The sequence below is a fragment of the Amblyraja radiata genome, chromosome 20 (assembly GCF_010909765.2).
Source record: "Amblyraja radiata isolate CabotCenter1 chromosome 20, sAmbRad1.1.pri, whole genome shotgun sequence".
NCBI classification, from domain to species: Eukaryota; Metazoa; Chordata; class Chondrichthyes; order Rajiformes; family Rajidae; genus Amblyraja; species Amblyraja radiata.
In genome coordinates, this window is record NC_045975.1 from 37,340,167 (window position 1) to 37,402,360 (window position 62,194).

At 44.4% G+C, this 62,194-nt stretch overlaps 1 protein-coding gene across 1 annotated transcript; it reads right to left on the minus strand.

Moving 5' to 3' along the window:
* Window positions 1-4,072: 4,072 nt before the first annotated feature.
* Window positions 4,073-48,708, minus strand: LOC116984308 (lysosomal acid phosphatase-like). The gene is made up of 11 exons (XM_033038421.1): window positions 48,453-48,708; window positions 31,623-31,718; window positions 30,000-30,086; window positions 29,255-29,407; window positions 28,863-28,961; window positions 23,406-23,492; window positions 22,779-22,911; window positions 15,428-15,519; window positions 10,680-10,786; window positions 6,273-6,454; window positions 4,073-5,610 (listed from the first exon to the last, which is right to left on the minus strand). Exons 1-11 carry the CDS (start codon window positions 48,543-48,545, stop codon window positions 5,480-5,482), a joined length of 1,260 nt encoding a protein of 419 aa, XP_032894312.1. The 5' UTR covers window positions 48,546-48,708; the 3' UTR covers window positions 4,073-5,479.
* Between the last annotated feature and the right edge of the window lie 13,486 nt (window positions 48,709-62,194).

Sequence of the window (62,194 nt, forward strand, 5' to 3'; positions counted from 1 at the left end):
AAACTAATAATATTAGGAATGTCAGAGGGCTGCTCTAAATTAACGACATTCCAAAGACGTTTCCTTGACTACGGCTTAATAACTACGAAAAAACTTATACTTAAATTCTGGAAAAAGATAACAGTTCCCACAGTGAAGATGTGGATCACAGAAATGACCGAGACACTACATTTAGAAAACATAAGGCTTGTTTTGGCTGATAAATCAGATCAATTTTCCAAACCATGGTCTCCTTTCATTGAATTTCTTCAACAATAGAATGGTTGAACACAAATTTAAAACCGATGCTTGGGTTGGGTGAGCGGGGGTAGGGTAGGATAGTGGGACATATCTCCGTTTTTCTTTTCTCTTTTTTTCTCTCACTTTAGTCAGTATCTTTCTTCTTTTCTTCATTCTTTCCTTTTTACTTTCCTCCCCCCCCCGATTCATTTATCAGTTTATAAAATGTTAAAATTTAAGCTGTACGAAAATTGTATAATTGTTATGTCGATCGCTTTATTCTTGTACAATTGCTTCTAATAAAATAAACATTAAAAAAAAATGGTCTGGAACCAGACCGCGAAGGACCTGCCACCTGACCCCAATAACTTGGCATCATGGACACCCCATCCACCACCTTAAACATTCATTCCCTCGACCCACTGGCACAAAGTGGTTAAAGTGCGTACCATCTACATTGGACAGCAGCCTTCAAACCTGCAGCTGTGGCGGACAAGGTCTGTGGGTACATGGAACACCACCTCCTCCTGCAGCATGCAGCCTGTCCTGACTTGGTAATGTGTCACTGGTTCTCCATCTTTCTTCGGTCGAAACTCTGGAACTCCCTCCCCAATAGCACTGTGGGAGCACTTTCACCAAAAGGACTACAGCAGTTAAAGGAAAGCTCCCCCTCAAATCTTCTCTACAGAAAATGCAGATACTGGCTCTGTCAATGACAGCCAGATCTGTAAAACTAATTAAAAAATAATTCTTGTACTTTAATTCTATTTTTTGCTCCTTCTCTGAGATATTAAAGATTCCACTGAATGAATGAAAAACTTTATTATCACACGAGACAAGTCAGTGATATTCTTTGCATTGCATATCAAAGGTATGTAGAGTTGCCACATAAAGGGCACCGACATGGGTCGTTCCTCATATATCTTGCCCTTCACCTCTCCCTCAGCCAGCACTACCACTGTTTGTGAATCATTCTCTCCTGGTCTCAGCCTTATCAGATCCTCCTTGTTGTCTCTGACCCACCCTCTTTTTCTGCTAATTTAATTTGCTTCTCTCTTCCTTCAATGACCTAAAGCGTTAATTGTTCTGTCCTCCATTGTTGCTGCCTGACCTGCCGAGTACTTGCAGCATGCTTTTTTATTTTGCTGGAACCTCAGTATTGCTCAGGTGTAAAAAGAGTCTCTAGTTACTACAGTAACTCTGCGGAATTGTTCCATCCTAGCTCTTCAGAAAGTAAAAGGTAAGTGTATTTATGTGGCATATAAATCAGGTTTTAAAGCACAAATTAACAGAATTAGCAGTTCAGACTTTGTTGGATTACAAAATTTATTTCTCAGAGTGCACTTAATACAAAAGTAACAAGTAAGAGATATTGGTAATACATTCAATAGGACATTGGTGACTAGCATCAGTTTAAGTAAAGGCGTCGTGAACCATCAAAGCTATCCATCATTGTCTACACAATATCTGGCTCTTCCTCAAGGCTCAGTGCCGGGCTCAAAAACCAAGCGACAGATATCTAAAGTGGTAAAAGGATTAGAGAGGAGACGAGGAAAAATGTTCTCACCCAGAGGGTTGTAGGAATCGTAACTGATTGTCTGAAACATTTGACATACACAGACATGACTTGAAGAGCTGTGACCTCAGGGTTACAGACCAAGTGCCAGAGGTGGGTTAGACTGGGTCGGTTTTCTTCTGAGGTTACAGACACAAACGGGCTGAATGGCCTCTATTCTATTATCCAAAACTAACCATCAGCAAGTACCAAATCTCGGCAAATGACTATTAGGAGCTCTTTCAAGTCTGACCAATGCAAAGTCAATTGATTCATTGGAAATCTGAAACTATGCCTTAAATACAATGTCATTCTAAATGTGAAAGTCTGCAGAGACGAGGAATAGAGCAAATGGATCACTAGTAGACGAGTGGTGTGCCAGCCTATGAATGCTCTTCATGGTCCCTTTTTATTTCATGGTCCATTTTATTATCAACTACATCCTGCCATGACGTTAAATCAATGGTATAGTATGTGGAAAATGCTGCTAAAATGACCACTTTGGGAAAAATAAAGAAAATCTAAATGGCAAGAGATTGCAGAGGTTTCTGGATATCCTGATGTGTGATTTGCAGAAGCCAGGATACTGGCTTGGTAACTGAATGGTATCGTTCATTGCCAGTGGAACTTAATGCAAGACTTGGGAGGATATGCTTCAGTTATATTGAGCATTGGCGAGACTACATCTGGAGAACTGTCTCGGTCTCCTTAGACAGGAGGATTCACAGACTGATACCTGGAATGGCTGGGCTGTCTCGAGGAAAGGTTGGAGAGTCTAGGTTTGTATCCCCAGAAGGGGAAGGATTACAAAATCCTTCACTTGATGGGCATGAAGAGTCATGTGGGAGAAACTAGGATGAGGTAGTGACCGATTAAAATAAGTGATCACCCACACAAGGCAGGTAAAGTATTCTGATAACCCGGGGGAGGTAGAAGATTGCCAGGCAGGGAGAGATGCGTTGACATTACAATTAGACCTGCCAGCATCTTAAAGAACAGTGGAGTGGTGTTGAGGGGTTTCCTCCTCATCATACGAACCAGATAAAGTGGTGCAGGGCTGGGAAGAGTGACCATGACAGCCGATTGGTTTGAAGCTCAGCAATGAAGGATGTCATGATCAGTTGTCAGGAGAATGGGGAGTGGGGCTGGGGTGCGTGAAGGCCTGGCTGAGGGCTGTTCAAGATGCTTTATTCGAGAGGCTAAGTCACGTAGTTGACAGAAAACTTGGGCACTGATTGCGAGGTCACTAAATTCATAAAATGTGATCAGTTAAAACAAGTTGGAGATTAGGATAAAAATATAATTAGAGCAATGATTGATATGTTAAAACTTGTATTAGAGGCACTCTAGGCTAACATGTGTCTTGACATTTTGCCCTCTTCACATCTGTCAACACCATCATCCAACAAAAATGTATAAACCTTAGTCACAATTTCATCAGTTATGGATTTCTAGTCATCCATGAGAAAAAACACTTCCTGATTTTACTCCTTTAATTTTTAAGAACATCAGTCAATATTAGAAATAGTCTGTGGGGAAGAAACAAGAGTTAACACTCAAAAGATACTGCCCGATCTATGGGGTTATTTGCACTTTATACTTCAGACTTCCAAGGTCAGTAGCATTTTGGTTTGGCCAAATTTGAAGATTGTGCTGCTTGTTCTGCATTCCCCAGCAGAGGAGGTCATTTCACTCCAGCGATCCTCTGACAATCCCTTTAAGGGCCAGTCCCACTTTCACGACCTAATTCACAACCTTTTTTACTCATGGACATTTTTCATCATGTTGAAAAAACACCCCGACCTACTTGATGCCTACGAGCACCTACAACTAGCATCACGACCTACCTACGACCTCCTACGACCTCGTGACGACCATGCGTCAAGGGCAAACTCGGCAGAGGTCGTGAATTAGGTTGTGAAAATGGGACAGGCCCTTAAGTGTTATGTTATCAGATTAATCGTTATAATCCCTGGATAAGCCGAGTGTAACACCATGTGTAACACAGCCATGAGCTTGGCTTCAAACTACAATGCAATTTCAACCTATAATCTACATTCTGCATCAACTCAACGACACAAATGGTGGTCTGTACATAATGCTTAAGCTTTCTGAAGAAGGGCCTCGACCCAAAAAAAAATCACCCATTCCTTCTCTCCAGAGATGAGTTACTCCAGCATCTTGCGTCTACCATAAGCTTTCTTTGGATTTGAAATAGTTAAAAGATCTGTTTGGCACAGACACATTCTAGTAAAGATTACATTTTACAACACACAAGGAAACAGTGGAACCCAGAACATCAAAAGATTCCTGTCCCTTGAATATATCAGTTCAGACATTGTGTTGTACAGCACAAACACTTTACATGTGGACGGTTCACTCGACATACACACTACACCCCTCTTGATCATTCATTTTCAGGTGTCAACCAGACAGCACGCTGTGCCATCAAGACACGCCATGCTCGAGGGTAGATCAATTCCACTGGTTCAATAGTACATCTCTGTTTTCCCTTTAAAGCTTCTGCCATGGTGAGAGGTGGTGGAGGTTGCATTAGTTTGGTCCAACATTAGCTGCGATGGCACGAACAGGAACCAAGATTCTGCATTTTGATCTGCACATTAGTGTTGCATTCCTGCAGCCTCGATCAAAACTGGCACATAAACATTTGAAGAAGTGGTTACAAACCAAACGATTTCTAGGTCTGTATATCTGTAGCAATATTGTGTTTAAAATCACGCAGTCCACAATATTGAACCATGAGTGAGTGATGTTAGATTGGGCACGGCCAGACTGATGGGCGAACAGACCAGGCTTTTTCTTGCAGTCAGTCATGGAAAAGGTGAATGAACGTTGGGCCGAGTTAGTAATTGTTCACTGGTCAGCAGTCAGGTTCTCAAAGTTGAGCAAAACTAATTGTAGAAAATAAACCACAGGTAAAGCAGCAAAGCACAAGGTTTTGCTGTTGAAGTGTTAGTTGTTTAATTGGAGCCATCTGCTTTATCTTCTTCATCACAGTATCTTCTTCATCCTTAACTCAAACCGAAATCACCATTTTTATAAAACTTACTTTGTAAAAAAACAGCGAGAAGCATTTGGTCCCATTTAGCTGATTCACAATGGAAGAGTCATGTCTAGTTGTGTACAAGAGGCTGGAAGGGGCAGTCCCTCTGGTTGATGCTGCAATTAGATCACACTGTTCACATTTAAAACATGCCCAGACACTGCAATGAGACTTAAGCAAGGTGGGAGCAGAACATAGAAGAACCCTCTGAAAGGGGGCGCCCAAAAAGTTACTCCAGAGAAGTTGAGGATGGAATGTGCAAGAGATTTGAGTCAGGAGAAATGGGAGCGTGGGGTTCCATGCTGTGGACTGCAAGTCGAGACAAAGATGAGTGGTGGGGCTGCAGGCAGTGAATTGGATGAGCAATTTAATAGCAAGACTCTGATGGAATAGACAGTGGAATCGAGGGCTGCGGGGAGGAGGAGGATGGTGCATTTGCAAGGCATCTGGATTATAAATGTGGTGGGCTGGCTGATTCAAAAGACCTTCCTCACACAGCAGTGAATAAGCAAATCCTGCAGCAATTAGTCTGCCATCTCACATCTCCAGGTTCCTCCAGCATCCCTCAGCATAGGATGGCTCAAATAGCAATCCAGTCAATCCTCTTCCTGGTCGGCTGGTTCGAGTAAGGCCAATGACAGTCAGGCCAGTTCATCGCTGCTAGTCGGCACTCGATGCCGTTGCGACTTGTAGTTCCAGCACCAGTACAGGATAATCCCAAACAAGATCAACATGGCAAAGCACACGCCCAGCATAACACCCAGAATCATCCCTGCAAGACACAACATTCAGCCGCTTCATCAGTCCAGGCAGCTTCACAACATGCACAACCTCTGTCACATGCCTGGAGACTCGTTATGTTTGCTTTGGGCGAGATAAATAGCATTCTATGGCTGAAGGGACTATATCTCACCCAAGGTGCCCATGTCATCATTTAAAACCTAAAACTAGTCTTTGAAAGGAAATGGAACCCAGGGTTCTCATGCTAACCTGGTCTTTGCTCAAGATCTTACCAATATCATCTTCATATTGGAAAGCTTAAGATGCCTGCTTCGGAGTTGGTTCCAAAACAAATGAAGAGTTTTACATTGTTCCACCATTTCTGCACTCAAATTGTGAACTACATGACCCAACAATACATAACTAACACAATGCTCGGCTTGAGCCACATTAAAACCTCTTGATGCTGCAGAGCCAGGGTAACGGGATGTCTGGCATCATGTCCATGGGCAGCTGACTTGAATTGTGCGACCCCAGCATCCTGTCTCCAGTGCACAACCACTTGAACTCTGCTCATTATTCTCAAGATCACTTTCTGTGGTACTGAAGTCACCCTGTTACTTGAGGTAGGGAAAATAATAGAGGGAATCGGAGGGGAGTTTCCCGGGCGGACATGGGTCAGCAACGAACCCTCGACCTGCTCCATTATGTTACCTGCATGCACGGACTCGTCAACGATCTTGCATTCCATCTCCCAGTTGTCAGTGATCAGATGTTTGGTTAGTCGAATGAAGTCTTGCAAGGGACAATGCCTGGTACAGTTTGGAAGAATCAGAAGATGTGGCTCGGACTGTGAATCAGACTGGTTCTTGAGGTACATATCTATAGTGAAGGACCTAGAGAAACCACATGGAGGTAAAACATTGAAAAGTGCAGCACAGGAACAGGCCCTTGGGCCCACAATGTCTGTACGAGCATGATGCCAAACAAAACTAATCTCATCTGTCTGCACATTTCTTGCATACAGTCAAAGAGCATTTAAACAGGCCCTTTAGCTCAACTTACTCACGTCGACCAACATGCCCCATCTACACTAATCCCACCTGCCTATGTTTGGTCAATATCCCTCGAAACCCATCCTATCTATGTACCTGTCCAAATGTGCCTTGAACATTGTGATAACAGCTGCTCCAGCTACCTCCTTTGGCAGCTCGTTCCACATAGAAACATAGAAATTAGGTGCAGGAGTAGGTCATTCGGCCCTTCGAGCATGCACCACCATTCAATATGATCATGGCTGATCATCCAACTCAGTATCCTGTACCTGCCTTCTCTCCATACCCCCTGATCCCTTTAGCCACAAGGGCCACATCTAACTCCCTCTTAAATATAGCCAATGAACTGGCCTCAACTACCTTCTGTGGCAGAGAATTCCAGAGATTCACCACTCTCTGTGTGAAAAATGTTTTCCTCATCTCGGTCCTAAAAGATTTCCCCCTTATCCTTAAACTGTGACCCCCTTGTTCTGGACTTCCCCAACATCGGGAACAATCTTCCTGCATCTTGTCTGTCCAAACCTTCTCTGTATTCCCTCTATGGCAAGAATGTCTTTCCTCAGATTAGGAGACCAAAACTGTACGCAATACTCCAGGTGTGGTCTCACCAAGACCCTGTACAACTGCAGTAGAACCTCCCCGCTCCTATACTCAAATCCTTTTGCTATGAATGCTAACATACCATTCGCTTTCTTCACTGCCTGCTGCACCTGCATGCCTACTTTTAATGACTGGTGTACCATGACACCCAGGTCTCGTTGCATCTCCCCTTTTCCTAATCGGCCACCATTCAGATAATAGTCTACTTTCCTGTTTTTGCCACCAAAGTGGATAACCTCACATTTATCCACATTATACTGCATCTGCCATGCATTTGCCCACTCACACAGCCTATCCACCTTGCAGCCTCCTAGCATCCTCCTCACAGCTAACACTGCCCCCTAGCTTCGTGTCATCCGCAAACTTGGAGATGTTGCATTCAATTCCCTCGTCCAAATCATTAATTACTACTATCCTCTGTATAAACATTGTTGCAACTCAGGATCCTATTCCCCATCACCTTCTTTATACTTTGCCCATTTCACCTTAATGCTAAGCCCTCTAGTCATTGACATTTCCATCCTGGGAAAAAACGTTCTGACGTCCACCCTATCTATGCTTTTCTTAATTTATATGCTTTTATCAAGATAGACACAAAATGCTGGAGTTAAAGACCTGTCCCACTGTACGAGGTAATTCAAGAGTTCTCCCGAGTTTCCCCTGATTCGAACTCGGAGATTTATGGTAACAGCCGCTCGTAGGTACTCGGGGCTCTCACGGACATTTTTCAACATGTTGAAAAAACTTCACGAGCTTACCGCGTTTCCCGAGTACCTGCCGTTAGTGTTACGAGCCGCTAAGAGACGTCCCGAGCTTCGACGTACCCGCTACGTACATTCTATGTATTTACCACGAGTTTGTGTTTTTTTAAAACTCGGGAGAGCTCTTAGGTAAACTCGTATAGTGGGACTGGCCCTTTAAGCTATTCACAAATTCCCCTGAGTTTTCCCCTCGATTCAAACTCGCAGAATGTTCGAAAACGAGTCCGTAGGAGTCTGTGGCTATATCGTAGCGGCTCGTTATGCCGGCCGTAGGTACTCGGGGCTATGTTTTTTACTCGTGGACATTATTCATCAGGCTGGATAAAACGTCCCGACTTACCTGATGCCCCGAGTACCTACGGCTGGCATAACGAGCCGCTACAATATATCTACGAACTCCTACGGACTCGTTACGAACATTCTGCGAGTTTGAATCAAGGGGAAAACTCGGGAGAATTCGTGAATAACTCGGGAAAGTGGGACAGGCCCTTAACTCAGCAGGACAGGCAGCATCTCTGGAGAGAAGGAATGGGTGATGTTTCAGGTCGGGACCCTTCTTCAGACTGATCAACGTTATACAGAGGATAGTAGAGTATGTCAGTCTGAAGAAGGGTCTCTCCCATTCCTTCTCTCCATTAATGGTCCAGGTGAATTTAAGGGCCGGATGAGTTAGTGGTGAAATGGATGAAGTCAGTGAGTTCTACATGGGTGCAGGAGGTGGCACCAATGCAGTCGTCAATGTAGCGGAGGTAGAGTTCGGGCATAGGGCCACGGTACGCCTCAAACAAGGATTGTTCGACGCACCCCACAAAGAGGCAGGCATAGCTGGGACCCATGCGGGTGCCCATAGCTACACCTTGGATTTGGATACATGATACATTCCGACTCACAATGGTGTGTGTCTTGGAGGGAACTGATAGTGGGAATCAGAGGTGAGTTTCGCAGGTTGTCAGCTATTTTTCTATCCAGATAGACTCTTAAGTTTGCTTTGATATAGACAACAGACAATAGGTGTAGGAGTAGGCCGATCGGCCCTTCGTGCCAGCACCGTCATTCACTTTGATCATGGCTGATCATCCACAATCAGTACCGTGTTCCTGCCTTCTCCCCATATCCTTTGACTCCGCTATCTTTAAGAGCTCTATCTAACTCTCTCTTGAAAGCATCCAGAGATTTGGCCTCCACTGCCTTTTGAGGCAGAGAATTCCACAGATTCACAACTCTGTGTGAAAAGGTTTTTCCTCATCTCCGTTCTAAATGGCCTACCCCTTATTCTTAAACTATGGCCCTGGTTCTGGACTCCCCCAACAATGGGAACATGTTTCCTGCTGCGAGCGTGTCCAATGCCTTAATAATCTTATATGTTTCAATAATATCCCTTCTCATCCTTCTAAATTCCAGTGTATACAAGCCCAGTCGCTCCATTCTTTCAACATATGACAGTCCCGCTATCCTGGGAATTAACCTTGTGAGCCTACGCTGCACTCCCTCAATAGCAAGAATGTCCTTCCTCAAATTTGGAGACAAACCTGCACACAATACTCCAGGTGTGGCCTGGCCCTGTACACATGAATTTATGTCAGTTTTCTCCAGATGCTTTTTATTCTTTAATTGCTGAATTAATTTATAACTTCCCAGTCCTCTGGCCTACCACAAGCCCTTGACACATCGCATGCCTGACTTTGCAATTCAACATTATCCTTGACTTCCTTTGTTAACCACTGATTGTGCCCCTTTCTCATGGAATCCCTCTTTCTAACTGGAACAAATTCCTGCTGAATATATTGGATTTATCTGCCTTGGTTCTAACCCTGTCTGTCTCTTCGCTTAATTTTCCACTCCACCTTCAGTTGAAGACCGTGGTTTGGTCCTGTGGCGTGCACCCTCAAACTGCATCTACAATACAACTCGTGCTTTGCGTTATAGGTCCATGTCACTGGTCATCTGCCAACTTCATCCCAGCCTTGAAGCTGTAAGCAACTCAATGAAACTCAGCTTTCTCCTGATCAATGCCATATCCAAATGGTTACAGAAGAGATGAGGGGGGAAGAGAGAGAGAGGGGAAGAGAGAGAGAGAGGGGAAGAGAGAGAGAGGGGGAAGAGAGAGAGAGATAGAGAGAGAGAGAGGTAGAGGAAGGGGGAGAGAGAGAGAGGGGAGAGAGAGGGGGAGAGAGAGGGGAAGAGAGAGGGGGAGAGAGAGGGGGAGAGAGAGGGGGAGAGGGGGAGAGGGAGAGAGGGGGAGAGGGGGAGAGGGGGAGAGGGAGAGAGGGAGAGAGGGAGAGAGGGAGAGAGGGAGAGAGGGAGAGAGAGAGAGAGAGAGAGAGAGAGAGAGAGAGAGAGAGAAGAGAGAGGGAGATGAGGAGAGGAGAGAGAGAGAGAGATGAGGAGAGAGAGAGAGAGAGGGAGGTGAGGAGAGAGAGGAAGATGAGGAGAGGAGGAGAGGGGGGGAGGAGGAGAGATAGAGAGAGATAGACTACGAACAATCACAGGACAGAGAAACTGTCACCTAGAATAGAGAAGTCAAGGATGGATCAGGCAGGCATCACAGATGGATAAACGGCCTTGAAGTCTGGCGGCAGCATCAAATGGTTCCCCATCAATGTGTGTGGTCTTTCACCAGTAAGAGGCCCTGGATGGAAGATATGCTTGTGTGAAGAGAGGGCAGCAGGTCGTGTGCCACAGAGCGCGCACCAGCACCTACCTACCTGTCATCTTCTTGAAACAGCTCCAACATATAACAGGTAGCGTACGGGGGAATGATACTGTTGTACACATTCAGTGCCATCTGCAAAGCGATGAGCGTCACATCATGCTGTGGAAAAGTTAATTGACACAGTTAGAAACTGTACTCCAAAGCCTCTGTTCCAATGTGCCCAATGCCTCACAAGGTCACTTTCCATCAGCCGGGGAATGTGAAGCTAGACAGTAAGTTGGTGCAACTTATTCCCATATTGTCCTCATTACATTGTTCGGACATTTGGCCCACTGAGTCTATCCCAATACTCAGTGCATTGCCACCAGCCACATTCCCCCAATTACTTTCTTGCCCCCTTCCCAACAGATCCATTCCCCCATTACCCACTTTCCAGTAACCTATTGTCCCTCACATATTTATCAACGTTGGGAACTCCCTCCTCCTCCTCCTCCTCCTCCTCGCCCACCCCATTCATCCCCCTCACAATCAATTCTCCTGCCACCCACATACACAAGGTGCAATTGACAATGACCAATTAACCTACCAGTATGTACCTGTGTGATGTGGGGGGACATCGAGGAGCTGGGGTAACCCAGGTGGGTCACATTGACAGCACTGGAGGTCAGGGTTGAACCTGGGTCAGTGGAACGGAGGCGGCCTTTCTACTAGCTGCACCATTTTGCCACTCAAGGGGGTGGGTGCAACAAGATCAACCCTGACATGATGCAACCCTGCCTCCACCTGTGCCCTTTCTCCAGGGAAATCTGCCAGGGTATCTGAAGCCAGACGTCAGTCGGAACAATTGATGGATTCCAAGCCCCTAATACAGGGGTGTGACCCCCTAAAAGAAATGCTATGTGCAATCCAAGTAAACAAGCCCACCCTACCCAGGTTATCCCAATGTTTCAAAGGAAAATAAAACATTCTCATTGTAGGTGACATTGTACTCCGGTGCCATTATGCTGCAGGGGAACACAGTGCAATGTACACATAACAGTGAGGAAATTATAGTTTGGGAGGGTTGGCTAAAGAATAATCATTAGCCTGGCTACCAGAGAGCTCGTCCATCACTTGTGACAAGACAATATTGGTATCCTCGTAGTGGGGTGCTGCCACACAATCACATTTTCCAGACTACTGAATGTTGTTCCTATTAATACCCAAAATAAACTTTTATTTCACTTTATTTCCCTTATTTACCATACAATGGGGTAATAAATTTTCCAATGAACCTAGTGAGTTTAGATGGAGAGGAAAGGCCACCGCTCGAGCATTGACTCCGGCCACAACCCAGTCACGTTCCTAATCTCCAGTGTTTCTGATCCCAATCGCAGCACCGGCCACACACACACTGCTTGCAACTCTATTCCAGCTCACATTGCCAACTATCATGCAAGTTGAATGCCGGACTGTGAGCATTTCCACATAATCCGTGGTTGGCACCATAACCCCTGGTGCTCCCTCTGCCCCACCTCAACCCCCTTCAGTACCACCCATGCCCTACAGCACTCCCTTGGCACATTGGCTGGGGACATGGCAGTTGACGTGTGACATTGCTACACTCTCTGCCAATTGGTCCAGAAATCCATATCCTTACATCTCTTATGCTAAAGTTTACAAGAAAGATACTTCCATTTTCCTTAGGTATGGGGAAAAAGGACAATGAAAACTGCCATCAAAGTACTGATGATAGACAAGCTGGAGTAACTCAGCATGATGGGTGACGTTTCAGTTCAAGACCCTTCTTCAGTCTGTTTAGGGATAAGGGAAACTAAAGATATAGACGGTGATGTGGAGAGATAAAGAACAATGAATGAAATATATGCAAAAAAGTAACGATGATAAAGGAAACAGGCCATTGTTAGCTGTTTGTTGGGCGAAAATGAGAAGCTAATGCGACTTGGGTGGGGGAGGGGAACTTTTTCACTCCCCTTACCTACTCCAACCTCACCCCCTCTGAATGTACAGCCCTCCGCTCACTCTGCAGCAACCCCAACATTATAATCAAACCCGCTGACAAGAGAGCTCTGGTGCGCTGACCTCTACCAAGCTGAGGCCAGGCGACAACTCTCAGACACGTCCTCTTACTTATCCTTGGACCATGATCCCACAGATGAGCACCAGGCCTTCATCTCAAACACCATTACTGATTTCATCACTTCTGGCTGTCTGCCTTCCACAGCCTCCAACCTTATTGTTTCCCAGCCCCGCACATCCCGGTTTTACCTTCTCCCCAAAATCCACAAACACAATATCCTGGCAGACCCATTGTTTCTGCCTGCTCCTGTCCCACGGAAATGATTTCCATGTACCTCGACTCCATCCTATCCCCCCCAATCCAATCTTTTCCGACCTATGTCCAAGATACCTCACATGCCCTTCGTCTCTTTAATGACTTCCGCTTTCCAAACCCCCACTCCCTCATCTTTACTATGGACATTCAGTCACTTTACACCTCCATCCCCCACCAGGAAGGCCTTAAAAGCCCTCAGTTTCTTCCTCGACCACAGAACCATCCAATATCCCTCTACTAACACTCTACTCCGCCAAGCGGAGCTGGTCCTCACCTTCAACAACTTCTCATTTTACTTCTCTCACTTCCTCCAAGTCCAAGGTGTAGCTATGGGCACGCGCATGGGCCCCAGCTATGTTTGCCTCTTTGTAGGGTACGTTGAACAATTCCTGTTCCAGGCCTATACTGGCCCTATCCCCAGACTCTATCTTCGTTACATTGATAACTACATCGATGCTACCTCCTGCACCTGTGCAGAAGTCATGAACTTCACCACCAATTTTCATCCTGCACTTAAATTTACTTGGACCAACTCCGACACCTCCCTCCCCTTTCTTGATCTCACAGTCTCCATCACAGAAAATAGACTATTGGCTGACGTCTATTATAAACCCACTGACTCCCACAACTATCTCCACTTCTTCCCACCCTGCCTCCTGCAAAGACTCTATCCCCTACTCCCATTTCCTCCGTCTACGCCGCACCTGCGCCCAAGATGAGGTGTTCCATACTAGAACATCCGAGATGTCCTCATTCTTTAGGGAACGGGGGTTCCCCTCTCCCATCATAGATCAGGCCCTCACTTGTGTCTCCTCGGTACCCTGCAGCTCCGCCCTTGCTCCCACTCCCCCTAGTCGCAACAGAGACAGAGTCCCCCTAGTTCTTACCTTCCCCCCATCAGCCGTCGCATACAACACAGAATCCTCCTAAATTTCCGCCACCTCCAACAGGATCTAAATTTCCGCCAACTCCAACCACATTTTCCCCTTTCCGCCTCCCTCCGCTACTCCCTGATTAGTCATCCCTTCCCACCCACACCACCCCCTCCCCAGGTACCTTCCCCTGCAACCACAGAAGATGCAACACCTGTCGCTATACCTCCTCACTTGACTGTCCAGGGACCCCGACAGTCCTTTTAGGTTAGGCAGAGGTTCACTTGCATCTCCTCCAACCTCATTTACTCTATCCGTATTGTTCAAGATGTGGACTCTTATACATCGGTGAGACCAAATGCAGACTGGGCGATCGTTTCAGGAACGCCTTCGCTCAGCCCACCTGAACCAACCTGATCTCCCGGTTGCTGGACTCTTTAGTTCTCCTTCCCACTCCTGCACAAACCTTTCTGTCCTCAGCCTCCTCCATTGTCAGAGTGAGGCTAAACACAAATTGGAGGAACAGCATCTCATATTTCGCTTGGGCAGTTTACAGCCCAGTGGTATGAATATTGATTTCTCTCACTTCAGGTAGCCCCGGCATTCCCTCTCTCTCTATCCCTCCCCACCCAAGTCGCACTAGCTTCTCATTTTCACCCAACAAACAGCTAACAATGGCCTGTTTCCTTTATCATCGTTACTTTTTTGCATATCTTTCATTCATTGTTCTTTATCTCTCCACATCACCATCTATATCTCGTTTCCCTTATCCCTAACCAGTCTGAAGAAGGGTCTCGACCCAAAATATGACCCATTCCTATCCTCCAGATTTGCTGCCTGTCCCGCTGAGCTACTCCAGCTATTTGTGTCTATCTTCGGTTTAAACCAGCATCTGCAGTTTCTTCTTACACATAAAAGTACTGGTTCTGTCCTTTACATTCTTCTATTTGACAATAGAAGACCAAGTGGAAACACCCAGGTTCAGATCACTGGCACCTCCTAGACGTTCTGTGACGAAGGATTTGCTGGCGAGGTCTGCATCTATTGCCCATCCAGAATAGTCCTTCAACATCTTGAACCAGCGCAACCGCCAACTCCAACAGTGCTGGAAGTTGGCGGTTCCTGGATGCATGGAAGCACCAGGAACTTGCCATCAATATTGAGGAAAAAACAGTTCCTGAACAATCCACTCTTCCCAGCATTATCACCCAGCCCCTTGACAGCCCACATCCCCACCACGTATCATGAATTGATCCATTATTACTAGAAAATGTGCTTATGAAGATAGTTTTCTTTGCCAGGAATCAAATATGGATTGATATCCAAAACATCATGTGTAGGAAAGAACTGCAGATGCTGGTTTAAATCAAAGGTCGACACAAAATTCTGGAGTAACTCAGCGGAACGGGCAACATCTCTGGAGAGAAGGAATGGGTGACGTTTCGGGTCAAGACCCTTCTTCAAACATCATTAGACCTTTGAAAGTAGTCTCAACACAGCCTTCAATAAATCATCAGTATCAAATGGAAATACCACACAAATGGCAGAATTCTGCCCTACATCCAGTTAACAGAACAATCTAGAATGACTCACCGATGAGTACATGATTAATTTACGACGTGGCGCTGGAGCAGACTCGTTTATTGCTTGATTAATATTTTGCAGGATTTGTTTGAGGAGCAAACCTGGAACAAGAATAAAACATCAGATGGAGGGCAAAAGCAACTGGAGTCAACTTAGAGCTCTACAGTAACTTTAAGGCTATGGGACATATAATCATTGTACAATGACACATCACACCGCAGGCAGCTCTGTGTAGGAGTGGTTAAAGAACAAGCAGACAACCCAGGAACAGGCAGATGAAACGCAGCACTGAATCTCACTTGAATGAAAAAAAGTGAACAAGCATTTCAGTCTGTAGGAGTTACCCGAACTTCGGGTTACAGGTCACTTTAATTCCCATCTGACATGTCATATCTCTGGTCATTGCACTATTACCATCAGACCCAACACACATCCAGGAAGACCTCATCTTTCATCTGGATTCGATATCAAATCCTCCAACTTTAAGTAGCTGAGTTTTTCCAATCTGCACGCCTCAGAACTGGCCATCGTCATTGACATCATCATTTTGGCTCCGTTTTTATTTTTCCATTGGCAACAAATTTGTTGTTTCATTCACATTGGATTTAGTTTTTGTTCCCTCACAAATTCTGTAAAAGTGAAATTTGGACTTTATCTCAATTTTTTTTGTAGTGATTTGTGAATTCCATAAGAGTGAATTTCTGTTACCTAAACATCCATAATACAGGAGTCCACTGTAGCTTTAAAAATCAACTGACAGAATCATGATGGCAGAGGTATCCGTGATTAAATATCCCCTTTTCCTGGCAGATTTTCCCGTGGCAGTGTTCTTTTTTTGAGTGGGAGGATTAAAAGGGGCCAGCTACAAAATGCTGGATTAACTCAGCGGGTCGGGCAGCATCTCTGGAGAAAAGGAATGGTTGACGTTTCAGGTCCAAACCTTTCTTCAGTCTGAAGAAGGGTTCCAACTCGTAACATCACCTATCCCTTTTCTCCAGAGATGCTGCCTATCCCGCTGAGTTAGTCCAGCATTTTGTGTCTATTTTACATATAAACCAGCATCTGCAGTTCCTTCGTTCACAAAAGGTGACAGGTCCTGGAACAGAATTTCAGAGCTGGGATTTAAAAGTTGAAGACTAGACATCCTGTGATGGACCAGTTGAAATCTGGTGTCTATGTGCAAGAGGCCAGAAATGTCATGGAGGAGAATGCATAGATGGGGAAGGGAGAGGTCATAGAGAACTCTGTGTACACGTTTGAGAATTTTAAATCCAAATGTTTACTCACTGGGTCCCAGAATAGCCAGCATGTACACGGTTAATGGGCTAACATTTCTTAGTAAGTTAAGATTCTCGATCAGTTGGAGTTTGTGGAAGATGGGTGATTGTCCAGTAGTATCGGACTAGGTGACTAGGCAACTATACGGGTGAAGGTACACAAAATTGCTGGAGGAACTCAGCGGGTGCAGCAGCATCTATGGAGCGAAGGAAATAGGCGACGTTTCGGGCCGAAACCCTTCTTCAGACTGATGGGGGGTGGGGAAAGAAAGAAGGAAAAAGGGGAGGAGGAGGAGCCCGAGGGCGGGCGGATGGGAGGGTGGGAGGAGACAGCTAGAGGGTGAAGGAAGGGGAGGGGACAGCACAGGCTAGCCAAATTGGGGGAATTCAATGTTGATGCCATAAGGGCGCAAGGACCCCAGACGGAATATGAGGTGCTGTTCCTCCAATTTCCGCTGTTGCTCACTCTGGCAATGGAGGAGACCCAGGACAGAGAGGTCGGATTGGGAATGGGAGGGGGAGTTGAATTGCTGAGCCACCGGGAGGTCAGGTAGGTTAAGGCGGACTGAGCGGAGGTGTTCGGCGAAACGGTCGCCCAACCTACGCTTGGTCTCACCGATGTAAATTAGCTGACATCTAGAGCAGCGGATGCAGTAGATGAGGTTGGAGGAGATACAGGTGAACCTTTGTCGCACCTGGAACGACTGCTTGGGACCTTGAATGGAGTCGAGGGGGGAGGTGAAGGGACAGGTGTTGCATTTCTTGCGGTTGCAACGGAAAGTGCCCGGGGAGGGGGTGGTGCGGGAGGGAAGGGAAGAATTGACGAGGGAGTTGCGGAGGGAGCGGTCTTTGCGGAAGGCAGACATGGGGGGAGATGGGAAGATGTGGCGAGTGGTGGGGTCACGTTGGAGGTGGCGGAAATGGCGGAGGATTATGTGTTGTATTTGCCGGCTGGTGGGGTGAAAGGTGAGGACCAGAGGGACTCTGCCCTTGTTGCGTGTGCGGGGATGGGGAGAGAGAGCAGTGTTGCGGGGTATGGATGAGACCCTGGTGTGAGCCTCATCTATGGTGGCGGAGGGGAATCCCCGTTCCCTGAAGAACGAGGACATTTCCGATGCCCTGGTATGAAATGTCTCATCCTGGGAACAGATGCGGCGTAGGCGGAGGAATTGGGAGTAGGGGATGGAGTCTTTACAGGGGGCAGGGTGGGAAGACGTGTAGTCCAGATAGCCATGTGAGTCAGTGGGTTTATAATGTATGTCGGTCAGGAGTCTGTCCCCTGCGATGGAGATGGTGAGGTCAAGGAATGGTAGGGAAGTGTCGGAAATCGTCCAGGTGTATTGGAGTGCCGGATGGAAGTTGGTGGTGAAGTGGATGAAGTCAGTCAGTTGTGTGTGGCACTCCAATACACCTGGACGATTTCCGACACTTCCCTACCATTCCTTGACCTCACCATCACCTCACCATCTCCATCGCAGGGGACAGACTCCTGACCGACATACATTATAAACCCACTGACTCACATGGCTATCTGGACTACACGTCTTCCCACCCTGCCCCCTGTAAAGACTCCATCCCCTACTCCCAATTCCTCCGCCTACGCCGCATCTGTTCCCAGGATGAGACATTTCATACCAGGGCATCGGAAATGTCCTCGTTCTTCAGGGAACGGGGATTCCCCTCCGCCACCATAGATGAGGCTCACACCAGGGTCTCATCCATACCCCGCAACACTGCTCTCTCTCCCCATCCCCGCACACGCAACAAGGGCAGAGTCCCTCTGGTCCTCACCTTTCACCCCACCAGCCGGCAAATACAACACATAATCCTCCGCCATTTCCGCCACCTCCAACGTGACCCCACCACTCGCCACATCTTCCCATCTCCCCCCATGTCTGCCTTCCGCAAAGACCGCTCCCTCCGCAACTCCCTCGTCAATTCTTCCCTTCCCTCCCGCACCACCCCCTCCCCGGGCACTTTCCGTTGCAACCGCAAGAAATGCAACACCTGTCCCTTCACCTCCCCCCTCGACTCCATTCAAGGTCCCAAGCAGTCGTTCCAGGTGCGACAAAGGTTCACCTGTATCTCCTCCAACCTCATCTACTGCATCCGCTGCTCTAGATGTCAGCTAATTTACATCGGTGAGACCAAGCGTAGGTTGGGCGACCGTTTCGCCGAACACCTCCGCTCAGTCCGCCTTAACCTACCTGACCTCCCGGTGGCTCAGCACTTCAACTCCCCCTCCCATTCCCAATCCGACCTCTCTGTCCTGGGTCTCCTCCATTGCCAGAGTGAGCAACAGCGGAAATTGGAGGAACAGCACCTCATATTCCGTCTGGGGTCCTTGCGCCCTTATGGCATCAACATTGAATTCCCCAATTTGGCTAGCCTGTGCTGTCCCCTCCCCTTCCTTCACCCTCTAGCTGTCTCCTCCCACCCTCCCATCCGCCCGCCCTCAGGCTCCTCCTCCCCTTTTTCCTTCTTTCTTTCCCCACCCCCCATCAGTCTGAAGAAGGGTTTCGGCCCGAAACGTCGCCTATTTCCTTCGCTCCATAGATGCTGCTGCACCCGCTGAGTTCCTCCAGCAATTTTGTGTACCTTCGATATTCCAGCATTTGCAGTTCCCTTTTGAACACAACTACACGGGTGAGCTGCGATGAGCTCAACCAACGACTGTCAGGCTGTGCTCGGGTTGAAATAGGCAGCCCTAGGGACACCATGTAGTTTGCAGCTCAACTCAGTCAAATCACCGGGGCAGATTGGTTACTACACGGAACCAAACCATTTGGCCCTTCAGCCCATACTGGCTCTGCATGATAACAACCCAACTCTTACAATTCTCCTGTCCACTCTCTCATGCCATGAAAATTATCTCCTTTCTGATACTTAACAAGCTGTCTATTGAATACTGGCTCTGCTCCCATTCCCTCCTGGTGGTGCATTTAAGCATTCACTACTTAAAATTCTTCATGACATGTTGTTTGCTGCCTATCACTTTTATGTCCACTAACTTTTCATCCATCCACCAACGGGAACAGTTTAGCTCTGTCTAGATTCCACATGATTTGAACTACCTTGCAGATACTCTTGCAGCTGTGCCAGGCTCGGTACTCCTATTATATCTGAACTGGTGTTTTACAAATAATCATCATCACAACTCCTTGCTCTTGCACTTTGTGAGCCCAGAAACCCGTATGATTTTTTTAACCACTTGCATAATTCTTCTCCCGGCTTTCAACCAACAATTCACACATGCATTTCCAGATCTGAGGTCTAGCACCTTTTCAGAGTTGTATGTTCTAGCTATATCTCCTTTTCTTATTCTTCCAACATAGGAAATTTTGAAAATTAGAAGGAATACGAGTAATTTGTAATCTGTTTAACCCAAGATCTTACATACATGGGAATCACAATGGGGAAAATGGCCAACATAGGGACCTTAAGGATGTTAATGAGGATGTTAGTGATAAATAGATTTATAATGGTGGTTAGGCACCACAGCATAGCTACTTTAGTTAAAATAAACATTGGGGGTTGTACCGGGAGTAATAAAATTGATTAATGATGAGTGACTTTTATTGGGCCCATTTGTTAGACAAATGTTAGTGTTTTTCTGAATATCAGGAAACATAAGGTTAAAGATAACTTTGGAGCAAGACAAAGATGAAAGGTTACAGGGTTTGATCAATGATAAATTATTTCAAAATGTAGAATCCACATGTAAGCATTGTGTGGTGAGAATATAAAAATGCTGTAGGTGCTGTGAATCTTTGAGGCACTTTGGGTTCTCTCAGAGTGTTTCCCTTGAATAAACCGATTTGCTCAATAAACTCGTGAGACATTATTCTACGAGATGTGACGTGGGACTTGAGACTTTGTGACTTGGGATACAAGTGAAACACAATCCTCCTACAATTGGGGTAGTCAGCATACTGCACAGAACAGCCATCAACAATGTGGCTCCTATTCGGTCGAGTACCGAAATGTATGAGTTTGAACTGAGTTGGATGATCAGCCATGATCATATTGAATGGCGGTGCAGGCTCGAAGGGCCGAATGGCCTACTCCTGCACCTAATTTCTATGTTTCTATGTACGTTTAATTTTACCACCCATAGTAAGAGGAGTAGTTTCCATATTGTTAGTAGATAACTGTAAGTTGTGGCACCAAAAGAACAAAGTGGAGGATAAAAGAAAACGTGGTGAAGGGTCTTGACCCGAAACATCACCCATTCCTTCTCTCCAGAGATGCTGCCTGTCCCGCTGAGTTACTCCAGCATTTTGTGCCTATGCTAGGTTAAGTAGGTCGCTCTGATAACAACCAGGATATCTCGCCATTTTGAAATGTTAATGGGAATTGATAGAGTCCGAGTTGACATGGGGATGTTTAAATGTATGAGTTTGAACAATGTCTTCCAGCATTCTGCTTAGTCAAAACCTAAAGGATATGAATTATTTCCTCAAAGTGCCTATCAGTGTGTTTTACTCTTTTTTTGAGTGAAAATTATATTGCTTTAAACGTGGGGATATCTTTGATATTCAGCACATTGCATGGGGTATGGCAACCTGCGAATTAATTTTGATTTGTATGAAAAGTGAAAATGCATGAAGTAAGTGAGTGCAAAGAACGTGAAATTGCTTTGTTAGATTGGTTCTGGGAGAATGTTGAATTAATCCTACAGTCCAGATGGAATAGGATGTGACAGAATGATTCTGCTCTATGTTAAATATATTTGGAGTATCTCGTGTGGCTTAAGAGGTAGCGTCTCTTTAAGAAATTTTGTAAGGGTGCTCCAACTCATTCATCATTTATTCTTTGGAAGCTTTCAATGTGAAAATTAACTGTTTATTCTTTGTTTTCGTTTCGTTACTTAAAGGTTTCAACAGAGAGATGCAGTTTGGTTTTGTCTTATCTGTGTTTTAAGTTTGTTTTATTTTCTTCTCAATTCTCTCCTTTAGAACTGATTTCAAAGAGAGGCCCAAATTCCACACTGACCATGTGGAATCCAGGTTGACGCGTTAGAAATGTGTCTCTATTCCGGGCTATGGGGAGTTTGTCGAGTACAGGGATCCAGGAATACAAGTACATAGCTGTCTGAAAGTAACCCCACAGGTAGATCTGGTGCGAAGTTGGCTTTTGGCACATTGGTGTTCTTCAATCAGAGAACGGAGAATAGAAATCGGGAAGCTCTGCTACAGTTGTACAAGACATTGATGAGGCCGCACTTGGAGTATTGTGTTTATTTTTGGTTAACTGCTATAGGAAAGATACCATTAACTGGAAAGGGTGCAGATATGATTTATGAGAATGTTGCCAGGACGAGGGCTTGAGCTATGTGGAGAGGATGGATAGGCTAGAACCTTATTCCTCAGAGTACAGGAGCCAGAGGGGTGATCTTACAGAGCTGTATAAAATCAAGAAGGGAATATTAAAACAGAGTCTATATCCCTGGGTAGGAACTAGAATCTAGAGGGCATCGTTTTAGAGCTAGATGAGAACGATTTAATAGGAATTTGAGGGGCAACTTTTTCCATACAGAGGGTGGTGGGTGTGTTGAACAAACTGCCAGAGGAAGTAGTCGAGGCAGGTACAATAACTACATTTAAAAGACATTTGGACAAGCACATGGATAAGAAAGTTTCTGGGGCTTGGGAACAAACAGCTAAATGAGACTAGCTGAGATAAATCATCTTGGATGGCATAAGTGGGCTGAAAGAATTGTTTCCATGCTGTATGACTCTATCACTTAATTCAGTCCCAATTTTATTTTGAAAATTCACAAACTCAATACAGCATCACCAAGGTTTGAGAAAAGGTAAAGAGCAACTTGTGCAGGGGAGAGCAACAGGGCGAGGTGCTAAAGCCCTTATCTTCCTGATTTATACAAAAGGAAGTCAGAAGCCGTTTCAATTCTGAACACTTTGTGCTTCCTAGCTGCTGATTTCACCGACACAAATGCTGTTTCAGCTGGCTTGACAGATGGCAGAGGCAAGGGGGGAAATACCAGGTCATTCCAGAAACAGGGTAGATAAGGTCCAGCTTGTAACTGCATCCACTTCACCCTACACCCGGCACTCACTCACCCCCTTGCAGCCGAGATTTATCTGCCGTTTTGTGGAGTCGGAAAAGGAATTCCACGCCAAAGTCATTCAGTTCTCCCAGACGAGCGATCACTTCTTGTGTTGCCCAGGAAGGCAAGGTTAAATTGTGAGTTTTCTGCCAAGGTAGGATTGAAATACAAGTTTACTGGATGAAGTGCAATGCAGATCAGGTTTTGATGGCGAATGATTTGAAAACTAACAGCAGCCTACCATTTCAAAAGCTATCAAAACAAAAGGACGAAAGAGCAGTCGAATGGATTCAGCGGTGAAATGGAAGTAAATAATCGTGAGAAGAAAGGGAGGTTGAAAAAGATGGGCATTTGAATGCAGATTGGCTAATACTGCTCAAGGTCAAAGGTGTGGTGTCAGGCCAGCTCACCAGCAGGGTGCAGATTAGTTAGTGCTGCTCAATAGCAAAATCTAGAAAAGCATGTCCTTGGGTAAACAAAACTGGGCAAAGTTCTGCTGACAGCTCTGAGCAGCGTGCCTGTGATACTGTTGCAAAGGGACAGGTTTCATTTACTCACTGGAAACATATTATATATTTGCAGGCTGGTGAGACAAACATCAGCAAGAGGTCGGTCCCACATAAATGAACACAATACGTACCTCACAAAATAGGGTGTCATAAACTCTCCATTCATTTTCTATCGTCACCTTCATCTTGGTCTTATTAGATACCATATCAAGAAAATCCTAGAAGGGCAAACGGTGAACAATATTTCAGAAAGCGCATTGGTTCATTGTCAAAAGATAGAGGGAGGGTCTTAGACAGGTCACCATAACATGCGACTCCACTGGAGGGAAACATCCACAAGAGGATCAACATTACAACCCTCTCCACAAGAGGGATATCACAGACAGGGATCACCCATCAGATGGAGAAGTGGCAGATAAATGGCAGATGGAGTTTAACCTGAGGAAGTATGAGGTGTTGCACTATGGGAGGTTGAATGCAAGGGTAACATTTTCAGATAATGGTGAGAGCCTTAACAGCATTGATGTACAGAGGGATCTTGGGGTCCAATTCCATAATTCTCCGAGAATGGCAACACAAATAGATAGAGTGGTAAAGGCAGCACATGGTATGCTCACCTTCATTAGTTGGGGCATTGTGTATAAGGATCAGGAGGTTATGGTACAACTTTATAGGACTTGGGATAAACCACGTTTGGAGTATTGCATGCAGTTCCACTCGCCCCAGTGAAAGATGCCTAGATACAGTGGCTTGCAAAAGTATTCATACCCCTTGAACTTTTCCACATTTTTTCACGTTACAACCACAAACGTAAATGTATTTTATTGGGATTTTATGTGATAGACCAACACAAAGTGGCGCATAATTGTGAAGTGGAAGGAAAAGGATACTTGGTTTTCTAATTTTTTTACAAATAAAAAACTGAAAAGTGTGGCATGCAAAAGTATTCAGCCCCTTTACTCTGATACCCCTAAATAAAATCCAGTGCAACCAATTGCCTTCAGAAGTCACCTAATTAGTAAATAGAGTCCACTTGTGTGTAATCAGTATAAATACAACTGTTCTGTGAAGGCCTCAGAGGTTTGTTAGAGAACATTAGTGAACAAACCGCATCATGAAGCCCAAGGAACACACCAGATAGGTCAAGGATAAAGTTGTGGAGAAGTTTAAAGCAGGGTTAGGTTATTAAAAAATATCCCAAGCTTTGAACATCTCACGGAGCACTGTTCAATCCATCATCCGAAAATGGAAAGAGTATGGCACAACTGCAAACCTACCAAGACATGGCTGTCCACCTAAACTGACAGGCCGGGCAAGGAGAGCATTGATCAGAGAAGCAGCCAAGAGGCCCATGGTAACTCTGGAGGAGCTGCAGAGATCCACAGCTCAGGTGGGAGAATCTGTCCACAGGACAACTATTAGTCGTGCACTCCACAAATCGGGCCTTTATGGAAGAGTGGCAAGAAGAAAGCCATTGATGAAAAAAAGCCATAAGAAGTCCCGTTTGCAGTTTGCCACAAGCCATGTGGGGGACACAGCAAACATGCGGAGGAAGGTGCTCTGGTCAGATGAGACCAAAATTGAAGTTTTTGGCCTAAAATCAAAATGCTATGCGTGGCGGAAAACTAACACTGCACATCACCCTGAACACACCATCCCCACTGTGAAACATGGTGGTGGCAGCATCATGCTGTGGGGATGCTTTTCTTCAGCAGGGACAGGGAAGCTGGTCAGAGTTGATGGGAAGATGGATGGAGCCAAATACAGGGCAATCTTGGAAGAAAACCTGTTAGAGTCTGCAAAAGACTTGAGACTGGGGCGGAGGTTCACCTTCCAGCACGACAACGACCCTAAACATACAGCCAGAGCTACAATGGAATGGTTTAGATCAAAGCATATTCATGTGTTAGAATGGCTCAGTCAAAGTCCTGACCTAAATCCAATTGAGAATCTCTGGCAAGACTTGAAAATTGCTGTTCACAGACGCTCTCCATCCAATCTGACTGAGCTTGAGCTATTTTGCAAAGAAGAATGGGCAAAAATTTCAGTCTCTAGATGTGCAAAGCTGGTAGAGACATACCCCAAAAGACTTGCAGCTGTAATTGCAGCGAAAGGTGGTTCTACAAAGTATTGACTCAGGGGGGCTGAATACTTTTGCACGCCACACTTTCCAGTTTTTTATTTGTAAAAAAATTTGAAAACCATGTATCATTTTCCTTCCACTTCACAATTATGCACCACTTTGTGTTGGTCTATCATATAAAATCCCAATAAAATACATTTACGTTTGTGGTTGTAACGTGACAAAATGTGGAAACGTTCAAGGGGTATGAAAACTTTTGCAAGCCACTGTAAGTGTAGGAAGGAACTACAGATGTTGGTTTAAATCGAAGAGACACAAAAAGCTGGAATAACTCAGAGGGTCAAACAGCATCTCTGGAGAAAAGGAATATGTGACTTTTCGGATTGAGACCCTTCTTCAGACTGAGAGCCAGGAAAAAGGGAAACGAGAGATATAGACGGTGATGTGGAGATATATAGAGGAAATGAATTAAAGATATGCAAAAAAGTAACATTGATAAAGGAAACTGGCCATTGTTATCTGTGGCCTAGGTGAGAACGACAATGAGGCTCAACAAGACCACTTTGAAGCTGGTACGACCTGGGTGGGGGAGAGATAGATAGAGAGAGAGAGAGGGAATGCAAGGGTTACGAAGTTAAATAAATCAATATTAATTGATTTTTGATTTTCTGGTGGTGTGGTCATGTTGTGCAAATAGACTTTCTAAAGAGGCAACTGTTATAGCACAGCAAGAATTATACTAAAATAGAAAATGTTAGAAGCAATCAGAACAGATATATAGATGTATGAAATATATATACGTACATGTACATAAATTGGACAAATATATTGATAGGACAATTTTAAGAGCGATTTATGCCAAATGTAGACAAATAGGACTAGTCCATAATGCCAACTTGGTCTGCATGGACAAGGTGGGTGAACTGACCTATTTCTGTGCTACATAGCTTTATGTCTCAACTGCTCCAATACCAGATCTAATAAAAGGTCATCAACGAGAAGTTGACCATGTTCTCTCTGCACAAATGGTCCCTGACCACACTATAAACTGAGTTATTTTTAAAATGTTAGGCAGTTTGTGTATGTCAGAGTTTAATTCAGTGACACATAGCAGCCTATTGAAGAAAAAGATAACCCTGTGCAGGCAAGTAATACAATTAGGATGATGTACTATCTGTATACAATTAGGATGATGTACTATCTGTATACAATTAGGATACATTCATCTGCAGATAGTGTATCTGTCACCACGTTCATCTACGTTCCTGGACATGTGAAAATAATCTGACAGAAATTGTGGCGCTGCTAAAGGAGCAATGTCTTATCTCTGCCTCCAGGAAAAACAAATAACATGCGGAAATGCTTCCCCTTGCCTCCAGAATGTAAAAATATTTGACATTGAGTTCGTAATGGAGTAGAGAGGGTAGGGTATTTATATATCTGCCAAATCAAAGGGCAAGTATCACTTGTAGTCCAATGCCAAGACTCTCCCTAAAAACCAAGAAATTATGTATTTAAATCTTTCAAAAATGCGAACATAATAAAGGCTAATAGTCCAGTAATGAAAGAGCACTACAGTTTTGGTGCTGGTGTTAAACAGTTCATGTGTGGATGCGTGGCAGACTCCGTGAAACCATTCAATTACAAGTAGCGAAATTCTTGCTGGTGCCATGGCTAATATTACATTTGCAACTAACCATCGCCAAAAACAGATTGCTTGCCCACTTTGTTGTTTTGTTGTTTACGGTTTGGATTTTGCAGAGAGTTGGAATTTTGCAGAGTGCAATTTGGCAGTGACACGTTCCACATGCTCACTGTGCTTGACCTTGGTCCACTTCCCCACACTTTCCATTTATTCTCCACCAGTTCTTTCCTTCCTCCTACATATGACTTCATTACCACTCTGAGCATTCAATCTGACCTGATCTCTACCCAGTCACTAAACTCCTCTTTCCATCTCTCTACCCCATCTCCCCTTCATTGCAACTCTCCTCTCCCAGTAGGGTTTTCCCAGTTTTGAACGATCGTCTGTGAAACAGGGACTCCATCCAGTGCCTGAAGGACTATGGTATATTTTGAGAATATATTTTGTGGTTCTGAGAATGCTGACGCAGCTGGTAAAATATGTAATAATGCAAATACCCTTGTCCTATAAAACAAGTCAAACCAAGTGGAAGTAAAATAATAAAAAATAATCCACTGAAATCTTCTCTCGGATGTAACAACATCATCGGATTACAGCAATATTTAAAATGACATCCATGCCAATACAGATAAATATTTATAAGGCAGGCTTAATTAACCAGTAGGTCCCAGGAAGGATGGAGTAGTTATCTGATGTACATAAGATAAAGGAAACCAAGAGCTCATTCCTAAACAATTAACCTCTGATGGAATGCAGAGAGGTGAAAGGTTGTGAATTCAGATGGACATCAGGGTAAATGTGAATAACATTTGACTTTAGAAGGGATGTTGCATGATTGAACATTTAATGTTTAAATATGGTTAGCTTCAATAAGTGATAAAAAATGACAGCACATTGGTCAAGAAAATACTAATCTACGAGGTGTAACCTTAGAACTGGATGATGTCGTTCACATTTAACTATTCAGGGTACAATAATGGCTGAGCTGCGATATTTACACAAGGCATCCTGCAGCTCTGCATCTGAGCAACTTCCTTGCATGTGGTTGAATAAACCAGCAAACGACAAATGTCAGTGTCACAGGTGCAGAAGGTGACTGCACCTCTACAGCAATGCATGACCCAAGTATTTCTAGATTCTTGTGTTAACTCAAAAATATTTAATTGGCTGTACGTACCAAGGGGGTGAAATACATTGTATAGACTTAAATTATTTAATTAAGCAGTATCACACACCAAATCTGCACAGATACATGCATTCTACCGCTGCACGACAGAGAGCATACTATCGTATGGCATCTCTGTGTGGTATCTCAGCTGCACGGAGGCGGAGAGGAGAGCTCTTCAGCACGTCGTCCACAGAGCGCAGAAGATCATTGTGACACCGCTACCAGACTTGGAGGGCATCTACCGCACACGGTGCCTCAGGAAGGCCGTCAGCATTCACAAAGACTCCTCACACCCTTGTAATGGACTGTTCGAACGACTTCCTTCCGGCAGACGTTACAAGGCCTTCTACGCCCGCACCTCCAGACTCAGGAACAGCTTCTTTCCCAGAGCTATAGCTACTCTGAACCGGCCCTGCTGAGTGCCCCCCACCCCCACGGACTGTCTCCCTCGGATGGTCACGTCGCACAGACACATCTGCACTTTAGTCTGTTTTGACTATTTTACTGTTGTAATGTTCTTTGTACAAACCATGTTCTCGGGGTATCTAAACATAAATTTTAGTAGTTACTTAAGTTATGACATCGGATGGAAGCTGCATTCCCAAATCTCGATGCACTTGTGTGCAATGACAATAAAAGATATTATTATTATTAGATGCTAATATGTTAATCACTCAACCCTTGACACTTGCCTTATTTTCATGGATTTTTTCTTGAACTGCTCTGCTCTTCATCGTCTCCTCCTGCAGCTGTTGATAGCGGGGACAGTTTTTTCGCGGGAACTTGAGAAACTGAAACCAAAAACAAACATTACTTCTAGAATTTATTAGATGAAAATGATACTCAACACGTGCAAAAATAAATTAAATTAAAGGAAGGATGAGCAAGCCCTCCCCTAAAGGATAACATACTCGCACTGCCCCAATGAGCGCTACAAGACCAAGAATCCTGGCAAGGAATAGCATACACACGTTCCATCACCATGGGATATAGCAACAGCAATCTGAGAATGTACCCTCATATTATCCCATTAAGTGATTCGACCACATGAACCTTTCCCCACTGTTCTCCCAAGGATACTTGCCTTCTCATTTTCCACAGGCATAGTATGCACAGGAATTGGTTGCCATTTCAAGTCGGAATGGAAGATCTGTCGTCCTTGTGGAGGGTACAGGCCGGCAAGATTCACTTCAGCACTCATCAGAGTCCGGTCAATATCTGTGCTTTGAACATAAATCTATGGAGAGAAAAGTCACACAAATACGCACCAGACATGCATTCAGTACCCAGCAGTTTCCCCATTTTGTAAACGGCACCGTGCCTAATGGCACTCCACCTTGACCAAACCAAAGCCTTTTAAGGGAACTGAGACAAATATGCGTGGATAAAGTTGTACAAGCAATGGATTTAAGAAGGGATGGGCTCAAGCCTGGAGGAATTATGCCATTATGAAATTATAGGCCTCCCCAGCTCCTAGCCTCACCGATCCTATCACTCCAGCCCCTCATCCACCTCCTCACCCAACCAACCCACCTCCTCAGGCCCTCAACCCACCTCACCTCGGTGAATCAGCCCACCTTACCCGGCCACGCCGGCCGCTGACCCCACATTCCCGACCACCCTGGGTCCGCAACCAACCCAGCCCACCTCACCTCCGATCCAACTTCCGCAGCCCCTCACCCACCAACCTGGCCCCTCACCCCACATATCCCACCCTACTTTAATCTTCCATACCAGATTCCTTTCCCCAGCCCCACACAGTCCATCTTCTCCTAGAAAATATCTTCTCGGCCCTATAGATTACACAGCCCTTTCAATCAGCTGCTCACCTCATTCCGATCATAAATGGAGTTGAGGAAGTCATTGTAGCGATGTCGAAGATACTGGCCCAGTGCGTATTGTTGCCTCATTCCAACCTAGGGAATAGTAGCAGAAGACCCAGCCATTCACGGAGTATAGAGAGCAGTGAAAAAATAAACACAATCATAACAGCAAAATCCTGCCCATCACCAGAAAATCTGAAACCAAAATACAGTTCAATACATTCCACTGATAGCTTGGCCCTGAAGCAAGATTTTGACTTGAAATGTCAACCATTCCTTCCCTTCCCCACTTCATCACCCTCAGATGCCGCTCGACCCACTGAGATCCTCATTGTTAACATCTCGGTTCCGCCCCAGATTTGAGAAATATGTAATTATTCATGGCCAACTTGGTCATTGGAAAGCCAGAGTAACCCATAGGAACAGAATTAGGCCATTCAGTCCCTGGAGTCTGCTCCACCGTTCAATCAGGAATTATCTATTTTTCCGTCTCATCCCCATCCTCCTGCCTTCTCACCGCAACCTTTGACGCCCTTACTAATCAAGAACCTCGCAATCTCTACTTTAAAAATACCCAATGCCTCCACAGCGGTCTGTGACAATGAAGTCCACAGATTACCCACCCACTGTCGAACTACTCAGATATTGGTGATAGTGTACGTAGAGTGCGTTATACCTGCTTATCCCGCACAAAGGGAATTGGCACTTCGGCACGGCACACAGACAATAGACAATAGACAATAGGTGCAGGAGTAGGCCATTTGGCCCTTCGAGCCAGCACCGCCATTCAATGTGATCATGGCTGATCATCCCCAATCAGTACCCCGTTCCTGCCTTCCCCCCATAATCCCCTGACTCCGCTATTTTTAAGAGCCCTATCTAGCTCTCTTTTGAAAGCGTCCAGAGAACCTGCCTCCACCGCCCCCCGAGGAAGAGAATTCCACAGACTCACCACTCTCTGTGTGAAAAAGTGTTTCCTCGTCTCCGTTCTAAATGGTTTACTCCTTATTCTTAAATTGTGGTCCCTGGTTCTGGAATCCCCCAACATCGGGAACATGTTTCCTGCCTCTAGCGTGTCCAAGTCCTTAACAATCTTATATGTTTCAGTGAGATATCCTCTCATCCTTCTAAACTCCAGAGTGTACAAGCCCAGCTGCTCCATTCTCTCATCATATGACAGTCCCGCCATCCCGGGAATTAACCTTGTAAACCTACGCTGCAATTCCTCAATAGCAAGAATGTGGTGTGGTGACAATTTTACAAGGCAACTGCATAAGTGTTAGCATATTTCTGAGAGGATGGAAATAATTTGATGGGTGGAGGACTTGGGTCAACCGGTTTCAACACTTGGTCAAACTTGGGTTTCAACAGGTGTGGGCACTTGGGTCACAAATACTAATTTGCAACCATAGCTAGCCACAATTCTGTAAATGATCTCAAAGTGACAATACAAACCAGGGAATCTGAAGGAAAGCAAGAAAGTAGGGACAAGGGATCAACGAGCAGTCAGGACAGAGTGATAGAGAGAGGGCAAGACAGCAAAGGGGCGAGATGAGTGAAAGGGGCAAGGCATGAGGGAAGATGAGAGACTCAAGGACAGAAGGTTGGATAGCGAGAGCTAGATCTGACCTGGGTAAGCTGAGCAAAGCCTTGGGGCCAGTCCTTCTCAGTATATGGATCTGTCGGATACGTTTGCGTAGGAGATCGGTCACCATGACGAAAAATCTGTGAAAACAAGTCAGTTATTAAAATCTAGCCAGTGTAATCTGGATATCATAACTTAATCCTGCCCCTATAGGTATGATAACCGAACAGGAAGCTCAACTACCAGAAACACCTCAAGTGAAAGTGTGTGAACAAGCATCAGGGCAGGGAAGAAGGGAGCGATATTGAGGAAAGCAAGTATTTATTATTTTAGTCCAGGTCAAAAGCCAACAGGCCTGTTGCACATTCTGCTCCAAAGGCACCGCTCGTCACTGAATAGATTAACCACGATGAACATCTCCATTCCATCTATCTGCCTTCATATCCCTTACTTAACAAAATGGTCACTCTCGCCAAAATAGAATTTTATTGTTCCATTTCCAGTAAATATGTCAATTAAACACTCTTGACAACTTAAAAAATAACAAAGGTTTATATGTGACCCATGAGATTGATGGATAGTTTGAGCTTTTGTACCAGGACAAATGACATTTAGATTGAAAGGTAGAGCGTGAAGGTAACTGGAAGGTCTGAGTTTCTTGGTAAAGCGAGAGTGATTGAAATGTTTCTGGTGCATTCTTGGATCTCAGAAACAAGATGGCACCCGATGAAAGACCATTTTCAATTTCCTATTTCAAAATCCTCTTTACCCATCTGACCTCTCTATTGTATTATTTCTCAGGCAACTACCAACCCAACCCTTTCACCATAACACAGTCCCATGACTTGGAAGATAGACACAAAGTGCTGGAGTAACTCAGCGGGTCAGGCAGCTTCTCTGGAGAGAAAGAATAAGTGATGCTTCAGGTTGAGACCGGTCATCAGATTATTCGAGCACTTTGTGTCTACTTTCAGTTAAATCCTGCACTTTGTGTCTTTCTTTGGTGTAAACCAGCATCTGCAGTTCCTTCCTACCCAAGACTTGGAGGCAGCTTTGTCATTTTACATAGCACTACTTTGCTGTGGTTGAATGTCTTTCAAGAGTCATATCATAATGATCTGATTATGGAAAATCATTCCTTTTATTTAAATGACTGATGTACTTTGTTGCTATTAAATCATCTACAATGTGATAAAAGAGAAAAAAGGCATTTTAACTCGAGCATTACGAAATTAAATATGACATTGAACAAGAGGTAAGAGGGCAAATGTAAATGATGAGTGCAGAAATAAATCTTAAAACTTTACAGAGAAGGTTAATTCCTAAATGAGTATAGGGTGATTTCACGAAAGGTCACTGGAGCGTAAATCCCCACTCACGTGACCGAAAATTTTAACTGGGGGACAAGCGTCACTTCCGGTACATGTTAGTGGATGGGAAAACACGCACTTTCACACCCGTTAAAAACATCGAAAACGGCCAGGTTTTGAGCTGCAATTTACGGAGCCGGTCGGGGTGACCGTGAAGAACAGCTACCTAAATTTACAGTTAAAAAAAAAGATAGAAACTAAGGTAAATACAAGAGGGAGCTGAAGGTGTAAAAAAGGCGGAAGTTGATTGCGGACTTATTTCTTGGAGATTTAAAGATCCAAAATATCGGGAATTATCACGTTTGCTCGCTGCATTTAATCAAAAGTGGCATTATTGACTTTGTTATCTTTATTCATTTGTTATATGAAAAGTATTAAAAGTTAGAAATCCTTCAGTAAAATTGCAAAATCGCCCATGGTTCTCGGGTGGGTTTTAACATGCAAAATGAACACGCTTCTGAAGCTCCATTTACCATTTAAATAATCGTAAGCTTGCATCTCAGTAAAATTGATTTCCAAACGCATTTGAGAGTTTACGATTATTTAAATGGTAAATGTAGCTTCAGAAGCGTGTTCATTTTGCATGTTAAAACCCACCCGAGAACCATGGGCGATTTTGCAATTTTACTGACGGGTTTCTAACTTTTAATACTTTTCATATAACAAATGAATAAAGATAACAAAGTCAATAATGCCACTTTTGATTAAATGCAGCGAGCAAACGCGATAATTCCCAATATTTTGGATCTTTAAATCTCCAAGAAAAAAGTCCGCAATCAACTTCCGCCTTTTTTACACCTTCAGCTCCCTCTTGTATTTACCTTAGTTTCTATCTTTTTTTTGGACTGTAAATTTAGGTATCTGTTCCTCACGGTTACCCCGACCGGCTCCGTAAATTGCAGCTCAAAACCTGGCCGTTTTCGATGTTTTTAACGGGTGTGAAAGTGCGTGTTTTCCCATTCACTAACATGTACCGGAAGTGACGCTTGTCCCCCAGTTAAAATTTTCGGTCACGTGAGTGGGGATTTACACTCCAGTGACCTTTCGTGAAATCACCCTATAACCTTCCTTAGGTGAGGAGACCAAGATTGTATCCAATACTCCAGGTGTGGCCTCACAAAGAAAGCTCACCAATGTAGGCTATCCAAGCCTACGCTATCCAAAGTTTCCTCATAATACTTGAAATGAGCAGATAGCTTTATGAAAGTTCTAACCTCCAGTCCACTAGCAAAAAATGACAACTGCTTAAATACTTTATATTTGTACACTAATATTTTGCAAATCTTGCACGAGAACACTGATATCTCTGCGTCTCATATCGCTGTGTCTCATAGTTCTACAATCTCTCACCATTTCGGCAACGTGCTTTTTATCTTTTACGCCAAAATAATAATTTAACATTATATTTCATCTTATGTCTCTAGATTACTTTGCCGAGTAGTTTGGCAAACACCACCCTTGACACACTATGGTCTGATTTGTCCCACTGCTCGTCTGACATCCATTCCAGAATACACATCCATTTCCTATAATTCAACAAGGGACAAAGCTAATTACTATAGTCCCCACATGCAACACTAGCCCCTAGCCATCGTCTCCATTGGTGAGAGTCAATGTTGCTCACCAATGTTGTTTACCAAGAGCCAAATATCCTTGTGACCGTTAGATATCCTTAGTCTGTAGGCCTCAATCAGAGCAAATGACACCAGAAACCAAAGCTTTTTGCTCTGCCACAGCATTATTATCTACCAGGTAATTTGTTGGGCAGGGATTGGTTATACTGCAACATTAACTCAGTCACAGAACTGTGACAGCAGCTGATACCGTCCATAAAGCGTACACCACCTTTATAACTCAAGTTGGGACTTTCAGGTTCACAATGTGCCGGACTTTCCACTTGTCTTGAGGTAATGATACACACAGGAGCACAAGGAAACAAGAGGAGGTCACCAGGTCTCTCAAGCCTGACTTACAATTCAATATGACCATGGCTGATCTTCATAGGCTACAAAATCTCTTCCATGCCAGCTCCCCATAACCCTCAACTCCTTGATCTTTCAAATCTCTATCCACCTCCACTTTAAAAAAATGATCCGGTCACCGCCACCCTCGGGAAAATTCATGAGATTCACTCCCCTCAGAGAGGAAGTTTCTATGCACTTCAGTTTTATCAGTGCAAAACTCCAAATCAATAAAGAGTCGCTTGCCCAAGTTAATCTATAACTGCAAAATTGAAAGATCTAGAAGGGGAGAATACAGTTGATATGGATGGAATATTGGGTTGGGGAATAGGGAAAGGTTCACCTTAGTAATACTTTAAAATCATAATTTCAATGCTGATGATAATCCCCATCACTTACTAAATGATCAACATTGTACTGATGGAGTAGAAAGCATCTGGAATGATATGCTTAGTTTTTGTGGGACAGACGGTGATTGTATTGATTGAAAGATACAGCATGGAAACAGGCCCACTGAGTCTACATCAACCTTCGATCACAAGTTCCCATTAATGCCATGTTATCCCACTCTCTCATCCACCCCTTACACACTGGAGGCAATTTACAGCAGCCAATTAACCTACAAACTCGGATATATTTGGGATGTGGGAGAAAACCGGAGCACCCAGAGGAAACCCAGGAGGTCATACGGACAACATACAAACTCCACACAGACAGCTACATGTACAGGTGTATAAAATCATGCGGGGAATAGATAGGGTAAATACACAAAGCCTTTTACACAGAGTAGGGGAATCAAGAACCAGAGAAAATAGGTTTAAGGTGAGAGGGTAAAGATTTAAAAGAAACATAAGTGGTAATGTTTCACACACAGAGGGTGGTGGGTATATGGAACAACCTGCCAAAGTTGTTGTTGTAAAGACATTTTAAAAAGGATTAGGAAAGGTTAAGAAGGAAATGGGCCCAACACAGGCAGTTGGAACGAGTGTAGATGGGACATCTTGTTTGGTGTGAGCAAGTTGGGCTGAAGGGCCCGTTTACATGTTGTATGACTCCATGACAACGAATACCTCAAACACGTGACATTGTGAAAAAACAATTTCTAAAATTAAACAGATGAGGATTAATTAGGTCTGAATTTAATACAATACCGCTGTTACATATTTATTGGCAAGTGCCTCTGGCATTTGATGCACAGGAGATTATACAACATAACAGTCAGAATTCTATATTCACTGTCAAACACTGGTTCTATGTTCCCTATTAGTTTACACAGAAACAAAATATTAGTGGGGATGCTTTTTTTTTTTAGCATGTTTAGTGTGGGAAGCATTAATTTAAATTGCAAAGACATTACTTACAAGTGTGGCAACTCAAGGCTTCATGATCTAGGCTGCAGATCAGGATATTCATGTTATGTTCCAAAGTATATAATGATGAAACAGTGAAACCCAAAGGAAGTTGCAGAGGTGGGTATAGTTGTGACATTTAAAATGATGTTTAAACGGATGCATGGGTAGGAAAGATTTAGCGGATATAGGCCAAAACACAGGCAAATGGGACTTGCTCAGTTATAAAACCTGGTTGGCATGGTAAAGTTGGGCTAAAGCACTAATTTCCATACTCCATGACCACATAAGACATAAGATTAGAATTAGGCCATTCAGCCCACAGTCTCCTTCATCATTCAACAACGGGTGATCAATTTATCCCTCAACCCCATTTTCTTGCCTTCTACCCATAACCTTCGACTCCCTTCCTAATCAAGAACCTATCAATCTCCATTTTAAAAATACCCGATGTCTTGATCTCCTCAGCTGTCTGTGGCAATGAATTACACGGATTAACCACCCTCTGGCTAAAGATAAATATCTTTATGAGATGAATGACATGATTCATCTCATTCAAATGAGATGCTTTCTTCCTCGTCTGCATCCTAAAGGTATGCCTTTTGATTATGAGGCTGTGGCCTCTGGTTCTAGATTCGTCCACTCTATCTAAGTCTTTCATGTTTTTGGGCAGAGGCAATCAAAATGGTCTATTCCGGGTGCTGTGTTTGCTGGAACTGATTCATACAGCAAAGACTACAAGAGTCACTGTGGGACAGAGACAGATCATGATGCCAGACACTTCAAATTCCTCTCCTGCCATGTCATCCCAGAATTCCCGAAAATTGAGGAGAATCAGTGTGGATTTCTGGTTCTTGGCTTGCTTTATTTCACATGCTATTGTGGTGAATCTGCAAAATTATTTCAGTGTTCCCTGGGATGTGGGAGAAAACAGTCACCTGAGACCATCTGAAATTGAGTGAATCTTGTTATTAGCCATAATTGATTAAATGAATTACAGAAGGAAACTGGATGAATTACTGTCAGATCAGAGACAAAAGGAAACAGAGCTCTGAAATTAATGAGAGATCATTTTAAAAGTGGTAATCATTTTAAAGGATTACCTGCTGGCTCTGTACAATCTCACCAGTTTCAATTATACTCTTTCATCGCAACTGGATTCTTACACATTGCAATATCAACCTCAAATGCATTTTGAATGCTTTAAACAATGCAAATCTAGTATTTCATGCAACAGAACAGGGGTTGAGAGCTCAAGTTCCCACATACAAAGGTGAAACAGCTTAAATCCACAGACGTGCACACTAACTACCAGATAGGAATAAATATGGATAAAGTATTGTATAGCCCCATGCTAGAGAGCAAGGATGACGTAGCAAAAAGACACAAAGTATTGGAGCAACTCAGTGAGTCAGACAGTATCTCTGGAGAACATGGATAGGTGATGTTTTGGGTCGGGACCATTCTTCAGAAGCAGTTGGCCAAAGCAAAATATTATAGATGCTGAAAAGATGAAATAAAGCATTCAGCAGGCTCCAATTCTGATGAAAGGTCAACCATCTGAAATATCTAAAAGATCTGAAGAAGGGTGTCGACCCAAAACGTCACCCATTCCTTCTCTCTAAAGATGCTGCCTGTCCGGCTGAGTTACTCCAGCGTTTTGTGTCTACCTTTGAAATATTGACTGTTACGCTCCCCACAGATGCTGAATGTCTCACAACTTAGACAGAACACCTGGTTGCGTGATGTCACAACACAATCTCTCGCTCAACGTCTACAAAACCAAGGAATGAATCGCTGACTTCTGAAAAGGAAAGTCTTTCTGAGTCTACCATTCTCTGCAGTTTCTTATATTCCTATGTGTTGGAATAGCCAAAACAGACCACGATGCAACCAGTATGGCTACTTTCTACAATGCCTTGTAGAAGTTCACAAGAGTATTCCATGAAATGTCAAATCTCTTTAATCTTATGAGAAAGTATCGGTGCTGGTGCATCTTGTTCATGATTATGTCCATGTGCTGAGCCAAGCACAAGTCATTCAAGATGATAATGCCCAGGCATTTGAAGCTGATAAACTTGTGCCCCAACTATGGAACACCACAGAATACTTTGTGCAACATCATGGACTTGCTTTCTAATTGTGTTTTACACTGATGTCTTGTTTTTGCACTGCCTTTTCCCTTTCACTGTCTTGCAGAATGCGTGTCATTTTTTCATGTGTGTCAAGGACAAACATCCCTAAAACTTCTTTAAAAGATGTGACGGGCAATTCTCTCAAAGATCACAGGTCAACATTTAGTCCTCAAAAAAATGATCTGGTCATTTACTGTACATCATTGTAATACAAGAACTTGCTGTTCACAAACTGGCTGCTGCAATTCATCTATTGAAATTGTAACTTCATTTCAAAAGATACTTCATTGTCTCTACCGGCCTTTGGATTGGAAACTATGAGAAGACTTTCCTCTGCCTCGAGGTGCATCCTCTCATCTTGCCACAGTGGTCCAGTACAACAGTATCAAGAACATACATTAGTACCTGAAATAAATTATAATCCCTCAAAATGGTTTCTCGCTGTTGGTGTTTGTGTTACTGAACACTTCATTGGGTGAGGGCGGAATTAAATAAAACCTTGGCAGAATCGGACAGGTTAGTTACAAGGAGCAGCAAACAAACAGTTGGAGGATCAAGCAACATTTCTGGAGTGAAGTAGACAGACAATGTTTCTGGAAGGATCTGGACCCAAAACATCAGCTGTCTATTTATTTCCCTTCAGAGATGTGGCCTCATTCGTTGAGTTTCTCCATCAGTTCGCAGGATCTATCATCGCCCGGCGCGGTCGCGGGATCTTCCATCGCCCGGCGGGGGCTTCAATATCGGGAGCCTCGATCGCCTTGACGCTGCAGTTGACTGCCTGACCACGGGAGAAGAGGCAAGGAATAGATGACTTTTTTTACCTTCCATCACAGTGAGGAGGTGCCCGGTGGAGAGTCAATGTGATGGATAATTATGTTAAATCTATGTAATTGTGTGTTTTGTTTGCTTTTTATTGTTAGGACTGTATGGTAATGACATTTCATTCAAATTTTCTTTTTTTGAATGACAAATAAATTCAATAGAAACATAGAAAAATAGGGGCAGGAGTAGGCCATTCGGCCCCTCGAGCTAGCACCTCGATTCAATGTGATCATGGCTGATCATCCACGATTAGTACCCCGTTCTCCCCATATCCCTTGATTCCACTAGCTACAAGAGCTCTATCGAACTCTCTTTTGAATGCAACCAGTGAATCGGCCTCCACTGCCTTCTGAGGCAGAGAATTCCACAAATTCACAACTCTCTGGGTGAAACGGTTTTTCCTCATCTCAGTTCTAAATGGCCTACCCATTATTCCCATAGGGAGCCTATAAATAAATTAAAAGCCCTAGAAATACTTTTGACAGACACTTAAGTTGAATGTTTGTAATGTCACTGTCAGAATCAAAAACTATTAATATTAATTAAAACACTTAAAAACTATAATACAAACATTCAAATACATTCAATTGCAAGGTTGCATTTGCAACCTTAAATTTGCCCTGCTCCCTCTCAGACATTCCTCTCTTAACATTGCTCCCAATATTCCCCAGTGTAACTATTGAAATACTGCAGAAAATTGGTCTCTAGACTTGATAAACACTAGATTGCTACAAAAATTACAGGACCAATCAGGAACAAAATCTCTTTACATTTTTCACATTGTGTTTGCCTTTTCTTTTTTTTTTTTATTTATTATTTTTATTAGAAGTACGGTAAATTACAATAATACACAACACATATATCTTAATACATTTTTTGTACCGCTTCATTTTTTTTGAGCTTTAAGAAAAAGATAGAAGTAAGGAAAGTAAAGAAAGTGCGCAAGAGTCGTGAAGTGCAAGAGAGTGTTGGGAAAAGAAAGCCCCTTAGAAAAGAAGTTAGAGAAGGAAGTGAAGTAAGAAAGTAGACCCTAGAAAAGAAAGAAAAAGAAAGTAAGGACAATCGCTCTATTATAACATTAAACTCCGCAGAAAGACTACCAACCAAGTCTGTTTTTGTTGTTTTACCTCCCAATGCCAGGTCCTGATACCATTTATTTATTTATTTATTTATTAAATTACTGTTGCACCTCATGCTTGTAATAGGTCCATAAACGTAGACCACGTCTTTTTGAATTGGTCTGCTTTACCTGCTAAGAGGAATCTCATCTCTTCCAGATGTAATGTTTCAAACATATTTGATGTCCACATTTTTATTGTTGGTGTGGGCGCATTTTTCCAGAATTTAAGTATGAGCTTTTTTCCCCATTATTAGCCCGTAATTGAGTAAATTCTTCTGATACACGTTTAATTCAGGGATACCTTCCGATATCCCAAAAATGATCCATTCTGGTTTTGGTACCAGTTTTATTTTAATTAATTTTGAAAAAATATCAAATATTCCATGCCAGAATTTTTGGATTTTTGTACAAAAAACAAAAGAATGCGCTATGGTAGCTTCTTGACACAGACATTTATCACAGATTGGTGAAACATTAGGAAAGATTTTATTTTATTTAGTTTTTGAATAATATAGTCTATGTAATGTTTTGAATTGGATAAGCGTATGTCGTACATTGATCGAGCATTTATGCACCTGTCGTAAATGATTATCCCAGCTCTCTTTTGAAATTTTTATAGCTAATTCTTGTTCCCAGTCTCTTCTAATTCCATCTGTTGTGGGTATTTCTATGTTTAAAATGATATTATATAAGTACGATATTAGATTAGCTGATTCCGCCTTTGTCTTCATTGCTTCATCCAGTAAGTCGGAAGGCATATTATGATAGTCTTTTGTGTATTTTTTCAGATAATCACGAATTTGAAGATATTTAAAATATTGGTTATTTTTCAAATTATATTTCAGTTGTAGTTGTTGAAATGATAGTAATTTTCCCAATTCATACAGATCTTCGAGCGTTTTGATTCCCATTCTTTCCCATTGTATAAATTATTTGTCTATGATTGATGGTTTAAACGATGGGTTATTGACTATTGGTATTGAGGCAACATTAAATGAGAATTCAAAGTGATCTAGATATGACATTTGGAATACCATTTTGACACTGAACAAATCAATTGAATACTGGAGGCAGAAGGAGATGCAAGTGCTGAAATCTTGAGGAAAACACAAAGTGCTGGAGGAACTCACCAGAGAAATTAACAAAGGATGTTTCGGGTCGGGACCCTTTTTCAGACTGAATATCGGATTAATGTTTACAAAGTTCCCCAACAAGCAAACATGGAAAAATGAGGATGCATGAATAGAATAGAATGCCTTTTATTGTCATTCAAACAGAACGAAATTTCATTCCTGCAGTCATGACATTACAAAAAAAAACCAAGACACACACTTAACACAATTTACACAAACATCCATCACAGTGAATCTCCAACACCTCTTCACTGTGATGTGATGGAAGGCAAAAGTCTTATCTCTTCCCTTTGTTCTTCTCCCAAGGTCCAGCAGTCCAACTGCAGTGTCGAGGTGACTAGGGCTCACAATGTTAAAGCCCCCGGCGGGCGATGTTAGGGCCCGCTCCGAGTCATTTAAACCCCGCAATTCCAGCGGGAGAAGTTGCCATTGCAGGTGTTCCGAAAAGCAGTCTCCCACCAGGGACCTGCGAGCTCCCAATGTTCCTGTCCACCGGGCCTGCGGCCGGAGCCTCCGAAGATCCGAAGTCGGGTTACAGCTGCGCGCCACCACAGCTTTCCCCGCTCCAAAGTCGGCCAGCCCGCGATGGCGAGTCCGCAGGCTGGAGTCCTCAGGTTGGTTCAGGTTAGAGGCCACCGCCGGCTCCACGATGTTAGGTCCAACACACCGGAGACCCGACAGGGAAAAAGTCAGGTCCCCGTACAGGGAAGAGATTAAACGGTTTCCCCCACCCCCACATATACACAGCTAAAAAATAATAAAAATTAAAACCAAAACATACATCTAACGGGACAGAAATTTAAAAAAAAGACAGACGGACTGCAGCCAAGTCACTGCCGTTAGGCGCCGCCATGCACTAGACTCCCTAATGGCTAATGGAAATAAATGGATTGACTGGTGGAACACGTCCTCCATTTATTATCTCCACAACAGGCTTGTGCGATGGCATGTAAGAACCAGCTGTAATGGACAACATGTTCTGAACAAAGCGTGGAAAAACTGAGTAAAGTTCGCACAAATTGCATTCCATCTGAATTTTGCAAACATGTCATAGTAAGTAAAATGTCACCGTAACGGTCATTGCGGAACTTCCCGAAGTTGACAGGAAGGAATGAAGTTAGCGACTTGGTCCGTACGAAAGGTAAACAAGAGACAGTGTGTTGCCAAGATTGGCTCAGTTTCTTAATTTTGTTGACCAATTTATGTCCACATTTGTTTTTTAATTGATTTAAAAAAGTCGGAAAATATATCGTAAACGGTCGTTGCGTTTTTGATATCACGATGTTTTTGAAATATTAAATTGGAAAATAAGAAAAAAGAATTAATTCGCCCAAACATCGCTACTACCATAGGATACCTCGTTAGGTTTTTGAAAAGCATTAGAGGTTTGGAGCCTCCGTGATTTAACTTATGGAGGTACCGACCCCGATAACGGTCATTGTGACAATGGACACACGATGGGTAGATTTTTGTCAAGAACAGTGTATTGGTGTAAAAAACGGAACAATAATCTTGTTCTTCAAAATCTCTCCAGTATTGTAAAAAGACACAAATAATAAAGCTTGAGGAAGAAATGGAGTGGAAAGGGGGGAAAAGGTATAGTGAATGCGAGTCCAGGTGAGGAACAGGGAAGAGGATGAGGGTGTGAGGAAAGAAGAAGGGATGCATTTTTGATAAGTTACCTAAAATTGGAGAATTCAGTTTATTTACTCTTGGGTTGTAAGCTGCCCAAGCAGAAAATGAGGTGCTGTTCCTCCAGTTTGCATGTGGCCTCACTCTGGCAATGGAGGGACCCAGGGTAGAAAGCTCAGTATGGGAATGGGAGTTAAAGTAGTTAGCAATCTTGAAATCCAATAGGCTTTGGCTGACCCAGCGCAAGTGTTCAGCGAAACAGTTGCCAAATCTACGTGGTCTCGCTGATGTAAAGGAACCCACTTTGGGTATACCTGATGCAGTAGATGAAGTTTACTCATCCAGAAGGACTGCTGAGGACACTGGATGGATGTGCAGGAGGTGGTATCGGGGCAGGTGATACATCCGCTGCGGTTGCAGGGAAAGTACCTGAGAAGGGAGTGGTTTGGGTGGAAAGGGACCCAAGGAGTTGCAGTGGGAGTGGTCTCTGCGGAAGGTAGAATGGGGTGGGGATGAGGTAGGAGGTGGCGGAGATGTCGGAGAGCGAGTTGCTGGTTTTACACATGCAAAGTATTTTACACATCTGGTGTTACTCCCAGCATATCTTTCCGCACGCTTCACTGAACAGTGTTAATGGTAATGGAAGCCAAAGGATTCACTGGGCCATGACGTTACGGAATGTATATTTTTGTTGCTGTTGATAATACACAGCACCTCGTGATGCGCCTTGGGTTGGCAAAGCTGTTAAGCTACTGCCTCACAATGCCAGAGACTGACCTAGGGTGCTGTGTGAACAGTTTGTATATTCTCCCAATGACCATGTGGCATTCCTTCAGGTGCGCCGGTTACCTGCCACGTCCCAAAAAACGTGCGTGTTTGCAGGTTAATTGACGATGTGTTGCACTTTTGGAGGTTGAGTTTAAAGGGAAAGACCTTGTACAGCATTACTGTAAAGAGAAATCTTGGGGTCCAAGTCCATAGCTCCCTGAAAGTAGCAAAACAAGTAGAGTGACTAAGAGGGCATATGATATGATTGTCTTTGTCAGTTGGGGCATTGAATATAAGAGTCAGAAAGTCATGTTGCAGTTTTCTACAACTTTTGTGAGGCAACTCTTGGAGAATTGTATGCAGTTTTGGTTGCCCCATTACAGGAAGTATATGGATGCTTTTGGAGAGTGTGCAGAACAGGATGCCGCATGGATTAGAGGGCATTAATTAAAAGAGGTTGGACAAACATGTTTTCTCTATAGAGCTTTGGATGCTGAATGGAGACCTAATAGAAGTTTACAAAATGAGAGGTATAAGTAGATAGAATCTCTTCCCCAAGGTATAACTGCCAAATACTTGAGGGCATAGCTTTAAGGTCAGAGGTACACATGCCCTGGTATACATTGACGGCGCTGAAGTAGTCATGGTTGAAAGTTTCAAGTTCCTCGGAGTAAATATCACCAACAACTTGCCCTGGACCAGCCATAATCGAGGAAATGGCAAAGAAAGCACACCAACGCATCTATTTCCTTAGAAGGTTTAGGTTCAGCATGCCCACAACAACTCTCACCAAATTTGACAGACGCAGTTTAGAAAGCATTTTATTTAGTTGCATCACAGCATGGATTGGGAACAGTTCCATTCAAGACAGCAAAAAATTGCATTGAGTTGTGGACACAGCCCAGACCATCATTCAAACCAACCTCCCTTGCATTGACTCCATCTACACTTCACACTGCCTCAGCACGGCCACCAGCATAATCATGGATGAGTCTCATCCAGGACACTCCCTCTTCTCCTCTCTCCCGTCAGGCAAAAGGTACACAAGTGTGAAAATGCATACCTCCAGATTCAGGGACAGTTTATTTCCAGCTGTTATCAGGCAACTGAAACATTCTATCACCAATTAGAGAGTAGTCCTGATCTACCATCTACCTCACTGGTCACCCTATATTCCCTTATCGATGCTGGACAACATTATTGTAGACGTGTATAGTCTTTCCGCTGACTGAATTGTATGCAACAAAATCAATTTTTACTCTATCTCGGCGCAAGTAACAACAAACTAAACTAAAAACTAAAAGAAGGGGAAAGAGAGTGTTAGGTTAGTGTCAGTGCAGACATTAGACTTTTTCTCTGGGACTGTAATGCTATAATGCTGTATGATCCGATTTCATTGAACAGCACGTAAACAAAAGCTTTCCTCAGTTAAGGTTACAGTAATAATACAATACCAAACACATTTTGCCACCTGTCTCAACTTGTTTAATTCTCTTTACATAAGGACAGTTGACTAACCAAACTTCAAACTCCTGGGTGTTAACATCCTGGAAAATCTGGCCTGGGCTCAGCACATAAATGCAGTGATGAAGGTGTGCCAGAACATCCTACGTTCTTAGAAGCTTAAAGAAATTCAGATGTACTGTAGAAGATATCCTCAAACCCCCCCCCCCCCCCCCCCCTGATACTGGCCCCCATCGCAGAAGCGTCCACATCGCCGGGCTGGAAACTGGATGTATCCCGAGCCAATTCTGCTACCACCATCATCTATTGTGGCAAGTGATGGCTTCCACTGACTCGCCGGAAGCTGGCGTCCTTTTCGGGACTGACGACGACAGCGAGGTCAATGTTTGTGACAAGATGGACACGAAAAGAAGATCCTGATACTACCTCGACCTCAGAATACCGCACACCACCTCTAACACTACCATGGGCTGTTTTTTTCTAATTTTGTTTTGCACTAATCTCCTTTCTTTGGCAGTCTTTGCTCTTTTTAGAGTGTGTGTAATTTATGTACAATTTATCTTTTTTGCATTTATTGTCTATGTGCCTGTGAATCACACAAAGTTATCATTATACCTATAACTCATTGTACTTTTGCATACGACAATAAACTTGACCCAACTTCCTACGTTCCAAATCATCACGTGCCATAATAGGCAACTACCAGTTCAACTTACTTAAATAAAACACAAATAGATTATTTCAACTGTATTTAGCTGTGCACCGAACAGCTGCCCTATCTGCTTTTGAACACTACATGTACCGCTATAAGATAATTTAACTCTGACATTTATCTATAGCGAACACATTTAGAGGCCAATTTAACACATACGTTTGCAAACTGTATAAAACTTAAACATTTCTGGACTGATATTTTTGAAATAACTTCAGAAGTTATTAATACAAAACTGGACCCAGACACAAAATTAAAAATACTTGGAATATCAGAACAAAGCTTAACACTCACAACAAACCAAAGAAATTTCCTCAATTACAGCATAATAACCGGAAAAAAATTAATATTAAAATTTTGGAAAGGCCCTACAACCCCCACAATTAAAATGTGGATTACGGAAATGTCGGAGACCCTATACTTAGAAAGAATTAGACTTGTCTTAATGGACAAACAAGATCTTTTCCATAAAATTTGGGCTCCATTCATTAACTATCTGAAGGGATAGATTGGCACAGCACGAGGACCCAGCTGAAACTTGAACTCAGGCATAGATGAAAAACTATACTTTATAACCTACGAACCTATCTCCATTGATGTATTACAGGTAACCCATTCCACCTCCCTTGTTTTTCTGTTGTGTTTTTTTGCTTTCTTTTTTATTTGTAACCTTCTACCCTTTCTTTTTCCCTCTTTCTATAAAAAATAAAAACACTAGAAGCAGAAGTAATTGATAATGGAAAATTTTAATAATGTATGACTGATGTATATGAAAAGTTTTGTTTACTATAATATGTAACTACATTTTATAATATGTCTACTTCTAATAAATAAATAAATAAATAAAATAATAGGCAACTACCAGTTCAACTTACTTAAATAAAACACAAATAGATTATTTCAACTGTATTTAGCTGTGCACCGAACAGCTGCCCTATCTGCTTTTGAACACTACATGTACCGCTATAAGATAATTTAACTGACATTTATCTATAGCGAACACAACCCATGTTTACCACTCCCTTCCCCACATCCATCATCGGCCTAACTTTCTCTCTCTCTCTCTCTCTCTCTCTCTCTCATTGCATTGCCATTACCTGCACTCCACCTTTTCCTCCCATCGTTGCTCCCCAACCTTCCCCAGATCACGGCTCCTCTACTAATGTCTCCTCTCCCACCACAGCCTTTGCTCCCACCTCACCTCTACATCTCAGCTCGCACATCACTGCTCTCCCAGTACCTCCTCACAGCTTCCTACCTGCCTCCCCAATCCCTCAAAACTTCCCCAATCCACATCCTGCTTCCCCAAACCCTTTCACCCATCCTTAGCCCAATTCCCCCACTAGTAGCCACTATCCCCCCCCTCCCCAACAGCCCACCATTGCTAACCCCTACCTCCACAACTGTACTCACACCCTCTTCCCCCTCCTTTCCAAGAGGCCCTCCTCCAACGCCACCCACTTTGTCAATGGCTCGAAGCCTCAACTGACTACATCCCACACTGCACTGCCAACCATTTGCCTATCACTTCAACCCTTCTACTACCCACTACCCCTCACACCCTCTTCCCTACTCACTCAATCCCCTATTTACCCCAACCCACTCTCCATCCCTTTCTCCATCACCCTCTCCCCAATCAAATTAACCTTCTCCATCAAAATAATCTTTCCCACCCAACACCTCAAGCCACCTCTTCTCTTCCTATCACACCTCTCCCTTCCCACACTTCCTCTCCTCCCATCAACCTCCACATCCATTTCCCGCTTCCCTCTATCCACCCTTCCTCCCCGACCATCCACAATCACCACTCACCTTACCCATAATCTCCCATCCCCCTTCTATATCCCTAGTCCTCACCACTACCTCGCTCAAAATGTGCATCCACCCCACCCTCCAAATCGACCATTTCTCATTATCTCCTCATTCTTTCCTCCTCCCATCCTCCCATCTTGCCCTTTGCCCACTCCTCTCTCCCACTGTCATCCCTCCCGAGTCAATTATTCTTGTCATTCTTCACCTGCTTCCATCTCTCAATTTCCTCTCCTCCCTTTTGTCATGCCTCACATCTTCATCTCCTCCCCACACCTAGAAACATAGAAAATAGGTGCAGGAGTAGGCCACTCGGCCCTTCGAGCCAGCACCACCATGGCTGATCATCCAAAATCAGTACCCCCGTTCCTGCTTTCTCTCCATATATCCCTTGATTACGTTAGCCCCGAGCTATCTAACTCTCTTTTGAAAACATACAGTTTCTCGTTCTATCTCTGTACACCTCTCTCTTTCTATTTACTCCACCACTTTCCCCCTGCCCAGTACTACTATATATCCCATTCCCTCCCTACCCCCAGCTCCCCTTTTCTTTTCGCTATCTCTTTCTCTCCCCTCCTCCATCCTTCAACTCTCACCAGATTGACGAATCTCAGAGTCCTTCCAGCGACCGGTCTCTGGAGCCCGAGCGCCAGTACAACGCTCAAGAGAGCCGAGTAACGGAGCGCCATCTTGCAGTCGGGCCCGGGACGTGGAGGATGATCCACTAGAACATTATGTCAAGGACTAGGTGGCAGGCTGACATTAAACCGCGGCCCAACCCCCCGGCCTACGAGCAGAGCGGCGGCACCTTGACAACCAAGGCCCTCCCCTGACGACCAGGCGGATCGACGTGGCCCAGCCATGACGTTCATCAAAGATCTTAGAGGTTGATGTTCATTCAGGCACGCTACTGGTGCGTTGGAAGCAGGCCGCGCCCCCTGGCAACAGGCCGGGACCGCCGAGCTGGTCCCTGCCCCTAGCAACGGGGCGGGGCGGGGCGATGCGAGTAGGCCGCGCCCCTGTGGCAAGCAACAGGATGGGGCTGTGGAGCCGGGCGGAGCCATTGGAAGTGGTCACCGCCTTCGGTAACTGCGTCCTGCCCGGCAACCATCGTAGGCAGCCAGGTGAGGATGCTGGCTTTCTTTTCACGGTGTGGGCAGCCGCTGTCTCCGGTGGTCACCCCTTTACCCACGTCTTCCCCCGCGGCTCGACCTCGCTGCTTGGGACTGCTGCGAGATCTGCTCCATGAATCCTGTCTTGGGTGCACCCGACAATTTGGTAGTATTTGTGTAGGAAGGAAATTGCAGATCCTGGTATACAGCATTCAGAAAGTATTCAGACCCCTTCACTTTTTCCACATTTTGTTACGTTACAGCCTTATTTAAAAATGGATTTAACTCTTTTTTAAATCATCAATCAACACACAATACCCCAGAAGAAAGAAGCGAAAACGTGTTTAGAATTTTTTTCAAAACTGAAATATCACATTTATATAAGTACTAGACTAAGTGGGACCCGTTGGGTCCCATGTTCACACGGGGGGGCTGGTCCCCCGACGCAATATTCCATCTCTCCACCAATTCCAATATTGGTGGCCAGTGGGGGGACTTTCTGGAGTGCTGGTATGGCTTCTTGGGGTGGCAGCTCAGTCCCTCAAGCCTGATCTGCTGGCAGCTCACTCACGGCTGGTGGGCTAGCTGTTGACTCAGACTATTCCTTGAAATTCCATTTCAAGTAGGGTGCAAGGCCACCAAATTCAAATCCATGTTCCTACCATTTCAAGCAGGGTGCAAGGCCACCATATTTAAGTGCAGTTTCTTACCACTATGAGCAGGGTGCAAAGCCACCAAATTCAAATTTTAGACTGGGTATTGAGTAACGAGGAAGGGTTAGTTAGCAGTCTTGTTGTACGTGCCCCCTTGGGCAAGAGTGACCATAATATGGTTGAGTTCTTCATTAGGATAGAGAGTGACATTGTTAATTCAGAAACAATGGTTCTGAACTTAAAGAAAGGTAACTTTGAGGGTATGAGACGTGAATTGGCCAAGATTGACTGGCAATTAATTCTAAAAGGGTTGACAGTGGATATGCAATGGAAGACATTTAAAGACTGCATGGATGAACTACAAAAATTGTTCATCCCAGTTTGGCAAAAGAATAAATCAGGGAAGGTAGTGCATCCGTGGATAACAAGGGAAATCAGGGATAGTATCAAAGCGAAGGATGATGCGTACAAATTAGCCAGAAAAAGCAGCATACCGGAGGACTGGGAGAAATTCAGAGACCAGCAGAGGAGGACAAAGGGCTTAATTAGGAAAGGAAAAATAGATTATGAAAGAAAACTGGCAGGGAACATAAAAACTGACTGCAAAGTTTTTATAGATATGTGAAAAGGAAGAGATTAGTTAAAACAAATGTAGGTCCCTTGCAGTCAGAAACGGGTGAGTTGATCATGGGGAACAAGGATATGGCGGACCAATTGAATAACTACTTTGGTTCCGTCTTCACTAAGGAAGACATAAATAATCTGCCGGAAATAGCAGGGGACCGCGGGTCAAAGGAGTTGGAGGAATTGAGTGAAATCCAGGTTAGCCGGGAAGTGGTGTTGGGTAAATTAAATGGATTAAAGGCCGATAAATCCCCAGGGCCAGATAGGCTGCATCCCAGAGTACTTAAGGAAGTAGCTCCAGAAATAGTGGATGCATTAGTAATAATCTTTCAAAACTCTTTAGATTCTGGAGTAGTTCCTGAGGATTGGCGGGTAGCAAACGTAACCCCACTTTTTAAGAAGGGAGGGAGAGAAAAAACGGGGAATTACAGACCAGTTAGTCTAACATCGGTAGTGGGGAAACTGCTAGAGTCAGTTATTAAAGATGGGATAGCAGCACATTTGGAAAGTGGTGAAATCATTGGACAAAGTCAGCATGGATTTACAAAAGGTAAATCATGTCTGACGAATCTTATAGAATTTTTCGAGGATGTAACTAGTAGCGTGGATAGGGGAGAACCAGTGGATGTGGTGTATCTGGACTTCCAGAAGGCTTTCGACAAGGTCCCACATAAGAGATTAGTTTACAAACTTAAAGCACACGGCATTGGGGGTTCAGTATTGATGTGGATAGAGAACTGGCTGGCAAACAGGAAGCAAAGAGTAGGAGTAAACGGGTCCTTTTCACAATGGCAGGCAGTGACTAGTGGGGTACCGCAAGGCTCAGTGCTGGGACCCCAGCTATTTACAATATATATTAATGATCTGGATGACGGAATTGAAGGCAATATCTCCAAGTTTGCGGATGACACTAAGCTGGGGGGCAGTGTTAACTGTGAGGAGGATGCTAGGAGACTGCAAGGTGACTTGGATAGGCTGGGTGAGTGGGCAAATGTTTGGCAGATGCAGTATAATGTGGATAAATGTGAGGTTATCCATTTTGGTGGCAAAAACAGGAAAGCAGACTATTATCTAAATGGTGGCCGACTAGGAAAAGGGGAGATGCAGCGAGACCTGGGTGTCATGGTACACCAGTCATTGAAAGTGGGCATGCAGGTGCTGCAGGCAGTGAAGAAAGCGAATGGTATGTTAGCTTTCATAGCAAAAGGATTTGAGTATAGGAGCAGGGAGGTTCTACTGCAGTTGTACAGGGTCTTGGTGAGACCACACCTGGAGTATTGCGTACAGTTTTGGTCTCCAAATCTGAGGAAGGACATTATTGCCATAGAGGGAGTGCAGAGAAGGTTCACCAGACTGATTCCTGGGATGTCAGGACTGTCTTATGAAGAAAGACTGGATAGACTTGGTTTATACTCTCTAGAATTTAGGAGATTGAGAGGGGATCTTATAGAAACTTACAAAATTCTTAAGGGGTTGGACAGGCTAGATGCAGGAAGATTGCTCCCGATGTTGGGGAAGTCCAGGACAAGGGGTCACAGCTTAAGGATAAGGGGGAAATCCTTTAAAACCGAGATGAGAAGAACTTTTTTCACACAGAGAGTGGTGAATCTCTGGAACTCCCTGCCACAGAGGGTAGTCGAGGCCAGTTCATTGGCTATATTTAAGAGGGAGTTAGATGTGGCCCTTGTGGCTAAGGGGATCAGAGGGTATGGAGAGAAGGCAGGTACGGGATACTGAGTTGGATGATCAGCCATGATCATATTGAATGGCGGTGCAGGCTCGAAGGGCCGAATGGCCTACTCCTGCACCTAATTTCTATGTTTCTATGTTTCTAAGTGCAGTTTCCAACCACTTCAAGCAGGGTGCAAGGCCACCGAATTAAAGTGCAGTTTCATACCACTTCAAGCAGGGTCGAAGGCCACCAAATTCAAATGCAGCTTCATACCATTTCATGCAGGGTGAAACCACCATAAAACCACACAAAACACCAAACTCACAGTTCAGTAGACATTCAGTGTGTTCAGTTGATTCACAGATCAGCCAGAGTCATGACCACTCCCTCCCCATCATGCAGAGACCGAGCTACACCCACACTTCCGCATTTTATAACCCCTCCCCCTCCGACCGGAAAAGGTGCGGCTTTCAGGACGTGATTGACAGGAGAGAGATTCGCAACATTTTTTTAAACACTAATGACACTTTTCTTTTTAATTGATGGGAAGAATTCTCTGCACCTGCTCAGCGGAGGGGGGACTGAGTAAGATGGCCAAAAATCACAGCCGTAAGTGGTAGCATTTTATCTAAAATGAATATACAGAGCAAACAGGAAGTAAGTGCATTTGCAGTAGTGCCTTTCAACTTCAAGCCAAAGCACCAAAGCTGCCATTTGCAGTAAGTAGTGCCTTTCAACTTCAAGCCAAAGAACACAAGCCACCATTTGCAGTAAGTAGTGCCTTTCAACTTCAAGCCAAAGCACCCAAGCCACCATTTGCAGTAAGTAGTGCCCTTCAACTTCAAGCCAAAGCACCCAAGCCACCATTTGCAGTAAGTAGTGCCTTTCAACTTCATGCCACCATTTGCAGTAAATAGTGCCTTTCAACTTCAAGCCAAAGCACCCAAGCCACCATTTGCAGTAAGTAGTGCTTTTCAATTTCAAGCCAAAGCACCCAAGCCACCATTTGCAGTAAGTAGTGCCTTTCAACTTAAAGCCAAAGCACCCGCCACCATTTGCAGTAAGTAGTGCCTTTCAACTTCAAGCCAAAGCACCCGCCACCATTTGCATTAAGTAGTGCCTTTCAACTTCATGCCACCATTTGCAGCAAGTAGGGCCTTTCAACTTCAAGCCAAAGGACCCAAGCCACCATTTGCAGTAAGGTGCCTTTCAACTTCAAGCTAAATCACCCGCCTTCATTTGCAGTAAGTAGTGCCTTTCAACTTCAAGCCAAAGCACCCAAGCCAGCATTTGCAGTAAGTAGTGCCTTTCAACCTCAAGCCAAAGCACCCAAGCCACCATTTGCAATAAATAGTGCCTTTCAACTTCAAGCCAAAGCACCCAAGCCACCATTTGCAGTAAGAAGTGCCTTTCAACTTCAAGCCAAATCACCCGCCACCATTTGCAGTAATTAGTGCCTTTCAACTTTAAACCAAAGCTCCCAAGCCACCATTTGCAGTAAGTAGTGCCTTTCAACTTCAAGTCAAAGCACCCAAGCCACCATTTACAGTAAGTAGTGCCTTTCAACTTCAAGCCAAACAACCATTTGCAGGCAGTGCCTTTTTACATCAAACAAACCATATTTTCATTTTCAAACTACATTAAGGGCACTCACAGTTGTGTAGACATTTGTTCAGTGTTATTCAGAGCTCATAGAGACGTGACCCTTGGCTTCTTGCAGAGAGTGAGTGAGGCACACCACTTCCTGGTTTTATAGTCCCTCCCCCTCCCTCCAGCAGGTGCAGCAGAGAGAATGGTGATTTTTTTAAACTTCAAGCCAAATCACCCAAGCCATCATTTGCAGTAAGTAGTGCCTTTCAACTTCAAGCCAAAGCTCCCAAGCCACCATTTGCAGTAAGTAGTGCCTTTCAACTTCAAGCCAAAACACCCAAGCCACCATTTGCAGTAAGTAGTGCCTTTCAACTTCAAGCCAAAGCACCCAAACAACCATTTGCAGGCAGTGCCTTTTTACTTCAAACAAACCATATTTTCATTTTCAAACCACATTAAGGGTACTCACAGTTGTGTAGACATTTGTTCAGTGTTATTCAGAGAGACGTGACCCTTGGCTTCATCCATCTTGCAGAGAGTGAGCGAGGCACACCACTTCCTGGTTTTATAGTCCATACCCCTCCCTCCAGCAGGTGCAGCAGAGAGAATGGTGATTTTTTTAAACTTCAAGCCAAAGCTCCCAAGCCACCATTTGCAGTAAATAGTGCAATTCAACTTCAAGCCAAAGCACCCAAGCCACCATTTGCAGTAAGAATTGCCTTTCAACTTCAAGCCAAATCACCCAAGCCATCATTTGCAGTAAGTGGTGCCTTTCAACTTCAAGCAAAACAGCCAAGCCACCATTTGCAGTAAGAAGTGCCTTTCAACTTCAAGCCAAATCACCCGCCACCATTTGCAGTAATTAGTGCCTTTCAACTTTAAACCAAAGCTCCCAAGCCACCATTTGCAGTAAGTAGTGCCTTTCAACTTCATGCCACCATTTGCAATAAGTAGTGCCTTTCAACTTCAAGCCAAAGCACCCAAGCCACCATTTGCAGTAAGAAGTGCCTTTCAACTTCAAGCTAAATCACCCGCCACCATACGCAGTAAGTAGCGCCTTTCAACTTCAAGCCAAAGCACCCAAGCCACCATGTGCAGTACGTAGTGCCTTTCAACTTCAAGCCAAAGCTCCCAAGCCACCATTTGCAGTAAGTAGTGCCTTTCAACTTCAAGCCAAAACACCCAAGCCACCATTTGCAGTAAGTAGTGCCTTTCAACTTTAAACCAAAGCTCCCAACCCACCATTTGCAGTAAGTAGTGCCTTTCAACTTCAAGTCAAAGCACCCAAGCCATCATTTGCAGTAAGTAGTGCCTTTCAACTTTAAACCAAAGCTCCCAACCCACCATTTGCAGTAAGTAGTGCCTTTCAACTTCAAGTCAAAGCACCCAAACCATCATTTGCAGTAAGAAGTGTCTTTCAACTTCAAGCCAAAGCACCCAAACAACCATTTGCAGGCAGTGCCTTTTTACTTCAAACAAACCATATTTTCATTTTCAAACCACATTAAGGGTACTCACAGTTGTGTAGACATTTGTTCAGTCTTATTCAGAGAGACGTGACCCTTGGCTTCATCCAGCTTGCAGAGAGTGAGCGAGGCACACCACTTCCTGGTTTTATAGTCCCTCCCCCTCCCTCCAGCAGGGGCAGCAGAGAGAATGGTGATTTTTTAAAAAACATTAATATCTCTCTGATTTGTCATCGATAGGAAAAATCCTCCGCACCCGTAAGGCGGAGGGGGGCTCTGAGCGAGGTGGCCAAAAATGACGGCCGTAGATGGCGGCGTTCTGTCGGAAATCGCAGCACGGTGGGCCAAACAAATGCGGTCAAGATCAGAGATTTAGTAATATAGATTTGCTATGACACTCAGAATTGAGCTTAGGTTCATCCTGTTTCCATTGATTATCCTTGAGATGCTTCTACAACTTGATTGGAGTCTACCAGTGGCAAATTAAATTGATTGGACATGATTTGGAAAGGCACACTCCTGTCTATATAAGGTCCCACAGTTGCCACTGCGTCAGAGCAAAAACCAAGCAATGAAGATGAAGGAATTGTCCGGAGATTTCCGAGACAGGATTGTGTTGAGACACAGATCTGGGTAAGGGTATAAAATAATTTCTGCAGCATTGCAGGTCCCGAAGAGCACAGTGGCCTCTGTTATTCTTAAATGGAAGAACTATGGAACCACTAGGACTCTTCATAGAGCTGGCTGCCCAGCCAAACTGAGCAATTGGGGGAGAAGGGCCTTGGTCAGGGAGGTGACCAAGAACCCAAGGGCCACTTAAGAACATTCGCAGATTTATCACGAAGCCACTCCTACGTTAACTTGGCTGTGTGCTTAGGGTCGTTGTCCTGTTGGAAGGTGAACCTCCGCCCCAGTCTGAAGTCCAGAACGCTCTGGAGCAGGTTTTCTCCGCTCATCTTTCCCTCGATCGTGACTAGTCTCCCAGTTCCTGCCGCTTCCCACAGCATGATGCTGTCATCACCATGTGTTGTGTCTTCGTGTTTGATATCCTGATAATAAACGACACAATTCAGGTTGTTTCAGTTGCCTTATTGTACTCCTCTATTCAGCTCCTTTGTCTGTGTGGCGTAGTAATACTGAAAGTGCTTACATACCTAATCACAGTGTGTGTGTGTGTGGTGAGTGTGCCTGATACAAAGTAGTGCAGGAGGTTGGGACTGCTACAATGAATATGTAGCATATGCAACATCCCCCCTTCTCAAAAGAAAGGAACAAAAATTAGTGACACTAGAGGATTGCCAGAGCGAGGGTGGCAATCCTGTAGCAGATGCCGTGGGATTATTCTGCCCACATTCATGGCATTCTGCTTGCTACTATACTACACAACAAAATATATAATGGCAGCTTGTTTTCTTTCAGGTAGTGCGTAGCCAGTCAAGAGTCATGTCTTGGCGTGACTTGTCCCTTCCAGTGCTAGCGATAACGCGCTGGGGGTAAGATGTTGCTCCTGGATCTAGTAGATCTGGTTGTTGCCTGCAGTGTTGCACTCGATGTATTGGTAACTTGTTGAGTTGTTTCCTGGCCATTGGTTGGTGCTGGTTGACTATATGACTCACTGGTAGCAGTTTGTGAGAATGTATTGTCATCAATGGCAGGTGTTGCTGCTGCTGTGGGTGGTGTCCTAGGAGTTGCTGGTGTTGTCTTTGAAGTTGCAGGTGTTGACATTTCAGGTGTCGGGCGGATGTGAATTCTGTTTCGTCTCAACTGCCTGCCCGGTTCTGTCTCTATGATATATGATTTTGGGGTTCCAGCCCTGCTGGTGATTTGTGCTGGGATCCATTTCTTTGTTGTTGGATCCTGAGCATGTACGTTTTGGCCTTGAAATAGTTCAGGTAAATACTGTGCATTTTTGTTGTATTGTTTCAGCCCCTCCTCCTGGGCAGCTGCCAATTTTGCCCTTGTTTCTTCTTGGTCGATAGGGGGTTGGATTTTGCTTGGCAGGGTGGTTTTGTATTTCCTGCCATTTAGCATTTCTGCAGGAGACTTCATGTCAGCCTTTAGTGGAGTTGCCCGTAAGGATAAAAGTGCCAGGTTTGGATCCTCCTTTGCCTCTCGGCATTTTATTAGTGTTTTCTTGGCTGTCTGTACTTGCCTTTCAATAAACCCATGGCCCTTTGGGTAATGTGGTGAAGATGTTGTGATTTTGAACCCGTATTCGGTGGCTAGCTCTCTGAATTCCCGAGATGTGAATTGGGTTCCATTGTCACATACGATCTGCTCAGGTATTCCTTGCTCTGCAAACAACCCTCTAACAATTGACACAATTGTTTTAGCTTTCAAGTCCTTTACGTTTCTCACAAATGGGAATTTGGAGTAGTAGCAGGCCATAATCAAATACCATTGCTGGTTCTCTGTGAACAGGTCTGCTCCGATGGTTTGCCATGGCCGGCTTGGGATATCACTGGGTGTCATTTCCTCCTTCTGTTGTGAATTCCTGTATTTTTGGCATATGTGGCATGTAGATACCAGCTTTTCTATGTCATTGTACATGCCTATCCAGTACACAGCGGATTTAGCACGGAGTCTGCACTTTTCCATTCCTAAGTGTCCCTGGTGGATCTTTTCGAGGATTTCTTTTTTCATGGACTTGGGTATGATGATTCGTGGCCACCCCTGTATTACCATTTGGGTGAGGAGCTGGAGTTCTTCATCTCTGGCTGTTTCCTCTTTGATCTGTTCCAGCTTCACGCTTGTCACACTCACAATGTGGTGGATCTTTATGCTCAGCCCTTCCATCTCTTGTTTGTCATGTGTTGATAGTCTGGATAGGGCGTCAGCTAGCAGCAGGTCTTTTCCTGGCTTGTATCTGATGTTGTAGTCGTAGTGCTGTAGCCTCAGTAATAGTCTCTGTAGTCTGGCTGGTGCTTTGGTGAGGTTTTTTTTTCCGATTTGTTCTAGAGGGCGGTGGTCTGTTTCAATGTCGAAATACCTTCCATATAGGTAAGTGTGAAATTTCTCGCAGCCATAGACTACTGCTAAGAGTTCTCTCTCTATGTTTGCGTACTTTGATTCTGTAGGAGTGAGTGCTTTGGATGCATACGCAATAGGTCGGCCATTTTGTATCAGTACTGCTCCAACTCCTCTCATGGAGGCATCAACTTGGAGTGTTACAGGTTTCTGTCTGTCATAGTACTGCATGATCGTTTCTTTGCTGATGAGTTGTTTTATTTTCCCAAAATCTTGGCTATGTGAAGCACACCAATCAAATTCAGCGTCGTCTTTCATCAATTCACGGAGATTTGCTGTGTGATTAGCAAGCTTAGGTATGAAGACTCCCATGTATTGTATGAGCCCTAGGAAACTTCTTAGCTGTTTCTTGTCTTTGGGTTCCTCCATGTGGTTGATAGCATCCACTTTTGTAGGGTCCGGTTTCACTCCTTCTGCAGAGTAAATCAGTCCAAAGAATTTGCACTCCTTTTCTTTGATTATGCATTTGTCTGCATTGAGCTTTATGCCGGCTCTTCGAGTTTTTTCCATAGCCTCATGGAGGTTGTAATCATGCGTGTTTTCATCTCTGCCGTATACTTGGATATCATCTGCTATCCCGATTGCCCCTTTACAGCCTTTGTATGTTTCATCTATTTTCCGCTGGAAGACATCTTGACTCACCTTCAGCCCGAATGGGAGCCTGTTGAATCTGAATCTGCCAAATGCCGTGTTGAAAGTGGTGAGCATTGATGACTTTCGGTCTATTTTGATGTTCCAATATCCATTGCTAGCATCCAGCTTGCTGAACACCTTGGAACCGGCCAGTGCTGGTGTGATCTCTTCAAGGGTTGGAGTTGGATAATGGTCGCGCTTCAATGCATTGTTCAGATCCCTGGGATCAAGGCATATCCTTAGTTTTCCGTTTGGCTTTTCTTTGATAACAATTGAATTTACCCAATCAGTTGGTTTAGTTATTGCTGTGATGATGCCCTTTTTTTCCATTTCGTTTAGTTGTTCCCTTAGCCTCTCTTTCAGTTCAAGGGGAACACGGCGGGGTGGGTGGATCACTGGTTTCACACTGGGGTCTACTGTGATGTGGTATTCGTATTCCTCAAAACAACCAACGGTATCGTCAAAACACTCTGGGTACATGTCCATCAATTCTTCTTTGTTCCTGATGGGCGGCCGGTTTTTGATGGGTATGTTTCTGTCAATTCTGCAGGAGTTTGTCTTGATTTCATGGTTGATTGACACAATCTTCAGTCTTTGGCACGTGTTCAGGCCGAGAATAGCAGGTCCTTTCGATTTAGTGATGTAGAAGGGGCATTTCACTTCTTTCCCTTTGTATGTTCCTGCTATGATTGTTTTGCCTAGCTGTGGGATTATGGAACCTCCGTATGCAGCTAGGACTACATCGCTACTTCCAAGGATTCCTTTCCTGACGCTGCCATCTTTTGTCATGTGTTCAGGGAATATCTTTCCGTAAAGATTGACTGGTAAGATATTGCTCTGGGCTCCAGTATCAATTTTGAGCCTTAGATTAATCGTTGTTCTTTTCTTTCCCACTTTTTTCTGTAGTTGTATTATAGTATATGCTTCATCTCTGTTGCTATGTGGTTTGTTGTTTCCCATTTCGTGGACGTCAATGGTCCCAACGGAAAGGAATTCTTCCTCAGAGGTATCTGAGGTTATCTCCTCTTCCTGTTGGACGTGTGCGTGTATTTGTTTCCTTCTCGTATTTCTATCGTTCTTTGACCATTGCTGCTTTGGCTTGGTGCTGTATGATTTTGTTGACCTACACATTTTCTTCCAGTGGTTAGGCCTCCCACAGGAGTTGCAGGTAGTCCCGTATGCTGGGCACTCCCTGCGATCATCAAATGCATGCTCTGTACCGCAGTTCCAGCAGCTTCTTTGGCTTGCTTGTTTGTTTGCATGCCTAGAAAATGTCTGCTTTGGAGCCTTTAAGGTGGAGCCAGGGTCACGTTTTGAGAGAGCGTCTATATTCACTCTGGTGCTGCTCTGAGATGAGCCAACTTGAAGGCAGAGGGAGGACATTTGTTTCCTTGTGGCTTCGAAAGCTCTGGCAGCATCTACGGCGTCTTTTAGGTTGAGGGTGTCTTTCCCTATTAGGGACTTTTGGACCTCTTGGTGGGCGCACCCCCATATTAGCTGGTCGACAATTCTGTCATCTTCATCACCAAATCTGCATTTCTTGGCCACGTTCCTTAGTCTCGACAGGAAAGTGTCGGTTGTTTCTTGTGGGTCTTGTCTTAGCCCTTGGAACTCATACCGATGGATTCTGTGGTTTGATTTGGGCTCCATATGGTTCGCAAACCTTTCAAGGACTATTCCCGGATTATTGCAGTCGGGCTCTGTTAAGCTCCAACTGTTAAAAATGTCTAGACCCTTCTCCCCGAGCCATAGTAAAATATAACTGACCTTCTCTTCATCTGCAGTTCCTTTCAGGAAGCTTTTGAATGCCAGCTGGCTCTTTTGTTTGAATTTCTTGAACGCCTCCACCACATCATCGGCGTCCCAGTTCATCGTAGGGTGGAGGCTCATTGCTGCTGTGGAGGCCGCCATCTTGTGTTGTTAGGCGGGTGCACAAAAAAAAATCAATTTCTCTGCAGCCGCTGTTCCTAATTCCCAATAGCGATTCACAATAGCGCGGTTTTTTACTCGAAAGTCACCGCTGCCACCATGTTGTGTCTTCGTGTTTGATATCCTGATAATAAACGACACAATTCAGGTTGTTTCAGTTGCCTTATTGTACTCCTTTATTCAGCTCCTTTGTCTGTGTGGCGTAGTAATACTGAAAGTGCTTACATACCTAATCACAGTGTGTGTGTGTGTGGTGAGTGTGCCTGATACAAAGTAGTGCAGGAGGTTGGGACTGCTACAATGAATATGTAGCATATGCAACACCATGCTTCACTGTAGGTATGGTATTGGCCAGGTGATGAGCGGTGCCTGGTTTCCTCCAGACGTGGCGCTTGGCATTCAAGCCAAAGAGTTCAATCTTGGTTTCATCAGACCAGAGAATCGTGTTTCTCGTGGTCTGAGAGCTCTTTGGGTGCCTTTTGGCAAACTCCAAGTGGGCTGTCATGTGCCTTTTACTGAGGAGTGGCTACCGTCTGGCCACTCTACCATAAATGCCTGATTGGTGGAGTACTGCAGATATAGTTGTCCTTCTGGAAGGTTCTCCCATCTCTGCAGAGGAACTCTGGAGCTCTACACATTGGACAATTTAAAGAAGCCAATTAACCTACAACCTACACGTCTTTGGAATGTGGGAGGAAACCGGAGCACTCTGAAAACCCACGCGGTCACAGGGAGAACGTACAAAGTCCGTAAAGACAGCATCTGTAGTTAGGGACAAACCCAAGTCTCTGCCGCTGTAAGGCAGCAACTCTACCACTGCGCCACTGTACAGAAGTTTGAAAATGCATACCTCCAGATTCAGGGACAGTTCCTTCCCAATTGTTATACAATACAATACAATACAATTTTATTTGTCATTTGAACCTCGTTGAGGTCCAAATGAAATGTTGTTTCTGCAGTCATACATACAAAAAGAAAAAGACCCAAGACACAACACAATTTACACAGACATCCATCACAGCGCATCTCCTCCTCGCTGTGATGGAAGGCAAAAAACGTATCTCTCCCCTGCACACCCCTCTCCCCCCCCGATGTCAGAGTCAAAGCCCCCAGCGGGCGATGGTAATTATCCCGCGGCCATTAAAGCCACGCCGGGTGATGCAAGGCCACGCTCCGGGTCTTGTTGTTGGAGCCCCCGGCGGGCGCTAGCAAAGTCCCGCAGCCATTCCAAGCCGCACGGGGCGGTGATGTAAGGCCCCGCTCCAGGTAATCTTCAATCCCGCAACTCGGGCGGGAGAAGTCGCCGTTGCGGAAGCCCCGAAAAGCGGTCTCCCAGCAGGGACCCGCGGGCTCCCGGTGTTCCTGTCTGCCAGACCTGCGGTTGGAGCCTCCGAATCTCCGGGGGTCGGGTCACAGCAGCGCGCCACCACTGCTCCACCTGCTCCGGACTCGGCCAGCTACGTGATGGTACGTAAGTCCGCAGCTCCGCGACTGGAGCCCCAGGTCGTTCCTGCTGGAGGCTTCTCCACGTTGCAGCCCCAACGACAACGGAGATCCGACAAAGAAAAGGTCGGGTCTCCGGTGCAGGGGAAAGATTTTAAAGTTTCCCCACCCCACACACCTACCCCGTCA

Coding starts and splice junctions, on each gene's coding strand:
- LOC116984308 (XM_033038421.1), bottom strand. CDS start 48,545: ATGGCGCTCCGTTACTCGGCTCTCTTGAGCGTTGTACTGGCGCTCGGG. Junction 23,493..28,862: donor AAAAAATCCATGAAAATAAG/GCAAGTGTCAAG, acceptor TTGCCCTTCTAG/GATTTTCTTGATATGGTATC. Junction 6,455..10,679: donor CTGTTTCAAGAAGATGACAG/GTAGGTAGGTGC, acceptor TGGTTTCTCTAG/GTCCTTCACTATAGATATGT.